Raw genomic sequence first — 72,089 nt, forward strand, 5'->3', positions numbered from 1 at the left:
ACTATGTTTTGAACAGTTAATTGACTACTGGGGATAAAATAGGTAAAGGTAATGCTTGATTGAATCCTAGACAGTCGTAGAAAATAGCTGTGAAGGAAACTTTGAGGTCAACTGAAAAATCTGAGACTCTGGATTCCATCATGTAACTGTATCAATGATAACTTTTCTGATTTTGATCAGTGCACTGTCGTTATTTAAGATGACATCTCTGTTATAAATAGTTCGATGAATGATTTAGAGGCAAAGTGGTATGATGTCTCCAGTTTATTCTCAAGTGAGTTGGAAAGAATTATAAATAAATGTAAATATAAATGTAAATGGGTATACAGGAGTTCTGTATTGCAATTTTTTTCTTAAAGTAGAGTTGACATGCAATGTTTGGTTAGTTTCAGGTGTACAACATAGCGATTCAACAATTCTACATGTCATGCAATGCTCACCCCCGTAAGTGTAGCTGCCATCTGTCATCCTACAACACTATCCAATATTATTGACTATCTACTCTATGCTGTACTTATCATCCCTATAGCTTGACTTCATAACTGGAGGGTTATGCCCCTTAGTCCCCTTCACCCATCTTGCCCATCTACCTGACCTCCTCTCCTCTGGCAACCACCAGTTTGTTCTCTGTATTTGTGATTCTAATTTGTTTTTTATTTGCTTTGTTTTTTAGATAAATTTTACATAAAATATTTTTTCTTTTTTTTCTTCCTTTCTTCTTTATTTTTTAGAGAGAGAGAGAGAGGCGGGGAAGGACCAAGGGAAAGGGAGAGAATTTTAAGCAGGCTCTATGCCCAGCACAGAGCATGACATTGGGCTCGTTCTCACAACGATGAAATTATGACCTGAGTTGAAATCAAGAATTGGACACTTAATGGACTGAGCCACCCAGGCACCCCTAAAATATATATTTTAGATGTCTAACTATAGATAAATAATATAATATGTATACAGGAGTTCTTGCTTGCAATTTTTATGTAAGTTTTGAATCAGAGAAAAATAAAATATCATTTTATTTTTTTAAAGATTTTATTTATTCATTTGACAGAGAGAGAGAGCAAGCAGAAGTAGGCAGAGCCAGAGGGAGAGGGAGTTAGTAGCAGGCTCCCTGCTGAGGAGAGAGCCCGATGCAGGGCTCGATCCCAGGACCCTAGGATCATGACCTAAGCCGAAGGCAGATGTTTAACCGACTGAGCCACCCAGGCACCCCTAAAATATCATTTTATAAAGGACATTAAGGTACCATACTATCCAATGAGCTATTAATTCATTTCCTCCTCCCATCATAGCATGCCGATAGCTGCCCACCCCGTCACTCCCAGCGCTAATCCTGCCTGCCCTGAAAAATTGATGAAATTCTTGTTATTACCTAATTCCTACTATGTGAATTGTTACTCACTTAATTTGACCTTAACTTTTTTCAAACCAGCATTCTTCTTCAGTACATTTCGCTCCTTCCCCTGATTCCTAGTGTTTTGGTAAAAGTCTTATAACCAATAAGAAACCATAAATGAATGTGCTACTTGGCAGGAGAAGCTACTCAGACTTTTCATTCACCGAAGTCCTCTCGATTTCAGTTTCATATGCAAAGTGGAGATATTAATTCCCTCCAAGTTAGGAATTTACATATTTTAATTTTTACAGCAGAACAAAAGATAGACTTGCATGGTAGCAGCCTTCTTGTCTTCTCTGACTTGTTCCTTAGCCCCAAACTGTAGTGAGGTTTGAGGCCCCTTGGCTCATATTATTATGCTCTCTCCTGGAGCACTTTCCATCCGTGGCAAAATGAACGCTGAACTTCATCTGTCTGCAGCACACCATGGAATGAGGCAGATAACGGGCTATTTCAGAGCAAGCCGGAGTGACAAATGGTACTTCAAAAAGGTAACAAAGAATGTTTGACTTTTTTATGCATCTCATGATTTGAGTACTCGGTTTCAGAGATCGCTAATGAAAAATTCATTTTACAATGTTGTATTTGAAGGCAGTGTGGCTCGGTTTGCTTCTGAACTTGCATCCCAGAGTAAATTTTTTAAGATTAAAAGAAATCCTAGAAAAATGGGGTTTTTACTTTTTCTAAAATTATTTTTATTTCTTAGACTTTTTAAAAATAATTTTTATTTTTAAAAAATAAGGAAGGAACACAATTTTATTGAAATATAAGTTTAAAAAAGCAGAATCATAGAAAGCAAAAAAAAAAAGAGAAAGTACATTGCCTCATCTCAATTCAAGCCCTAAAGGTAACCACTATTAACACTTTAATGTGATTTTTAGTCTTTTCTGTGCAGAGAGAGAGAATAGATAGCTTGAGTTTGTTGTCCTAAAAAGTATGAAGCATGTAATTTTTGTAACCTGATTTTTTTCATTGCAGATAACTTTATATCTGTAAAGTCTGTTCTTGTAGCTCTTCCTCCGTGCCGCCTTGGGAATTAGCTTGAAAATCCCTTTAGGGAAGATCCACGCATTATTCAAGTTGGAGGACACTGATCTACCACGTTCTGTTCCACCGGATGGCTGTACTGTGATCTAACTTCATCTCTCTCAATGACTTCTGGCTTATTCCTAGCACTTTACTGTCACAAACAATGCTTCAGTGAGCATCATTATGAAGATGTTTTTACATATATTTCCCAGCAATCTTATAGGATATCTGCTTAAAAAAAGAATTACTGAGTCAAAGGGGAAACACATTATAAATGCTGGTATCTACTGCTAAATTGACCTGCAAAAGGACTAAACCTACTCCCACTCCAACCAACAATACATGAGAGCGATCATGACACCGTCTCCCCCACACCGAATACATCAGTCTTTTTGGGTTTTCCTAAACTGATGGACCAAAAAAAAAATCACATTATTTTAAATTGTAATTTCCTTATTACTAATACAGGTGAGCATTCTGCTTGTCTCTATATCTTTCTCTTCCCCCATCTCAATTTTTTTCTGTAAGTTGCTTTTTCATGGTCTTTGTCCATTTTTTGGGACTGCGCTTTCTCACTACTCTATAGAAGTTCTTTATATTCTTTGAATATTCTTTGTTATATTTATAGCAAAAATTTTCTCCCATTTGGTCAATTTTTTTCTCCCTTCCGGTCATTTGTGCTTTATGGTATCTTTTATTATACCAATTTAATTCTTTAGTTGCAAAACTTGTTCATCTTTTCCTTTATAGTTTCTGTACTTTCTACCTTGCTTGGGAAAGTCTTGCCCAAAGCCCTAAAAATTTCACTAGTGTTTTTTACTAGTGCTATTTTTTAAAATTTTATATTTTCAAATATCTAAAGTATGATGAGAGAAATAAAACTTAATACTCTTTCTAAAAGAAAGTCAACTGTTGTAACACATTAATTAAAGAATTTCTTGTTTCATTAAGGATTGAAAGTGCCCATTTGTCATATGCACTATTGATATTCCTGGTCACATCTCCTAGGTGAGGTCCTCTGGTATCAGCCTTCAGAAAATCAGACAACTCTTCTTCAGGTGTTTGGGAGAGAATTCATTTGGGCTGACACCCTAATATTTCATATATATATATATTTTTCTGATTCTGGATTCCTCATCTAAATTAACCTATTTCTTTATTTCTTTCCAGTACCACTTTATCTTAATTAACTTAGATTTATGCCTTAACTTGAAATTTGAGAGTGCTATTGCCCTCTTATTTTTCTTTTATCAAATTCTTGTGTATGTTTCTCCTACCGATATCAAATTCCATGAAAATTCCTGCTGTGATTTTAATTCAAAACAAACCAAATTGTGAATTTGTGAGTTTTTGTCATACTGAGCCTTCCCATGCAGAAATATGGTGTTTATGTATTCAAGTCTCACTAAAGTAGTATTTTCCTTTCCTTTTCCTTTTTTTTTTTTTTTGATAGAAAGAACAGGGGAGAGGGGCAAAGGGAGAGAGAGAATCTTAAGCAGGCTCCACACCCAACATAGAGCACAACACAGGGCTCAATCTCACAATTCTGAGATCATGACCTGAGCAAAAATCAAGTCAGACGCGTAACCAGCTGAGCCATCCAGGTGCCCCTGAAGTAGTAGTTTTCTGCAGAGAGGATTTGAATACTTGCTATTTGGTTTTTTTCCTGAGAATGTTATAGATTTTTAGTGCTACTATAAATGGGATTCTTTTCCGCTGACTTCTTAAGTTGGTTATTCTGGATGTATAGAAAATTATACCAATTTTGTATGTTGACTTTGAATCTAGACAACTAACATCTTTTGTTATTATTGTTTTATTTTTGTTTTTTTGCTTTTCCGAGCTTATCTTCAAGTAAATACACAGTAGTGTCTTCTGTGTTGTGGTCTAACAGCCTTTAGTTGTGTATGTGTATATGCCCATGTGTTGTTTTTACCTGATCATGTTCTCACTTTTGTTTGTTTATAGGATAAATTTTAATTTTTCTCGATTTTTTCTTTTCAACACACAATTTATTCAGAAAGAATTAAATGTCTAAGTGATTTGATTTTTTGCTATAAATTATTTTTTAAATTTCTTTATTTTTAATTTGATTGCATTATGATCAAAAAATACTCCTTATCACATCTGCTTTTTAAATAATTTTTACACTTTGTGGACTAATATGTAGTCTTTTCTTAGTGAGACTTTCCTTATCCATATACATATAAAAAATAGCTGCATTTTCTCAGTTCACAGATACAAAGTTTTCTATATGTTTGTTATAGTTTGATAATTATATTATTTAAATCTGCCATATCCTTTTGATGTTTTATCAATTTCTGAGAAAGGTGTATTAAATTTTTCTGCAACAATTTTAGATATGTACATTTCTTCTTGTATTTCTAATATTTTTGCCTTACAGATTTTATAGCGTGCATTTAGATTTACATAGGCCATATCTACTAGTTTGAAATAAAATCTTTGTCCTCCAACATTTGCAATATCTCTTTGCCTCATTTAATACTCTCATCCCAGGAAAATGCATTATAGTAATTCATAGAAATGCACTTTTTCTCTATCAAGCTTGCCACACTCCCTTTTATTTTGTTAATATTATCTTAGTATATTTTTTTGGTCATCTTACTATTTCTACTCTGTGTTCTGATTTTCTTTCCCTTTGATGGGTCTCTTGGGAACAGGAAATTGCTGGATATTGCTGTGGTTTTCCTGGTTTATTTGTTATTGTATTCATGTGTATTTTAATAGTATTTCCCAACCCAAAACTTGAGGCATGTTACATAACATGTACGTGGCATCTGATATGGTAGCAGGAGATATCAAATAAGGACTGTTTTTGAAATATGAGACATGTAACTATTGCATGTATGTCCTGGTGCTTGAGGATTTTACTCTGGTAACATAATGCGACCTCCATCATTTTTAGGTTAAATTGGTTCTACCACTAAAGCGTCATCCTTCACATATACCTATCCTTCATTATACATACTCTTTTTTTTTTTTAAAGATTTTTAAAATTTATTTATTCGACAGAGATAGAGACAGCCAGCAAGAGAGGGAACACAGCAGGAGGAGTGGGAGAGGAAGAAGCAGGCTCATAGCGGAGGAGCCTGATGTGGGGCTCGATCCCATGACGCTGGGATCACGCCCTGAGCCGAAGGCAGACGCTTAACCGCTGTGCCACCCAGGTGCCCCATACATATTCTTTAATATATTCTTTCAGGTGTATACTTTTATAGCATCCATATTCTTTATNATCCCATGACGCTGGGATCACGCCCTGAGCCGAAGGCAGACGCTTAACCGCTGTGCCACCCAGGCGCCCCATACATATTCTTTAATATATTCTTTCAGGTGTATACTTTTATAGCATCCATATTCTTTATCATGTATTTTTAGGATTTCAGCAGCATAAAGGAGCTCAAATGTGATTGATTTTATTCTCTATAACCTCATTAAATTATTACCTAAGTGATATTTTTGTGAATGAGGGATGTCTAATCAAATGCAAAAAAAAAAAAAAAAGATCAGAGGCTTTGGAAACAGTAACCAAACTAAATCACTTTAGGCAGACATTGTCACAGAAAAAAGCAAGAGAAAATTCCTTTTAACTAATATCTTAATTTTATAAGGTTTTTATATAAAAGTTCATTTAATTATCATTTAAGGGGTCATTTTCCTTTTTTCTAAAAACTTAGTTGAAATCTAGATCACATATATCCATGGGAATGTGTTTTTATTGAAATTCATTTCATTTCACTTTATTGCAGTTCATTTGTACATATGTTGACCCTTCATTCTTTCCTGTTCTGCAATTCTCTCTACCTTTGTGACTTTTCTAGTGATTTAAGGCAGAGTATTTCCAACTCCTTGTGTGGTATGTCATGAATAAACTCTAAAAACTCTAGTTAAATGGTTAATGAGATGTTTCCAAATAGAAGAAAATTAAATAAAATCTGCTTCTACAGAAGGAGAAGGAGTAAAAAGTCAACTTATTAACCGTTGTCTTGTTCATTTAGAGATTGTTCCTCTAAAATTAGGAGGGCTTTGGACTCTTGGCCTGGACCAGACATGTCCCAACCATGGAGAAAACGGGGAGGAAGTGTTAGTGGAGGCTGCTATAGTTCTGAGATGCACGGCTGTATTTTACAAGATGAATGATGCCATAGCAGGAGCTAATAACAGGCAAAACTGGGAAGGAGCCACGTTTGTCTCGGCATTATTTCTTGACTGGACATCTGGAGTTCTTTGATACATTTTTTAAAAAGATTTTATTTATTTATTTAGGAGAGAAGAGAAAGAGAGCACACGAGCGGGGAGCAGGGAAGGGCAAAGGGAGAGGGAGAAGCAGACTCCCCACTGAGCAGGGAGCCCAATGTGGGACTCGATCCCAGGACCCTGAGATCAGGACCTGAACTGAAGGCAGACGCTTAACCTACTGAGCCAAGCAGGCGCCCCATTTGATACGTTTCTCTATGGGCATATGTATACATTCATATATAATATTTAATGGCCTGGCATGACCAAACAAAGGAGAGGAGAAGGGAGGAGGCAAGGAGGGTGGTGGGAATGGAAGGAAGAATACAACTTTAAGTAGGAGTTTGGATTATTTGGACATCAAATTGGAATCAAAATTTTAAAGTGATAAAAGGCAACATGGAGGTTAGAACGATCACAGAAGGGAGCAAAGGAACGCAACTTCTTAAAATTGTAATAAGAATATAGTGATTAGGGCTGTTACATAATCCCATAGCCTCCAAACACACCTTCAGAAGGCATGATTTGGGAAGGCAGAGTGGTGAAGCAGATGTGCCCGGCTTTAGAATCACGCCTGGGTTTAAACACTGGATCTGCCACTGACTTTCAGTAAGCAAACTGCGTCTCAGGGCTTCCCTCTGTATGCGAGCAGTGAGAAAAATGCAAACTAAGTCTGGTTGTTTTGAGGTTTAAATGAAATATATAAAAAGTACCTGAATCATAGAAGTCAGTAATAAATAACTGGCATATTTGTGCTTAATTATTTAATTATTTGTATGCAAAATCAAATCTCAAACAGAAGATTAATAAGCTGTTTTCTTCTAGGCTGATCGAGTACACTAGATCCCTTCTGAGCACCATTTATCGGAAAATGAAATTTGACAGTGGCTGCCCACAGGGTCCAAGGACCACTGCAAGATGCATTTCCATCAGTAACACTTCTTGTCCCTGTCCCACCTTCCCGGGGAGAGGGTGTTAGAATGGGCCTGGAGTTTGTGAAGCTACAAGAAAAACATTTAGAACTACTCTGTAATAAGCACCTCAAATACTCACATATTCTTTACAACAAATCTATGAGGTAGATACTATGTTCCCATGTTACATATGAGGCAACTCCATTCGATGAAAGGGAAGTAATCCCAAATTCCATCTTATCAGTGGCAGAGACAAAATTCACGTTAGACCTGACTGCAAAGCCTTCTATCTTTTCATCACCTTATAATGCCACTGAGGGTCTGTTTTGGACAGGTGGTCTTCTAATTTTCAATGTAACCACTGTTCAGAAAAACAAATGCACGTGCATGCTGAGTTGAGAGAACAGAGTTTTGGGTGACCATGACATTCAGAATGCCATTCCGATTGTTTCTCTTGGGAATTTTAAAGATCAGAGCTCATAATAGAACAAAACAGTAAAATTGGCATGGTGCAACAGAACATCGGTAACCGTGAGAGCTAAATCCAATTCTCTTTATTTTCGTCTCAGAAACTATTTGTGAAACTGCCTGTGCCATTGGTTCAAATTCTCTGTTTTCCAGTGAATGTTTTTGCTCCCAATAGTCCATTTCTAGATGCAACAGATGTTCCTTCTAAATGACTCACTACTCAAAACTTAGGGAGAAAGTCTTTTGGGAACTCAAAAAGAAGAGAGCTTCTTTGCTCTCTCTCTTGCTGAGCTTCAGAAAATTCAATACACATTTTCTGTAGAGAGTTGTGGAGTTTTTTCCAGTTTTCTCAGTAGGCTGAAAGGTGAGAATGGTGTGTTGCATTCTGCCATCATTCATGCACAGCACATTCACGGGCCCTTCCTAAACACTCATCTTCTGGAGCAGTGCCCAAAAATAGCCACCTGATCCCTTCACCCCAACACAAGTTTTAATCTGTGACTTCCATTAAAATAGCTAAAACTCACACCATAAATTACCCAATATTGAAAATTTAAAGACTATCTCCATTAGAAACATCTCCATACAGGTTCTCTAGTTCTCTTTCCAGAATGACTAATCTTTGATATATTTTGATATCTTTGTATTTTGTTGGCTAGCGATATTGTAGCTATGCAAAGCCAGGACTAGAATAAGGCCATAGGATTAGAGAGAAACATATGTATTTCATAGATACAAGTAGGATACAGTCTACAAGGACTGATTTGATGTACAAAAAGAAGAATAGGGAGAAGTCAAGATTGACTCCCAGGTTTATGGTTGGGCTGGAGGGTGAGAGAGGTTCAATTTTGCACATTCATTCAACAAATACATATGGAATACAGGCTATACCCCTTCACTAACTTGGGTGCTGAAGAGAGATTGGTGAAAAAGACAATAGAGTCCCTGCCCTGCTGTGACTTATAATCTATTAACATGCTAAGACATTCAAATGGAAATGTCAGACAGCTGTCCTTAGTGTTCCAGAGAGAAATCTCTGCTAAGAGGTGCCTAGTTTACTTGTGCCTGCATAGTTGAAGGTATATTTGTGTGTACTTTTTAAACCAAGCATCAACGTTATTGTTTGCTTATACAGTTCAACCAGAATCAAAAAAGGCTTTTAAAACAACAACAAAAAAACAAAAACAAACAAACAAACAAAAATACTTTTGCATTTTCTCAAACGCTTAAAGCACATAGCCCTTGAGAGTTCTACAAGAATCCCTCTCATTTTTATCAGGGGCTCTGTGTTCTCAACCCTGCTACATGGTAGAATCATCTGGGGAAATTTATTATTATTATTATTATTATTTGATGCCTCATCACAAGAAAGAGAAGATAAGCCACAGAGAGAAAATATTTGCAAAAGACATATCTGATAGAAGATTGTTACCTAAACTATGCAAAGAACTCTTAACAGTAACAAAATGAACGACCTGGGTGAATAGGCAGAACATTTGAATGGACACCTCACCAGAAAAAGATATGCAAGTGGAAAACAAGCATATGAACAGATGTTCCACATCATATGTCACCAGGGAAATGCAAATGAAAACAATAATGAGATACCATTACACACCTATGAGAATGGCCAAAGTCTAGAACAGTGACAACGCCAAATGTTGGTGTGGAGAACCAAGAGCCCTCATTCCTTGCTGGTAGGAATGCAAAATGGTACAGCTACTTTGGGAGACAGTCTGATAGGTTCTTTCAAAACTAAACGTACTATTACTGAGCACTACATCTGAAACTAATGACGTACTATATGGTGGCCAATTGAATTTAAATTAAAAAAAAAAACTAAGCATACTCAACATATATGATCCAGCAGTTGTGCTCCTTGGTATTTACACACATGAGTTGAAAACTCACATCCACACAAAAACCTGTACTTGGGCATTTATAGCAGTTTTATTTGAAATTGCCAAAACTTGGAAGCAATCAAAATATTCTTCAATAAATGAATGGGTAAATAAACTGTGGTATTTCCAGACAATGGCATATTATTTAGTGCTAGAAGGAAAAGAGCTATCAAGCCATGAAAAGACATGAATGAATCTCAAATACAAATTACTAAACAAGAGAAACCAATCTGAGAAGACCACACACTGTAGGAGTCTTAACAATATGACATTTGGAAAGGGCAAATCTATGGCGATAGTAAAAAGATCGGTGATTGCCAGCGGTTCATAGGGAGAAAGGTATGAACAGGCAGAGCCCAGAGGACCTTTAGGGCAGTGAAAACGTATGATCCTACATTGTTGGAGACACTGCGTTGTACATCTGTGCAAATCATAGAATGTGCACCACGCATGATCTGTCATGTACACTGTGGACTTTGATAATTACGTGTTGATACCAGTTCATCAAGTGTAACAATTATAGTACTCTGGTGCAGGATGTTGGGAGTAGCAGAGGCTGTAAGCGTGTCGAGGAAGGGGGTATGGGAACTCCATACGGCTGACTCTTAACAACTCATGGGTTAAGGGCACCAAGGCATTGTGTGGTCAAAAATCTGCATATAACTTTTGAGTCCCCCAATACTTACCTACTACTAGCCTACTGTTCACCAGAAGCCTTGCAGGTAACATAAATAGTTGATTAACACATATTTTGTGTGTTATATGTATTATAGACTGTATTCTTGCAATAAAGTCAGCTAGAGAAAAGATGTTATTCAGAAAATCATAAAGAAAAGAAAGTACATTTATAAAACTGTATCCAAAAAAAATCCATGTATAAGGGAACATGTGCTGTTCAAATCTATGGTTATATATACTTTCTGTTCAATTTTTCTGTGAAACTCCTCTAAAAAAGTCTATCTAAATGAGAAAAAATACGTTGTCCCCGACCCCATCCCCAAAGATTCCAATTAAACCAGCCAACGGTAGGGCCAAGGCTTCGGCTCAATTTGATTTAAGCTCACCGCGAGATCCTGAAGTGCTTGCAGGTTAAGAACCACCATTCCAAGGAAACATGACAACCAGGTGTCAGGCAGATAAATGGTTTCTGGCTTTTGGCTTTCTTGCTGAATTCTAATTAAATTAGTATTTACACAGTTGTTTGTAATTCTCTACCAAAGGGCATTCATAACTTTCCCCCTGCTGTTGTACTAGCAAAATGCCAAATGATCTCTTTACTGGAGGAAAATAGGAAATTAAAAATTTTAGATAAAGGCTGTAATTTTAGGGTTTGTGTGTGCCTTTAAACAGCAGCTATAGTTGTCTTTGTCCTCATCCCCGTCTAAGGCTTAAAACCTATCTTTCTGCACCATAGTAGCATGTGAGGCTCTAAATAAAGTGAGTTGTGGTTTCCGTTCTGTCATTTTACTATTAAAAATGAAGGACATCAGAATAAACAAATATGATCAAGGAACAAATGTAAGTACATCCATTGACGATGGCGAGATTTTGTTGGCTGGGGTAGTGACTAAGAGGAGAGGAGTGACAGATGGCACATTTTAATGTGCACAGAACATGAGGACTGAGGACAGATTTCCCTTCCAATTAACCATGTCTTCCTTAAAAGAGGAGGGTCTGAAAACCCAGTCAGATGCTGCTTTGGGAAACTCCAATAATTCGAAGGCTCGGCAGTATGAGTAAATTATCCACAACTTCCTTCTCAGCTGTGATGTGGCTTGCCTCGAGCCACTGTACTTCTTCCTCCGACTAAATGCCTTCTACACTTCTATCTCTAAAGAAGAGCTTTTGAAACATGTACCTTGCTGTTCCTGTGATAGGAGTCTTTCAGGTCATCAAAGGGTCCCATCGCTAATCAAACCAAAAACTACCTGTAAGAATTATAACATTAATAATAGTTTGTATTCACTGAACACTTCTTATGTGTCAGGCTTTCCATTAAGCATCTAATATAAATGATCTCACTGAAGTCTAGCAACAACCATATGATTTAGGGGTTATTTGAAGCCCCATTTTATAAAGAGAGTAAGTTCCTATGGTCTGACTTCAGGGCTGGTCATCATGCAGTCGTATTGGCAGACATCCCGGGGTGTACAGCCTAGTCCTAGACATGAACCAAAGCTGGAGAATCTATGTTAATTATCCTGCAATAGAAATTCGTACCTGAAAACAAGGTTCCCTCCCCAAAGTCATATAGACCACTGATGCAAAAAGCTCCTTGGACTGCTGGCAATCAGCCAGAAAACCAAGGCCCTGGGTCTTAAATTTGTTACATATAAGACTCATCTATGGAACTTAGAAAAAGAAAAAGAATCTCTTGCCCCAGCCTCAGAGATTCCGATGTAGTTGATATAGGTTGGAATTCAGGCATTGGGGTTTGTAAATATTCCCCTGGCAGGATCAGCTACATAATTTGCAGGGCTCATTTCAAAATAAAAATACAGGACTGTTGTTTAAAAATCAAGAAGATTGGGATGCCTGGGTGGCTTAGTCGGTTAAGTGTCTGCCTTTGGCTCATGTCATGATCCCAGGGTCCTGGGATCGAGTCCCGCATAGGACTCATTGCTCAGCAAGGAGCCTGCTTCTCCCTCTACCTGCCACTCCCCCTGCTTGTACTCTCTCTCTCTCTCTGACAAATAAGTAAGTAAAATCTTTATTTAAAAAACTAAGAAGGTTAAGATGGCCACAGCAAAACATGAAACCAAGTGTGGAGCCTTTCTTCTAATGTGGTCCTATTCGACTACATGGGTCATGAGCCCATGAAACTGCCCTGTGCCGCGTGATGCTAATATGCTAACCCTTTGAAAGCCATTGGACCCAGGGGTCCCCCAGCGAGGCCTCGCTCCTGTGGCTTGGGTGGCTCTTCGTCATCACCACTGTCTTCACGAACGTTAAGCTGTTTGCGAGCATCACGTAATCCTTGCATTAAATAACATGATGAAGGGGAAATTGCAATTACGACCCCATTTTTCAGATAAGCAAACTAAGGCTTTGTTAAATTAAGTGTTGTTCCCTGGTATCTTTGAGGAGTAGGCAGTGGCCCTGCCTAGATTGAGACCTGGCCACCCAGATTCTGGATCTTATATTCTTAATCATTGCCCTAACTACAGCTCCATGAGTAAGTTGTCATTTTTTTTTTTTTTTTAGAATTCTCTGTGTAACCCCAGCGCTAAACAATAAGGAAGATACTACGCATGGAAACAGATTCATGTCCATAACTTCATGTGATTTAATTTATTCTTTTGAGATATCTTATTATACCTTAATTTATAGTTTTGCTTTGCTTATCTTTTTATTTGGCTGTTACATTGCATATACACTGGCTGGAATATACACAGACATGAATATACATAGATAGGAATATAATTTATATAAAATTGCACTTACAAAGCTCAGAAAGGTATTCAGAAGCCCCCAAACCTTAGTCTTCTGCAGCCACTCCCCTTCGCGATGTCTCTGGGGTGGATGGAGTGTACCGAGGATGCAGGACCGTTCCCAGGAAGACGATGGTTTCTTAACCTGGATTCAGGAATGTGCAATAGCTTTGTTCACCGACTCGGTACAGTTGCCCCATGCACCCCACTCCAAAGATGAAGGTGGTGGAAATAAGCAGATGTCTACCCCAGGTGTTGTTTCATTCGGTGCTCAGGGACACTCTTGAGTGGGGCTCTGTTCATCACTTCACAGTGCACCCTGAAACATGTTCGTTCAGAGGAAGCTCGGTTCGTGCAGCTCTCTCAAGTACAAAGGTAATATACTTTCCTCCCCGCTCTCCTCCCTAGGCTGCGTGTGTCACGGCTACTTCCTATCAGAGCCTGGAGCTACAGTCTTACAGTCCTGTGTAACACGAAGCCCTTACCTCAGACCATGGACTCCAGAAGCGCAGGGAATGACTTCTATTCAGTTTTGTATCTTCGGCTTTGGACACAGCCACATACTTGGCTTTCAGTGTTTATTAAGTGAATCGTGCAAGTGTGGACAAATGAACAGCTTTCAGAAAGAGTGAACTGTGAAAATCACACATTTAGCTGCAACAGGAAAATCCTTCAAAGACTTTCTTCTTCTCCCCACCCTTTTAGTGACTTATTTCTGCAGCTACTTTCTATAATTTTTGACAGCATTTCACTTACTTTCATTCATGTTCCTCTGTGGGTTTTAAACAGCTCCTTACTTTTCCAGTCATCATTTGCATGTTATAGACATTCTTCAAAGGGTTTGCTTGTACACCCTCAGAGAGTTCTCTTGGGAGATACTGTTTATCTTAGCTTTTGGAAGGATTTTGATTCCTAGCAAAAGGCTGCAGCAAGGAAATTACAAATTCGTTATCATCCAAGCTCTTGACAGTGACCAGGGACTAGAATTATTAGGTTAGTTTTAGCTCACCTTTCCAATTTTCATTTCCTCCTGTTTATATTCTCTCATATCTTCTAGTTCCTTTACTTGCCAGTATAATTTCAAAAGCACTGCCTATCATATAAGACAGAAATTTAAATATATATTCATAATCAATCCCACAGCATTTTTATTTTATGTGGATTGTCTGCGTAGTTAGACAGTCCTACTTTTTTTGCAAAGAGATTTACATATAAGAATAATCTCTAGTATAAGTCTTCTGCTTTTCACAGCATTTTTCAATTTGTGAGTATTGTCTAAGAGTCACATGCTCCTAACTTAGTCTTTCTGCCCGGTGGTTGTGGACACCTACAATTCTGGGTTAAAAAGAAGACTTCTTAGCCCCAGGGAAGTATCATCAGCTTCCATTTTCGTGTTCATCTCTTTCTGTGATCTCAGCAGTCTCCTATTTTCTGGCCCTTCAGGATTTCCCATACTTTCTTGTGAGCCAAACACATCATTCTGAGAGTGTTTTGCTGTGGCAGAGAGCTAATAGTCCCCTGAGTCCACAACACTGCTGGAAGTAGCAGCTCTCATTCTGTGGTTTTAATTTATGAACAGGAGCCTGATCTTAACTCCTTCCTCCTGCCCCACGTCTTTTGTTTTGTTTTGTTTTGGTTTTTTTGTTTTTATTTTTATTTTTTTATAATAATTTTTTATTATGTTATGTTAGTCACCATACAGTACATCCCTAGTTTTTGATGTAAAGCTCCATGATTCATTACTTGCATATAACACCCGGTGCACCATGCAATACGTGCCCTCCTTAATACCCATCACCGGCCTATCCCATTCCCTCACCCCCTCCCCCCTGAAACCCTCAGTTTGTTTCCCAGAGTCTGTAGTCTCTCATGGTTCAGTCCCCTTCTGTCTACCACCCCTTCATTCTTCCCTTCCTTCTCCTACTGATCTTCTTCCTATTTCTTATGTACCATAAATGAGTGAAACCATATGATGATTGTCTTTCTCTGCTTGACTTATTTCCTTAGCATAATCTCCTCCAGTCCTCCATTGTATATATGGACTACATCTTCTTAATTCAGTCATCTGTTGAAGGGCATCTTGGCTCCTTCCACAGTTTAGCTATTGTGGACAATGCTGCTATGAACGTTGGGGGGCATATGGCCCTTCTCTTCACTACGTCTGTATCTTTGGAATAAATACGCAGTAGTGTAATTGCTGGATCACAGGGTAGCTCAATTTTTAACTTTTTAAGGGACCTCCACACTGTTTTCCAGAGTGGCTGTGACAACTTGCATTCCCACCAACAGTGTAAGAGGGTTCCCCTTTCTCCACATCCTGTCCAACATTTGTTGTTTCCTGCCTTGTCAATTTTTGCCATTCTAACTGGCATAAGGTGGTATCTCAGTGTGGTTTTGATTTGAATTTCCCTGATGGCTAATGATTTTGAACATTTTTTCATGTGTTTGTTAGCCATTTGTATGTCTTCATTGGAAAAGTGTCTGTTCATATCTTCTGCCCATTTTTTGATTTGCTTATTTGTTTCTTGTGTATTGAGTTTGAGAAGTTCTTTGTAGATCTTGGATACCAGTCTTTTACATCTTCCCTTTGTTTAGACAACTCTTCATTCTTCAAAACCCAGTTTGGAAATAACTTCATTTTGAAGCCTTTCTATATAGAGAATTATTAACTTCTTCCTCTCTGCTGTTTCTATAATTAAGCAACATTCCCTCTTTGTACCTATACTGCAATCTGTTTATAAGCCTGTATTTCTCACTAAAGTATAAGTTCGTTGAGGGCAGAGGCCAAATCATACCCATCTTTCCCCACCAGGTTCCTAGTACAGGATCTAGCAGACAAGAAAGAAAAATATTACAGAGAGGATTTAAGTTCTGTTGCTTTCTTAATGTACATTGCAACTCAACTGACTTGTCCTTCTGCTGCTGACTGGTCAGCTTACACTAGGAAGACCTTAAAACTTGAAAGAACCTTACCCCACTCTGTAGCTGAGATTGCATACTCTTGTTTAAATGATTCATACCATATATACCAAGTCACATGCATATTTTAGAACACACGCAGCAATATTACCCTACTTTCATTTTCTAGACTTGGCAAGTGGCGTCTCTTCAGAGTCTAAAACAATGCTTCTCAAACTTTCTGGTATCTGAGAATCACCTGAGGGGCTAAAACACAGATTTCTAGGCTCCACTTCCAAAACTGCTGATTCAGTAGGTTCAGGATGAGACCCATGAATTGCATTTCTGGCAAGTTCTTGGGTGAGGCAGAAGCTTTTGTTCTAGGGACAAACTTTGAGAGTCACTGGTCTAAGAATTAGAGGGGGAGCCTATGATTTCTCAAGCCACTATGTACAACCTCTGGGGATCAAAAGACAATCTCAAGGGTCTAGGAGCTCCCCATAACATTTTTAAATTTTGTTTATCTATTTAATAAGTATCTGAAGAAACTTAAACATCCGGATGACTGCCTCATTGCTGACTATTGCCATATAATTTCAGTGCCCATACTTGCATTTGTGATTATAATTATGCTGACACCAGGGGTAGAAGTTTAGTTGCCACTAATAACACTGTCTAATGGAATGAGAACAGAGGTGGACTAAACACATAAATGATGTGTTCTTAGCGAAGACCAAATGAGATCATAAGTGCTATTTGGATAGACTTAGCAGTAATTTGAATAGAGAAAGGTGCTGGAGAAAAAGGACTGGCACAACGGACAATTGCATGGCACAAGAAAGCATGAGCATGTCAAATTCAAAAGAACTCATATAATAGCAATCAGAACCACATTCTCTTCATGAATGGTGCTTCAGTTTCAGAAAAATGTCATCTGTCACATAAATTCAATATTATTATTACGAATTGTATTAGAGTGAGGTATGGTTTGAATCCAGATAAATAAGTGAATAGATCTCTTTTCATTGAGATGCTTTGGCATAATTTAGAAAGAGCAGAGCCCATAATCATTTCAGTCTTATCACTCTTACCATAATTTCATCCGTCAACTTCATGGATAAACTGGAGGTCAGCCATGTGGAACAAAGGTAGATCTAAACCAGCAATTATAGAAACAAGAACCTGGTTGTTTCGATCTGAAATTCAAATGCCAGGAGGACGGGCTAGACGGGCGATGGGTATTGAGGAGGGCACTTGTTATGTTGAGCACTGGGTGTTGTATGTAAGTGATGAATCACTGAATTCTGCTCCCGAAACCAGTATTGCACTGTATGTTTATTACCTAAAATTAAAAAAGAAAACAAATGTCAGGGAAATCTAATTTTTAAAATCGTCTGTATGAAGTGACAAAAACTAAGGAAAGGGAATGGATTTTAAAGAAAGACATAAAGGAAATGTAAAGTGCAAATAGATGTGGAAAATAGGACAAAAATGGAGAACACTGAGAAAATAACCGCCCCCCAAAAGACAATGAAATAAAGAAAATCAATGGAAATATGTCTGGGAATAAAAGATCTCTGGAAAGGTCAAAGACATATTATGCCTTATATTTGATGAGAATATGAAATCTAATTATTATAACAAGGTTTATACAAGAAACTCATGAATCTTTTTCTTCCTGCTGTGCTAGAATCATTCATCAAAATTAACTATATATAAACTTTATTCAAACAAGCTGAAAAACCGGCAATGTCATACCGAGTAAACAAGTGACCTTATTTTAAAGAAGTAGATATATTTGAACAATTCAACACCTCACAAATGTTGTTGAGTCCTTACTATACCCCAGGAATAGTATCAGGCATCACACATACAATGGTAAGTAAAATATATATAATCCTCAACTTAATGGAGTTTACAGGATTGAAGGGGCTACAGAAATAACCAAGAAGTCCTAGAACATCGGAAATCACTTAGAGGGAGAAACATGAAACTGTGAAAATATTAACAGAGACACCTGACCAGGTTTAGAGCGTCAGAAATGCTTACATTAGGAAGTTGGAAATAAGAGGAAGAGCAACAGGTCTGAACTCTATTTTCTTCCTCTGGGGGATGCCTAGAAAGAGATACTGTTAAATCCCTTCATAAACATGAGACCTAATGGTATATTTTCAGGGGCAGAAAGACAGTCCTCTTTATGAAATTGTCTAACTGTGGTCTACCTGGTTTGCTTATGATAACTAAACCTAGAGTTTACAGCTCCCTAGAGAATGTCATGTAAGCTATGTGATTATTGCGGTGTATAAAGGAGAGGCTCTATAACTGGAATACCTCCTTTGTACATATCATTCAAGCTCATTTTTAACCTCACATTTTCTAATATACATCGTAATATGGGGGAAACGGACTTTTGGTAAGTTTGTTGATGGCTCAAGCATTTTCATGTTTTACTTGAGTGTTGCAATTGACCACATACTCTGAATTTGACAGTTCAACCTTCAATATCAACTCTGAAATGACAAACTGTGACCTAAGAGGTAAGCAGGAGTTAGCCAGATAGAAGCATAGTGAGAGGCAGAAAGGGAGATGCACAAGGAGTGACAGAAAACTGGGTTAATAGCGGAAGAAATGGTTTGTGAAAGAGCACACTTTGGAGAGGTGAAGGAATGAAAACCTCAGCAAGCCAAAGGCCAGTCATGGAAGCCCTGGAGCCCTTGTAAAAAGCTTGCAGTTCATTCCCAGAGGAATAGAGCACAATTAAAACAGTTGAAGAATATAAATGATCTGGTTTGAATTTTAGAAAGAGTGTTCTGGAGTGTAGAAAAAGGCATTAGAGAAAGGCAAGAAGTCAAGATAGGAAGCTATTAAAATACTAATAGTGTATCTACACTAAACCCAATTAAAAGATGGAGATTGTCACCTGAAAGAATTTCCCTGATGGAAATGCACACTGTATGTGCCAAACGAAATCTACAAGTGTAATTTTATTTTATTCTTTTTAAAGGTTTTATTTATTTATTCGACAGAGATAGAGACAGCCAGCGAGAGAGGGAACACAAGCAGGGGGAGTGGGAGAGGAAGAAGCAGGCTCATAGCAGAAGAGCCTGATGTGGGGCTCGATCCCATAATGCCGGGATCACGCCCTGAGCCGAAGGCAGACCCTTAACCGCTGTGCCACCCAGGCGCCCCTACAAGTGTAATTTTAGAAGTATTGTGTACAATTGCCCCAAACTGGAAACAACCTAAGTGTCTATCAACAATGAAATGGGTAAATAAATACATGGTGGAATATTCATGAAATGGACTATATGGTAATGGCAATGAACAAACTTCCACCCTTCACAACAAGAATGAATCTCACAACTGTAATATTGAGCTAAACAAGTCAGACGCAGATAATGCATCTTCCATGATTTCATTTATATGTAATATCAAAACCAGACAAAATCATAGTATTAGAAGTTAGATCAGTGGTTACCTGTGAAGGTGGAACAGTACCTGGAAGGGAGCTGAGGAGCTCCCGGGGTGGTGGCCGTGTACCCTTTCTGGGTGGTGGCATGACTGGTGTTTATTTTGTGGTAAGCAGATTAGTTGTTTGCTTTTTCTTCTGTGTGTATGTTATGTTTCAATGTCAAAATTACTTAGAAACAGACCAGAGAGCTGCGGTTTACTGCCCTAGAAGAGAGAATATAAAGCAATCCAATAAGAAAAAAGAAAGTGTCAAATTTTGTGATTTTTGTTCCAAAATAGTCTTGAAAGCAGTGGGTTTTCATTGCAAGAGCTAGGCATTTGAAAGAGAAAATGATTTGTATGTGGCTTGGTTTTCTGAGGGAAGTTTCTGACAGACTTAGGGAATCCTAAAAGCTTGGCTTTATTGATTAAAAGCAAAGCCTAGGGACGCCTGGGTGGCTCAGTCGGTTACGCGTCTGCCTTTGGCTCCGGTCACGATCCCAGGGTCCTGGGACTGAGCCCCTGACTCCTGCCCAGCTCCTCAGGGAGCCTGCTTCTCCCTCCTCCTCTGCCCCTCCCCTGTCCCTCCCCCCTGCTTGTACATTCTCTCTCTCTGTCTCTCTCTCAAATAAATAAATAAAATCTTTAAAAAATAATAAAAATTTAAAAAAAATAAAAGCAAAGCCTAGAAGACCCAAGCATAGAGCAGGGAAGAGCACATCTTGGCACAAGAGTAGCTTTGTTAATACCCAGACAGGAGATCAAAACCTCTCATGGGCGGTGGGGGAAGAGGGAACTCGGCAAGAACTCAGAAAGGAAAGCAAAAGAGTCAGATGTACGCGTGGAGTACTTGAACCTCTGCCTCGCCCCGCTCCCCATCATAAATCCCAGGCAGCAGATCAGTGTGGAGGAATCCCGAGGCATGGAGGTGAGGGCCTTTCTTCCCAGGCATTAACCCAAAGAACCCGCAAGCCCCCGGGGGAGAAGTCCTGCACCCAGACACCACCAGAGAGTGGAGGAGCAAGGGGTGTGGAGCAGGCTAAGAGAGCAAGTGGGCCTGAGGCACCCCCCAGGGCTTCTCCAGATCTACAGCCAGTGGGCAGAGCATCCCACGGCTCTTAGGTCCCCAGAGAGGCATAGAAATAACAGTGGACCGAAAGAAAGCTGATGGCTGACAAAAGGCAGATACAGACCTGGTGCCCAGAAAACTGGAGGCTATGGGGGAAATATCAGCGGGCAGATCCAGCATCGGGACAGGCGAACAAGGTCAGACACGACCAGGGACTCCCCGCATCCCACCCTTAACCCTGGATGCCACCCAAGGAGAGAAGGGGAAGAATGGGGAGGGCAGGCACAGCGACTGAGCTCTAAGAGGAAATGACCGACTTTCCGTAGCTTGGCCAAAGTCTGCTTTTCACCATCAAGCAGAAGTGAGGAGTAAAGTTTTATTTCTGCCAACCCCCAGTCTGTGACTATAAACCGTTTGACTGCTGTATGTAAAAAGATTCACAAGCAGTCTGGAGACCCTGGTTGGTATTCCCTTCCCATCCAAAAAGATGCTTCTTCTAAGGATTGGGGAAAGAAAGGAAGGAAAAGATGGGTCTGTTATGGATAAAGCAGGAATAATTATCCAAGCTCCTAGGGTTACTGTGAGGATTGTGGAACATGATGAAAGTGTGACTGAGAGAGAGAGCTGGAAAAGGAAAGAAGCCTCTGTTCCTTTGGCTGCCACAGTAAAGAGTTACAGGACAGCAAAACGAGAGTAAGGCCGAGCAAAGTTTTATTAAAGTACACTCCGAGGGAGGGGTGGCTGGTCAGGAGAGAGAGGACCCGGAAACTCTGCGGTGTGGGCTTATAGCACTTTTTCTTTTGGGGTGTCCTAGGGTCCCCACATTTGAGTGACCTGTCTAGAGTATATAATCAGTAGCCAATGACATAGGTCCTTTCCCAAGATGTATTCCGAAGACCTCCAGGGATAGGAAACCACTACCTGGTTTCTATTCTGGAGACAGAGGACAAATGAGGACAAGAGGCTGCTTTCTGCACAAGTGCAACGAGCTCAATGAATTGAACTCCTCCTCTGCGAGGACGCTGTAACCACAGACCAAGTGCTAGATAGGGGACAGGGTGGACCCTGGGCGGTTGGGGCTCTCTGTCAGGATGTCTGAGGTCCATCCTTCCTGCCTCACAAAAGCAGCTGCCACCAAGTCAGAATCGGGAGATACCTACCCCTTCTGTCTGGAAATGGGAAGGTTCAAAGAGATCTCAGGAGCCTTCTGGTCAAACCACCAGTCTTTATGCAGGAAAATTCAGAACACTTCAAGCAAATCCTTGTGTGATCTAGCTTTCTGGATCTCAGGCATGGGAGTTTTACCATCCATGCTGGTGCTCATCACGATACCGTCCACAGTACTTCCTAACTCCCTCCTAGCATCTATGCCATGTCTTCTCATTATAGCCCTTGTGAAAGAAGACAATAATTAGCTATGTCCTTTTCTGTAGCTTTTCTTTCACTGGAAAACAGTCATCAAAGCATCACTTCCTCTTCTTTTTATGTAAGCCAAATTATTCCAACTCATTTAACCTTTCTTCATTGGTCCTGTTGAAGATCATATTGTTTTTGATTCTCAGCACTAAATTTTTTTTTTTAATGTGAAGATCAAAATAGAACATGAGGCTTTGGTGAGCAGGAAAATTACTTCTCATTTTTTATGACGTAAACGATGCTACTTGTTGAAACAATAGTCAAACGTTGCGAATTTGTAGACATTTATTTTTTAGAATTTGTAGGAAATTGTAAAATTTCCTACAAATGTAGAAAATCTACAAACTTTATTTGTAGAATAATATTTTTAAAGAGATAACTATGCATTGAATTTTGCCCTGATTGTCACATCTTTAGCAAGAGAGGAAATTAAGAAGCAGGAAGGTCAAAGAATTACTCATGTTTGACATGCTAGTCAGGGCTAATTACCATTCAAACTAGAATTCTAACTCCTTCTGCTCTCTCACCTGCTCCCCATCAACTGTTCTAGCCCACATGCATTCTTGCCCCCTTTTAATCAACACTGTATACTTTAGCTGGAAGTCTTTTCAAAAGATGATGTCAATGCCTTGGTTAAAATACTTCAATGGTTTTCTAATGTATGTTTGTGGGGTGGAGGGGACTGTTTCTGTTTTTGTTGATTTTTGGCACTTTCTTATTTGGTGCACTACAAGGTGCTTGATGCTTATCATGTATGTTTCCTGTCCAGTCCTAGAATCAGCCATTGCTCCAAGGAGCCCTACTTCCTTTTTATTGGAAAATGGTATTAGAAAATGAGATCTGGGTGCTAGCTGTGCTTATTGCCATTTTGGTATGATCACTTCTGGGTCCTCTTAACTGACAGAGTAAGAAAATATGTGTGTATGCTAACCTGCGTGCACACACACGTACAGAAACACATACATAGCCGTCTGTGTGTATATTCTCAACTACACAGGAGTTCACAGTGATGTCTCTAGCTCTAATCCATTACCACGTAACCTTGCTTATCTACAACTTCCCAGTCCAACAGTGAGAAACCTTGATCCCACCATCTGCCATCCATTTAGCTCATTGCTTTATTCCAGTATATACATAGAGTGGTATCAGAATTATTAATTCATACCCCGGTGAGATACAACTTTATCAACTACAGTACTGTACTTTTGTACTGCTCTTTTTTGCCTTTACTCTTGCGGATTCCATTCGCTTTCAGCGCTCCTTAGGTCAGCATTCCCCCCCAATCCCCTCAGTGAGGTTGTTTTATACATGCATCATACAGTTACAGTTCGTGTTTATCCTATGGTCCACTGATCTCCTAAGTGTTGAAGATTTATAAGTGGTAAGGTTATCAAAGTCACCATTTAAATGTTGCTGCCAGTCTCACTTCTGCATCTGGTAAGCAGGTTTCAGCAGCAACGCTCCAGACCACCCACCTCTCCAGGTTTCGGCATGACAGCTCGCCCCATGACCTCCACTCTCTGATGAGTCTAAGAAAAGTCACTGATGTTCAGGTCGTTTCGCATTTTCTTGTTGTAAGGGTGGGAGTGAAGTCTTCCAAGCTTAGTATATGTTGGAGTTAAAAACATTTTTACTTTTTTTTTTAAAGATTTTATTTATTTATTCGACAGAGATAGAGACAGAGGGCAAGAGAGGGAACACAAGCAGGGGGAGTGGGAGAGGAAGAAGCAGGCTCATAGCAGAGGAGCCTATGTGGGGCTCGATCCCAGAATGCCAGGATCACGCCCTGAGCCGAAGGCAGGCGCTTAACCGCTGTGCCACCCAGGCGCCCCAAAAAACATTTTTACTTTTTAATGTCCGTTTTCTCCCTGATTCTAAGCCCCATGAGGACAAGATCATGTCAGTTTTGCTCACGGTTATAGTCAAGCACCTAGTCAAAGTTCTAGCACATAGTATATCCTGAATAAATATTTGTTAAATGGATGGAAAAATGAATAACTCAAGTCCAAATGCAAATCTAATGATTGATTTTTTTTTCCTATGACACGTTTCTCTGGTATTATTCTATCTTTAGACCGTCTTTTTACCGATCCATATTTTGTGTTTCATAATCCTCCTTTCAGTCATACTTATAGCTGTGGAAGAAAATAACTCTGCATTAATGACAATTCTTCATTCAATGCCTTTTTAAAGGAAAGAAATGTCACAACCTCTCTCCATATGCCATTTGTATCATCATCAGTGCTAGACATTTTTTTAAAGATTTTATTTATTTATCAGAGAGAGAGAGAACACGTGAGCACAAGCAGGGGGAGCGGAAGGCAGAGGGAGAAGCAGACCTCCGCTGAACAAGGGGCCCTATGAGGGGAAGCGGTCCCAGGACCCTGGGATCATGACCTGGGCTGAAGACAGATGCTTAACCAACTGAGCCACCGAAGCATCCTAATGCTAGACATTTTTTAAAGCAATAACTATTTATTGGACTCACTGGGAACACTGGTGCTTTCATGCCGTAATGATTTTTAAAAAAGAATAGAAAACCGGTTTTTCCTCACATTGTGTAAGTAGTGAGCCCTCTAAATCTGACTCTGCTGCTTCCTGGAATTCAAGTTGACAAACTTTCTTCAAACAAGGGTAGGCCAAACTTCAGGACCCTGCAGTTGAAGTAGATAATCAAAGCTTCAAACTATCTAGATGCTGAGAGCAAGACATGCTTTTCGGTGTGGCAGAATAATTATCGTGACCGGTTTGCCTCAAATCTGTAGATATTTAAAGATCCATTTATAAAGCCAATAAATACAGGCACCATGAAGAGATTAGTAAGCAAGGCAGGAAATCCAAAGGTTTCTATAGTTTTTCATCTAGAAAAAGATTATTTGCATGCACATGAATCAGTATGCAATTTACACACTCTCTTACCTCCAACACATACACTCCTTACTGAAGCTGTTTGTTAACTTTCTTCAAGTGAAGGACATAATCTCCTGAGGAGATTCTCATACATTGCTTGTGGGAGTGTACATTAATATGATTTTCCCAGAGATTATATATATAAAAAACTTAAATATTGACACAGAATTCTCTCTTCTCAGAATAATTTCCAAGGAAATAATTAAGGAAGTATGAGAAGATTTAGCTACAAAGTTGTTAATCACATAGTGTTTGGAGTTGTAAAAAAATTAAAAACAACTTAAACATCCAACTATACTGGATTGATTGATTAAATTGTGATTCAATCATACAGTGGAACATTCTGCAGCCATTTAAGATTATATTATAAAGATGCATTTATTAAAAAATATACACTGGAACTGGAGAGTTAAAGTTTTAACTTCAAAACAGTTTGCATTGTGTAGATAGATGGATTGATGTAGATAGATGATAGATGGATAGAGCTAGATCGGGATAGAGGTAAAGCTATGCTTCAAAATATTCATAGCAGTTGTTTCTGGGTGGCAATATTTCTCTTCTTTCTTACTATATTTTCTAATGTGTGTGTGTGTGTTTTAGGGCTTCTTTAAAAAGAAGAAGTACTCAGTCCATAGTTATTATCTTAGCACTCTGATTTGGTCATATTGCAATTTCCAGTTGCTACTAGAGTGCCCTTGAAGAGCCAGGGTTGACACAACAAGAAAGAATAGCCACGTTGCTAGAGACCCTGGATATGAGATCATGGGCTTTATCTGTTGAGGAAAGATATGACGGGAACTGGCTCTTTTGTTGTTCCCCGTTTTTCAAAGATAGAGCTAAAATATACAAAGCAGGAACTAGAACAGGGTTAGAATATCATGCTTAGGGGCGCCTGGGTGGCACAGCGGTTAAGCGTCTGCCTTCGGCTCAGGGCGTGATCCTGGCGTTGTGGGATCGAGCCCCACATCAGGCTCTTCCGCTATGAGCCTGCTTCTTCCTCTCCCACTCTCCCTGCTTGTGTTCCCTCTCTCGCTGGCTGTCTCTATCTCTGTCAAATAAATAGATAAAATCTTTAAAAAAAAAAAAAAAAGAATATCATGCTTAACTGTGTCAAGAAAACAAAATTTCCGTGGCAGAAACAAGGCTGGGATTAGAACAGGATAGATATACGATGCGGTCTTCAGATGGGGGCATAATTTTCTTCTTGTGTGTTACATGGATTTCTGGTAACAATGAAGCACATGGCATTACAAATATGGTGGTATGTTGGCCCTTGTCAGAATGTTCCAAAATTCCATATATTACAGAGTGAGCAGTCACCACCTCTTGTCTTTCCCAGACTCTTCTCAAAAAATAAATTGTTTCCTGTGAAAGAAACTAAGGAGAACAAAATGAAGAGAGCATTGTTAAGGCTAAAAGCTAAAACAAATTGCTCTTATAAAATGAGCAACTTTTTTGGATATTCATAATATTCATAAAAGGAAAGCACCTTTTTGCCAAGTAATAAAACTTGGTGATGCTGAGGCTTTTAAGAATATTTTCTAAGACTATTCAATTTTTTTTAGTTATAATGGAAAGTACATTCACAAATAAAAATTTTATGATTTCTTTTAGATTCACGTGCATTATTCAGTGAGGTCATTAAAATATAGTTTATCAAATTAGACTATAAAATACTATTCTAATGATTTATTAGTTCATCTTATAAAGTGGTTAATATTTTCTATCCCCTATTAAATAATATACAATTATATACTAGTTGCCAGGTAAGTATACCAATAAGAATATTTTTCTTTTAAAAGTACATAGAAAAATGTTAACATTATACGAAAAAATGAAGAGTTCTGAATATTTATATGTGATTATTTAATACTTCCCAGAAATTGATATTAGAGATCAATACATATTTAAAAACCCCATTTAAGAAAGGCACACTATGTTTGATTTATTATGCTTTTCACAACTACTTGTTTTACCTATCCATCACATTGCATTAACACAAATTAAATAATGAAACATAACACATAGCTTTCAGTTTCTACTTTTACATGTAAGGAGCTTGCAGGTCACCACTCCTTCCTAACAGGCAAAAATCACGGGGCAAACTATTGCCTGCAAAACCAGAGAGAATGACAGAAGAACACAGAGAATCACAACTTACCAGAGCAGAAACACATGAGCTAAAATCTCCATGGAACCAGTGCCAGAGTAGGAAAACCTGAACTATAATTGACAAACTGATAGAATTTCAGAGTAGACATGTCTGAGAGTTAAAGCCTCCAGGGGAACCCAGTCATAGAGGGGTCTCCCAAACTTTTGTGAGTTTTACCTGAAAGAGCTTGAACAGGATCTCACAGTAAATATTGGAGAAAAATCTCTTAATACTGCTGGCGTGGTGAGAGGAAAATGAACCAGTTTTGAAATAGACCAGAGTACTTTGTTCATAACAAGGTCTGCCCTCAGGACAAGCCATTTAACCAGACCCTAATTGAGGGTTGTTTCAGAGCTGATTGACTGGGGGAAGGGAAATATCCAATGCCAGTTGGCTCTAGCCATCCCGTCTGTTCCATCCGTGGTGGGGTGGGGATGAGCACTTGTGAAGTTCACAGTATTTGTGAAGTTCACAGAGGCATAAGCTCACTAAAAGACTGAGGTCTAATCGTAGGACAATAGAACATTTCCCTTCCCCCACACCACCACATCACTAAAGGCCTATTCACAGAAATTCCTTTTTCCCAGTTCATCATGTACAGCTATCATGAAAAATTGACAAGACACTAAAAGGCAAAAAACAAAATTTGAAAATACAGAGCAAGCATCAGAACCAGACATGGCAGGGATGTTGGACTTATCAGAGTAGGGATTTCAAATAACTATGATTAATATGTTAAGGTCTCTAATGGATGAAGTCGACAGCATGCAAGAACAGACGAACAATCTAAGAAGAGAGAGGGAAACCCCAAGAAGAGAAACAAAAAGAGATGTTGGAAATCAAAAACTGTAACAGAAATGAAGAATGCCTTTGATGGACTTATTAGTAGAAAGGAAACAACTGAGGAAAGAATCTCTGAGCTTGAGGATATCACAATAGAAATCTTCAAAATTAAAAGCAATGAGAACAAAACCTGGAAAAAGAAGGAAAAAAAAAACAGAATAGTATATCCAAGAACTGTGGGACAGCTACAAAAAGTGTTAACAAGTGCAGAAGAATAACAGGAGAAGAAAGAGAGGAAAAGAAGAAATATTTAGAAGACTAGTGACTGAGAATTTCCTGCAAATTAATGTCAGACACCAAACCACTCATTTAGGAAACTCAGGGAACACCAACCTGGAGAATGCCAAAGAAAAAAATATATACCTAGGCAGATTATATTCAATCTACAGAACATCAAAGATAAAAAAAATCCTTAGAGAAATAAAGAACACCTCATTTATAGAAGAGAAAAAAAATTACATCCAACTTCTCTTCAGAAACCAAGGAAGAAGAGAATGGAATGAAATATGGTGTTGAGAAAAGAAAACTACCAGCCTAGAATTCTGTGCTCTGTGATTATCCTTCAAAAATGAAGAAGAAATAAAGAATTTCTCAAAAAAACAAAAATTGAGGGAATTTGTTGCCAGTAGACATGATTTACAAAAAATGTTAAAAGAAGTTCTTTAGAGAGAAAGAAAATAATAATAATATGTCAGAAATTCAGACCAATATATCATATATTTATATATATATGGGAGGGAGGAACTAGGATTATTGTATTATAAGGTACTTGCACCCCTGTAAAGTAGTATAGTGTTATTTGAAACAGACTTGGATTAGTTGAAGTGTTTATTACAAACTCTAGGAGAACCATTAAATAATAATAATAATAATAATAACAATAATAACAAGAAGAACAAGAAGAATATAACTGATGTACTAAGAAAGGAAAGAAAAGGGAATCATGTCAAATGTTCATTTAAAACTAAAAAAAAAAAGGCGGAAAGAGTGGAAGTCAAAAATAGAAGCAAAGAACAATGGCTACAAATAGAAAACAGTAAAAAATATGGCAGATATTAATCCAACCACATCAACAATGAATTTGAACATCACTGGTCTAAATGTACCAATCAAATGATACAGGTTGTCAGAGTGGATCAAAAAACAAAACAAAACAAAAAACCATATATGTTGTCTACAAGAAACCCACTTTAAATGTAATGACCATATAGATTAAAAGCAAGTTAATTGAAAAAGATATATCATACTAATACTAATCAAAAGAAAGCAGAAGTAGCTATATTAACTTCAGACACAGCAGACTTCAACTTTCCTTCAAAACAAGGAAAGTTATCAAGGATAAAGAGAGGCAGCATTACATAATAATAAAGGAGTCATTTCTCCAAGAAGACCTAATAATCCTTAACATGTATGTTTCCAACAATGGTGTCAAAATACGTAAGGCAAAAACTGAGAGAACTGCTGAGAGAAATGGAAGAATCCACTTTTATATTTGGAAGCTTCAACACCCTTTTATCAGAGATGGACAGATCAGGTAGGCAGAAAATCAGTAAGAACATAATTGAATTCAATAACATTAATCAACTGGATATAAAGGATATATATAGACTACTTCATCCAACAGCAGAATACACATTCTTCTCAAGCTCACATGGAACATGCACCAAGATAGACCATTCTAGGCCATAAAGCACATCTTAACAAATTTAAAAGAATAGAAATCACACAATGCTTGCTTTCAGACCACAATGGAATTAAAGTAAAAATCCATAATAGAAAAACAACTGGAAAATCCTAAAGTACATGAAAGTAAATCACACACCTTTAAATAACCCATGTGTCAGAGAAGAAATCTTGAGACAAATTGAAAATATTTTGAACTAGATTAAAATGAAAATATGACTTATGAAAATTTGTGAAATACAGCAAAAGTCATGCTTAGATGAAATTTATAGCAGTGATTGCATATATTAAGGCAGAACAAAGATCTAAAATGAATCATCTAAGCTTCCATCTTAGGAAATTAGAAAAAGAAGAGCAAATTAAATCAAAAGTAAGCAGAAAAGAAGTAATATTAAAGCAGAAATTAATGCAATTGGAGGCGCCTGGGTTGTTCAGTCGGTTAAAGTCAGACTCCTGATTTTGGTTCGGGTCATGATCTCAGGGTCGTGAGATTGTGCCCCATGTTGGGCTCTGTGCTGAGCATGCAGCCTATTTGGGATTCTCTCTCTCCCTCTGCCCCTCTCCCCTGTCCCCTGCAACTTGCACTCTCTCTCTCTCTAAAAAAAAAAAAAAAAGAAAAAAAGAAAAGAAAAAGAAAAGAAATTAATGCATTTGAAACAGGAAATCAATAAAGAAAATCAACATAACCAAAAGCTGGACCATTGAAAAGATCAACAAAATCGATAAGCCTCTAGCCAGACTAACTTAGCAAAAGAAAGAGAGAAAACACAAATTACTAATATGAGAAATGACAGAGGGGACATCATTGCAGATCCCATGAATGTTGAAAGGGTAATAAAGGAACACTGTGAAGAACTCTATGCCCACGAGTTTGAAAACCTTGATGAAAAGGACCAATTCCTTGAAAGACACAATCTGCTAAAACTCACACAAAATGAAATTAACCATTTGAATAGGCCTATAGCTATTAAAGAAGTTGAATCAACAATTAATAAACTTCCAAAACAGAAAGCATCAAGCCCAGATGGCCTCACTGGTGAATTCTATCAAATATTTAAGGAAGATATCATACCAATTCTCTATTATCTCTTTTAGAAAATAGAAACATAGAGAATACTTATTAATGTATTCTACGAGGCCAGTATTACCCTAATACCAAAACCAGATAAAGACATTACAAGAAAAAAGAACTAGAGACCAATATCTCTCATGAAAATAGATGCAAAAATGTTCAGTAAAATATTAGCAAATAAAACCCCAAAAATGTATTAAAAGAATGATACACCATGACCAAGTGGAATTTATTCCAGGTATGCAAGACTAGTTCAACATTCAAAAATCAGTTACTGTAAGACATCACATCAACAAGCTAAAGAAGAAAAGAATCACATGATTGCATTAACAGATGCAGAAAAAGCATTTGACAAAATCCAGCACCCATTCATGATAAAAATTCTCAGTTAACTAAGAACAGAGGGCTATTTCCTCAACTTGAGAAAAGATATCTACAGAAAACCCACAGTTACCATCCTACTTAATGGTGAAAAATTAGGAACTATTGGGTGCCTGGGTGGCTCAGTTGGTTAAGCATCTGTCTTCAGCTCAGGTCATGATCTCAGGTTCCTGGGATTAAACCCTGAATCACACTCCCTGCTCAGTGGGAAGTCAGCTTCTCCCTCTCCTCCTGCTCATTCTCCCCCTTACCCCTGCTCATGTTCTCGCTCTTAAATAAATAAAATCTTTAAAAAAATAGAAAAGAAAAGAAAAAAGAAAAGAAAAGAAAGAAAAGAAAAGAAAAAAAAGAAAAGAAAAGAAAAGAAAAGAAAGAAAAGAAAAGAAAAGAAAAGAAAAGAAAAGAAAAAAAAAAGAAAAGAAAAGAAAAGAAAAGAAAAGAAAAGAAAAGAAAAGAAAAGAAAAACTAGGAGCTTTCTCACTAAGATCTGGAAAAAATCAAGGATGTCCCTTCTCACCACTCCTTTCCAAAATCACATTATAAGTTCTACCTAATGTAATAAGACAAGAAAAGGAAATAAAAGGTATAAGTATTGGGTGGGAAGAAATGAAACTGTCTTTGTTCACAGATGACCTGATGATCTATGTAGAAAATCCAAAAGAATTGACAAAAAAATTTCTTGGAATTAATAAGAAGTTAAGCAAGGTTTCAGGATACAGGGTTAATATACAATACAAAAGTCAATCACTTTCCTATATACTAGCAACAAACAAGCAGAATTTGAAATTACAAACACAATATTATTTACATTATCACCCTAAAAATTTTAATATTTGGGAATAATCTAACAAAGTACCTACAAGATATGTATGAGGAAAACTATAAAACTGATAAAAGGATTCAAAGAGGAACTAAATAAAAGGAAAGATATTCCATACTTGTGGGTAGGAAGACACAATATTGTCAAGATGTTAGTTCTACTCAAATTATCTAGTGATTCAATGCAATCCCAAACAGAATCCCAGCAAGGTATTTTGTGGATATTGACAAACTGATTCTAAAGTTCATATAAAGAAGCAAAAGATTCAAAATAGAGAACACAACCTTGAAGAAGACACAAAGTTGGGAGACTGATACTATCTGACTTCAAGACTTACTATAAATCTATCAGTTTTATAAACATTATAAATAATTACTAGTGAAAGAACAGATACATATATCAATAGAATAAAACAGAGAGCCTAGGAATAGACCCACGTAAATAAAATCCCCTAATTCTCGACAAAGGAGCAAAGACAGTGAAGCAAAGATAGTCTTTTAACAAATGGGGCTGGAACAGTTGGATGCCCATGTGCAAAGAAATGAATCAAGACATAGACCTTACACCCTTAACAAAAATTAAAAAACCTAAATGTAAAGTGTATCAAAGGCCTAAATGTAAAGTGCAAAACTATAAAACTCCTAGAAGATAATATAGGAGAAAATCTAGATGACCTTGTGTTTGGCAATAAATTTCTAAATACAACACCCAAGACATGATCCATGAAAGAAAGATCAGACTTCATTAAAATTAAAAATGTTGTGCTACAAAAGATAGTGCTGAGAGAATAAAAGGATTAAAGAAATATTTGATAAAGGACTATTATCCAAAGGATACAAACTCAACACTAAGAAAACAAACAGCTCTATTAAAAAATGGGCCAGGGGCGCCTGGGTGGCACAGCGGTTAAGCATCTGCCTTCGGCTCAGGGCGTGATCCCGGCATTATGGGATCGAGCCCCACATCAGGCTCTTCCTCTGTGAGCCTGCTTCTTCCTCTCCCACTCCCCCTGCTTGTGTTCCCTCTCTCGCTGGCTGTCTCTATCTCTGTTGAATAAAGAAATTAAAAAAAAAATCTTTAAAAAAAAAAATGGGCCAAAGACCTTAACAAATGTCTCCCTACAGAGGCCATACATTTAGCGAATAAGCATACGAAAAGATGTTCCACATCGTATCTCATCAGAGAAATACAAATTGAAAGAACAAGGAGATATCACTACACATCTATTAGAATAGCTAAAATCCAGAACATTGATAGCACAAATGTTGGTGAGGTTGTGGAGCAAAAGGAACTCTCATTCACTGCTGGTGGGAATGCAAAATAGTCCAGCCACTTTGGAAGACAGTTGCAAACATATTCTTACTGTACCATTGGCTATTGTAATTCTTTGCATTTACCCAAAGGGATTGAAACATTTCCACACAAAAACCCACACGTGTATGTTTCTAGCATCTTTATTCATAATTGCCAAAACTTGGAAGCAAACAAGATAACCTTCAAAAGGTAAATGATAAACTGTGGTATATCAAGATAACGGAATATTATTCAACATTAAAAAGAAAAGAGCTATCAAGCCATGAAAAGACATGGAGGAAACTGAAATTTCTATTATTAAGTGAAAGAAGCCAATATGACAGGCTATATAGTGTATGAGTTCGACTATATGACATTTTGAAAAGGCAAAACTGTGGAGACAGTAAACGGACAAGTGGTTGACAGGGGTTAATAGGGAGGGAGGGATGAATAGGCACAGAGGATTTTTTTAGGGCAGTGATGTATGATACTCCAATAATGGATACGTGTCATTATACATTTGTACAATGTACATACCAAGAGTGAACCCAAATGTATACTATGCACTTGGGTGATGATGTGTTCACGTAGGTTCATCGATGATAACTAATTCACCGCTCTGGTGGAGAATATTGATAATGGGGGAGGCTGTGCGTACAAGGGGGAAGGGATTATATGGGAAATCTCTGCACCTTCTTCTCAATTTTGCAAAGTGCTCTAAAGATAAAATCTACTTAAAAACAGTAACATAAAAAATAACATATGGATGTATTTTATTTTATGATTTAAAAAAATTTATTATATTAGATCTTGCACAATTTTAAATAAGACTTGACTATTTTTGGTGATCTGTCTTATAAGATGCATTCCATAATTTGTTTTTCAGGGCTTTTTATAATAGTTGTTGAAGCCCATATATTAACCCAATTTAGTTGAATTAAAAAATAAAACCAGACTTTTTCTAACAATGAGTAAGCTTAATTTGATTGATTGGTTTGTCAATGAGGACAGGATTTGCTAATTAGTTTATGGAGTACGAATTTTCAATTCATTGAATAAACTGAACTTGAAGCCTCAGGGTTTTGACAAAATTATATTTAAAGCATATGGAATATGAAAGATACAAATATTTTATAAAACTATTATATTGACAACATATATTAAAATATTATTTCATGGTTCTGTTCTTTCTGAGTATATTGGGTTAAACTATACGCGTCTACGGGCAAAAGTAACAGATGTAATAAATAGCCATTTGAAAAGTATTGGTAAAGCATTTTTGGTATAGTTCCCAGAAACTGAGAAAATGAATGACCCCAACAATTGGGTAACAAATCTTTGCAAGTGAATTGATTTTCAATTATTTGCTCTCAACAAAATTGAAGGCAGTTCTAATAGAATATTCAGCTAATAGATCATTAACGATTATTTTTGATGCTAGACCACTTCAAAATGTTTGGCATGTTATTCAGAAAGTGTTTAAAAAATTAAAGGACATCACTATAACAAAATCCTTTTCCTTCTCATCCCCTTATCTATGTGAATTGATGCTGAATTCTCCCTATGCCACTCAAACAAAACAATTCATCTAGGGGTACATTAATTGGTGAGAAAAAGTACAATTTATCACATAAGAGCTTAATTAAATTGTTAAATAATTATCAAAATTATAATTGTATATTATTTAGATCAAATTGCATACTCATAATTCAGTGATAACATGATCCAGACACGTTTTAATATAATAAAACATTTTAATTTAACTGTATAAACATAGTTTTGTTAAAATAATCATGATAATACGTGAATAAAAGAGTGTTAAGCATAAAAATATGGTTTCTTAACATAAAACTCAGGGGGAAGTAGAATAAAATTTAGAGTTAAGGGAGAAAATGATATTCAGTTTCCTACAATTAAAAAAGAGCTTCTTGTATTTTTTTAAAGATTTTATTTATTTATTTGACAGAGAGAGGGGGACAGCCTGTGAGAAAGGGAACACAAGCAGGGGGAGTGGGAGAGGAAGAAGCAGGCTCCCACCAGAGCAGGGAGCCCGATGCGGGGCTCAATCCCAGGACTCTGGGATGGTGCCCTGAGCCGAAGGCAGACGCTCAACGACTGAGCCACCCAGGTGCGCCAAGCTTCTTGTATTTTTAAACTGAATGGTGGTGGCTATGAAATTGCCAGGGTAGTTAGATTTTATTGGTTACATTTAAAAGAGCATTTTCAGTTTTGTTTAAAATATAAACATTGAAATATCTCAAAAATTATATCCTTTACATTCCTTTAATGATTAAAAATTAAATTAAAATAATGATTAAAAATTAATTACTCCCAGTCTAATTCTGACAACAGACATATCCCAAGGACCATCTTGCAAGATACCTGACCAGTCTACTCAAAACTGTCAAGTTCATCAAAAACAGGGAAATTCTAAGAAACTGTCACAGCCCAGGGGAGAGATGATGACTAAATGTGATGTGGTATCCAGAATGGGATCCCCAAAACAGAAAAAGGACATTAGGTAAAAATTAAGGAAATCTGAATAAACTATGGACTATAGTTTATAATCAACAATATTGGTTCATTAATTTAAAAAAAATGTACCTTAATAATGGTAATAAGCTTTTAATAAGAGAAACTAGCTGCAGGAATAGGGGAACCCTCTGTATGATCTTTGTAAGTTTCCTGTATATACAAAACTATGCTTAAAAATAATCTTTGTTTAAAAATTAATTACTAATTAAAAAGAGATGTAGGGGCGCCTGGGTGGCACAGCGGTTAAGCGTCTGCCTTCGGCTCAGGGCGTGATCCCGGCGTTGTGGGATCGAGCCCCACATCAGGCTCTTCTGCTGTGAGCCTGCTTCTTCCTCTCCCACTCCCCCTGCTTGTGTTCCCTCTCTCGCTGGCTGTCTCTATCTCTGTCAGATAAATAAATAAAATCTTTAAAAAAAAAAAAAGAGATGTAAACCTAAAAACATACAAGAAGGTACATAGTTTTTTCAACAACTATTTAGTGAGTATCTGTGAGAAAACATTTTAAGCACACAAGTTGTTGTTTCTGCTACTTTCTAACTGTATGACCTGGGACAAATGACCTAACTTCTCTCTGCCTTGGTTTTCCCACCTAAAAAATTACTTCTTAATAGGATTTTTGGGAGGATTAAAATAATGTATGTAAAATACCGGGCTTGTACTAAGCACCTAGAAGTGGTTATTTCTGTCATAAACAGACATTTCAAATCCAAGGCTTGATTCGAGATCATAGCTGAGAGAAAATTGCAAGTTGGTAAGATCAACAACCCAAAGTGAAATGTTACTAACACAGAAACATCATGCATATAAATGTCCTCAAGGTCTGAGCACCACCTTCAGGATATTCTGCTGGTCTTGGCTCCCAGCCCTTGACAGCGAGCACCGTCTCGGCATGCAGCTGGAGGGAACATGGTCTCCTCTCGGTGACAAGTCTTGGGGGGTCCCCAGTTGGGAGAGAGAAGTCCAGCCTCGCAGTCACCGAGGACTGTGATGTCAACCTCTAACAACCTTTCCTTCTTAAAACCATCCACCAAGAACTGAAAATTAAATTGATAAAGCCAAAGAAACAGGTAATCAAAATATTGAGAAGAAGGCATAGCAAAGGCAGGGCAAGTTTGCCAAAACTTCCACAGTGCTCAAAGAGCCTTGCAGAAACACGTGAAACACGGCAATCTCATCTGCAGGACTCCATGGCCGCCTGCCTTATCAGAATGTAAACTTTTGAAGGGGAGAAACCGTGGCTTCTTAACCTCTTTTCCCGCAGCAAGCACAGTGCCTGGTTGGCACTTAGTAAATATTTGTTTAGTGAACAACTCTTCCCCAAAATAATATTTGTCCCAATACAGTTTATGAAGATGTTGAAATAATATTTGTATTCTCTTCGTGATATAAACGGATGGCGATAACTGACAGCCCTGACGTTGGACACTAACGTTTTCAAATCACAGTTGCATCTCATATCTCATTTTTCATTGCAAACCCTTTGTAGAGCACGTATCATTTATTTTCATTTGCTTAAATCATCTTTTCCATTTTATGCAGAAGAATGCAAACCTTTAAACATCCCCCCCGTTTACAAGATATCATGTAATTGTTTCCTGTGTGAGAAAAGTAATTGAAATTCCATCCTGTTTTTACTTCACAATCTTTTTAGTACTTTGGACAATAACTTTGAACCATTGGTTTGTTCAATCCTTAATTCATTCATCAATTCGATAAATGTTTATCAAACATCTAGTTTGAACCGGAGTCCATCAGTAAACAAGACAGTTCTGTCTATTGGAAAGCACCGAAGGATTTTGTACAAATAGATGAGATGTGCAAAAGGCTTCGAGTTTCTAAGGAATAAAAATGATGTGCTTGGGGGGCGCCTGGGTGGCACAGCGGTTAAGCGTCTGCCTTCGGCTCAGGGCGTGATCCCGGCATTACGGGATCGAGCCCCACATCAGGCTCTTCTGATATGAGCCTGCTTCTTTCTCTCCCACTCCCCCTGCTTGTGTTCCCTCTCTCGCTGGCTGTCTCTATCTCTGTCGCATAAATAAATAAAATCTTTAAAAAAAAAAAATGATGTGCTTGGAATCAGGGCCACTACTATTTTAAGTGCCTGGCACAGCAAGTGCTCTAAGCCCTTATGTGTGCCGTCACATCGACCATTCCCTATAAACATCCAAGGTAGATATTATCCTTTGGCTGTTGTGGTTTGCATTTTAAGGTGATAGTGTACCCATTTTATAGAAGAGGAAACTGATCCAAGAGACATCAAATTATCTCAGGTGCCATGAAGTGAAGGAGCTGAAATTTAAACCCACATCTGTTAAATACTCAAGCCCATTCATCTTATCTCTGACTTCTAATGCAATGATGACACTTTGAAAATTCAGAATAGAAGAGAGCTTCAGATGTATAGCTCACGCTTTGCCTGCCATGGCCAAGAGAACCTACAAAAGTTTCTTGTGCCTCAGAGAGGCAACAACCATGCTTCCTCTCTGTAGCCATCTACCACTCCCCGTTTGTCGAGGTCCTTGAGCCTATTCTTTTCTCAGGATAGGACACTTGCCTTGAATCCCAGACTGACTCTTCACTACTGGGTCCCCTCTATCCTCTCACTGGGCCCAAATGGTGCTTTTAAAAAGGTCAGAAGATAGATAAGCCAAAATACTGGAGAAGTTGGCATCAGGATGTACCAATTATGTGAGGAATGGTGATGGAAGTCTTGGGGGGCAGCTGTAGCAAGGAGACCAGAGGGAAGGGGGAAAGTGTCAATGGCAAAGTTCTCAGAGCATAACAATGCACAGTTTGGTTTTGGTGGGAGTGGAAGAGTATACAGATTTACAGAAAGGGTTTTCCTTGAGCAACTTCCCTTGACCATCATCCTCCAAAATAATAATAGTAATCTATTGAATTAATTTTTGCTATATAACAACCCCAAAATTTAGCATTTTAAAATAATAACCATTTATTTAGTTCACCAGTCTGTGGAATGGCTCATTGAGGTGAGAGTCAGCTGAGTGGCTCTTCCGGTCACAGAGAGACTCATTCATGTGTCAGCTGCAGAGTGGACTGGGGGCCAGTGTGAGGGGCCTCAACTACAGCTCCCCCTCTCTGCTCCAGAGGCTAGCATTCCCATGGCAGTGGGGCAGGCTTCCAAGGGAACAGGTGGAAGTACTCAAGGCTTCTGGAGAATGGGCAGGACATTCTTTCAGCCACATCCTATTAGTACACACAAGGCACGAAGCCAGCGCAGATTTAAGGTGGGAACAGATAGAGTCTGCCTTTTGATGCGAGGAACTACGACATCATGTTGCAGAAGAGTGTGGCCATGGTACAGATAAAGTTTGCATGGTTACCCCAAGCGGAGAAGCTGATTCCAAAGACAGTGTGTCTTATACAAAGAATTTTCCATTTCCAGGGATTCCATAAGAATTTAGAAAAATATCAAGGTTTAAACTTAATTTTTTAACCTTAAACATTCCTCTTTGTTCATTAAAACAACAGCAGCATTTGTTCATTGAACACTCCTAATACAACAGAAGCTTTACATTTACTCTTCTCTATAGTACTGCAAGATAAGGGTTATGATCTCTATTTTACGGATGGGAAAAGTCAGAGAGATTCAGTGGCTTGCCCTGGGTCACAAAGATAATGAGTATCAGGTCTGTCTTAACCCAAGGCTCACACTTTCCCCTCTTTATTACACTCTAAATTGCCATCTGAAAACCCCTTTGGAAATTTATTTTGCATTCTGTGTGTAATAACATCTGCACCAAATGGGAAGACCAGAAATTGAAATAGTGTAGTGGATACAGTGAGTTGGTTTTACCTATCATTCCAGCCTCCAGCTCATGTGCCTTCCTTTATTTGCTACAGAGGCTGGGAAGCTCAAGTCTACATTTCCCACAATCCCTTGAGTGTAGGATTCTGAAGGTGATTTAGTTGTTTGTTTAGGTGGCTCAGTTTGTTTTAATAGCAACTGTAAGATTTTATTTGGCTCACTTTTAAATTTTTATTTTTAAGGAATGTGTATATTAAAGGTATACAACATGATTTGAGATATATATACAGAGAGAAATGATTACTACTGTCAAGCTAATAAGAATACATCTCACATACTTACGGTGTGTGTGTGTCTCTCTGTGTGTGTGTGTGTGTCTATGTGGTGAGAGCACCTGAAATGTACTCTCTTGGCAAATTTCCAGTATCCGATACAATATAATTAATTATAGTCATCATGCTGTACATTAGATCTCTAGAATTTTTAATCCTCTGTAACTTTTTTTTTTAATCTTTTTTACTAGACACTAAGAGTCCTGCAAGGGCTGGTAGCATATTTTTGTTTTTGTTTGTTTTCCCTTTGGTTATCTAATACCTAGCACACTGTACCTAGCACATAGAATATGCTTAATAAATGTATTTTTTATTGTGATAAAAAATGCATAAGATCTGATCAATTCTCTTTATGAATTTAAGTGTACAGTACCATATTATTAAGACAGTATAATCACAGTGTATGAACAACGTTGTAAAGCAGATCTCTAGAACTTTTTTACCCTGCATGACTGAAACTTTATAATCATTGAACAGCAACTCCTCATTTCCCTCTCCCTTTAGTCTCTGGTAACCATCAGTCTACTTTCTGCTTTAACTGAACTAAGTAATTAGTTCAATTACTTTAGATCCCTCATGCAAGTGGGATCATGGGTTATTTGTCCTTGTGTGACAGGCTGACTTCACTTAGCATGATCTCTTCAAGGTTCATCAGTGTCATAGCAGATGACAAGGTTTCCTTCTTTTTTATGGATGAGTAATATTCCATTATGTATAGCATCACGTTTTCTTTATCCACTCATCCTTGAAGGACATTTAGGTGGTTTCCACCTTGTGACTATTGTGAATAATGCTGCAGTGAACACAGGAATGCAACTAGCTCTTTGAGTATCTGATTTCAATTCTCTGAGATAAATAACCAGAAATGGGATTATGAGGTCATATTTTTAATTTTTAATTAGCTTTAATTTCTTGAGGAACCTCTATACTATTTTCTATAGTAGCTGCACCATTTTACATTCTTACCAACAATGTTACAAGAGTTCCAATGTCTACATATCCTTGCCAACCCTTACTATTTCCTGGGTTGTTTTTCCTTATAATTGCCGTCTTAACAGATGCGTGAGGTGATAATTTGCATTTCTCTGATGATTCATGATGTTGGTGATAATTTGCATTTCTCTGATGATTCATGATGTTGGTTACTTTTTGACATACCTGTTGGCCCTTTGTATGTCTTCTTTGGAGAAATATCTATCAAATCCTTTGCGCATTTTTAATTGGATTGTTTGAAGGGTTTTGTTTGGGTTTTTTGTTTTGTTTTGTTGCTTTTTGCTATTGAGTTGTAGGAGGTTTTTTTTTAATATATTTTGAATATTAACCCCTTATCATATACATGGTTTGAAATCTTTTCTCCCATTCTGTAGATTGACTTTTTACTCTGTTGATTATTTTCTTAGCTATGCAACAGCTTTCTGGTTTGATGTAATTCTACTTGTCTATTTTTGATTTTGTTATCTGTGCTTTTGGTGTCATATCAGAGAAATTACTGCAAGACCTCAAAGTGATTGAGTTCTGGAAGTGAGATTAACTTGCCTCAAATTAAGAGCCCAAAATAAGGAATATGCCACTCTTCTTGTCTTCTCTGTTTCTGCTATTGCTTTTGTTTTTGCCGTCAACCAAGTTGGTGAAGACATTGGTTTTTGCATTGGCTGTATTAGAAAAGGTCCCAATTTCCAGTCATTACCCTCATGAGTGAGGCATCCTGGACATCCATTTTACAGATACAGGTACAGATTGTAAGAAGTGGTGTGGTTCTAGCTCTGGCAGCAGTAGCAAGAGCTTCCAAACTGTAGACTATCCCAACTGTGGCAATGTTGGTTTGAGCTGAAAGCAACAGCTTCCTGATCGCAGATAAGGCAGCAACACCTTTAAATGTCCACTTTTGCATGTGGCTTTGGGATTCATTCCTGAAAACACAACATAGAATTTGTTGCTTCATCCAACCCAATAATTCTGCGAGCCATTTGATACGCTAGAATAAACTCTTTTCTACATAAATTCACTAGTGTGGATTCCAAGTATATAGCTAAAGTCATTTTTTTCATAGCTGAATGCTGAGCAATGCAGCCATTAACATTGTTACCTGGATTGTAAATACCCTTTTGCTTTAATTTTCTACGGGGGGAAAAAAAGAATGGGAAGGGGAAAAAATATCCCTCCCTGGTCCATAGGAGCTCAAGGTGTATATGACCTTTACACCTGCATGACTCTCCACTCCCACATTTACCAAATATACTTCTCCACAGGGTGCCCAGGGGAGACAGCTGGTAGCATGGTCTCATGGAGACAAATCTACACTTAATAACTTAGAAGCTGTGGAACAGATATGCTGACTATATTTAGACCTCATAAAGCACAGCAGGGGCATTTAAATTAAAGCTATGAAACCAAAATTGAAAGGCTATTAGTTCTAACTTAGTCATTTCATCTAGATATACCACCTGTGTGTACCCAAGAATTTCTCATTCCATTAAGGATTTCATGTTTAAATTGTGTTTGTGGGGTGGCTTTGAATGCAAACTAACAACAGTGGGAATGGAGTCCTGGGAAGAGTGAAAGACAGGAGGACAGAAGGTCCATAGTACCTGGCCTTGCTGTGCCCTCTTAGCTCTTCTTAGATTGCTTTTACTCTCTTTCCTCATCTCTTGGTCCCCATTCTCCTTTTTCCCTTCTTCATCTTCTCTTCTATATTCCCTTCACTTCAGATTATACCTCAACCCTACTGCTTTTTTTCCTCTTTCCTCCCATCTTTATCCTTTTATCTTCCCAATCAAAAGAAGAAAGCAAAACAGCAGAACAAAAATGTCCTGCAAAATGTAAAACAAGCTCCTACTTCAACATCTAATATCTGGGTCTCTTCTCTTCTGTTTCATTCAATCATTTTTACATCTAAAAGATGACCCAAATGAAAGTAAATAAAAAGAAGACACAAATAAGAAAAAGAGAAAGTAGTATTTAAATGGTCTCTACTACTTGCCATAATAACTAAATAAGAATACTTTTATTATTATTGTTGTTGTTATTATCATTCAACTCAGGACCATTTAACAAGCATTTATTCCATTCCATCTTTAATACTTCTCTGGAAGGAGCTGGACCACCCTGTTTTACCACATCTGCTAACACACTTCCTAATAAATTGTTTTTAAATGTTTCATGCCACCAACCCTAGCATGCCCAATCTAATAACCCCCCCAAGAGCCCATTTGCTGTGGGATGTCTAGGGAGAATCTTTCAGGTCTTAGCATACTCAGAATCTTCCCTAGCTACACTTACTCATGTTTCATAGTAAAACAGTGTTGATTAAACATAGTTGCCTCCCCCTGAAGATTCCTTTGTTCTTTCAGCTCAAGGGTAGGAGACCCAAGTTAGTTTTGATGGAGCAGCTGAGGTCCCCAGGGATGGTGTCCAACAGCAGTGGAGGCAACTATATATGACGTAGCATATAAAACCCTGGTTTTGGACTTTGTTGTAGCCCTAGCTGAGATATAATCTAGACAAGTCAGCTTCTTAAGACGTGGAGCAGAGGGTAGGCGGTGTGGGTTCAGAAGGGCAAATGCATGCTACCCGTCAGCGTCTACCGCTTTTGCTCTTCAGCCTCTACTCTTGACCATCCCGTTGAAAAGTTCATACCTCCAACCTGGGGGACTAAACTTCTATCATAAGCTGCTAGTGGCTACACTACCACATTTCAAACATTAGATATCACCAGTATTTTCCATACCAGGTAGTAAGACAAAAAAGAGGGATCACAAAGTTATCAATTAATGTAAAACATAGCTGCTTCAGTCCCCACTCCTGCAGCTGGTCAAGAGATTTAAATCTCCTTCTTCCACCATACAGTTCATGTTTCTTTTACTCTCTGCAAGTGCCTTGGCTGAAGAGGAATTTTTATGTGGAAGGGTGACCTGTGGGATCGAAGCATTTTGTGGTCTTATTATTTTGGGGTTGTCGCTATTTTCCATTGAGCAGAACTATTAGACAAGGAAGTATAAAAAGATACCCAAGAGAACCCCCTGAGTTTTAAACACAGTCCTTCTGAAAGATGAGAAGTCATGTGAAAATCATGGGGAAGAATATTTCTGAAAGAGGAAGAAGCCCTTCTAAGAGGTCCATAAATATACCTTTTCTTATCTTCAGTTTCCCATTTATGTCTCCAAGTGCCTGATCACCTGGCAAGCCCAATAGCCCCTGCCCACAAATCTGTTTTGACCTATAACTAAGGCTCTCTTTTTCCATACAAATTGGGGAACAAGTCTCACCTCAAGTTCTGCCTATTGAAATTATATAGGGGCGCCTGGGTGGCTCCGTCAGTTAAACATCTGCCTTTGACTCAGATCATGATCCTAGGGTCCTGGGATTGAGCCCCATATTGGGCTCCCTGCTTAGGGAGCCTGCTTCTCCCTCTCCTTCTGCCCCCTTTTTGTGTGTGCTCGCTCTCTCTCTCTTTCATGCTCTCCCTCAAATAAAATCTTTAAAAAGAAAAGAAATCATATATATATGTGTGTGTGTGTGTGTGTGTGTGTGTGTATGCATTTTTACCGCTGTCTTTTGGAGCCTCCATTAAGTAAGGCTTTAGTGCAAGAGCATCTGCTCCTGCCTGGTGCGAGTACACCAGACAGACACACCAGTAAGCCAGGCCCACATTTGTTTCCCTCCTCCAGAAATGAGTCAACAGAAATTCTCTGTGAGGCTAAAGGTATGAGTTAAAGAGAGGCAGTAAAACAATAGAAGCCAATAACATCAACCTGAACCACCTGCGTCTGGACCTCCTCAGACTCAATATCTATTAACCATTCCCATTTTAAAGATTTATTTTATTTTATTTGAGAGAGAGAGAGAGAAATAGAGAGAATGAGTGGGGGGAGGAACAGAGGGAGAGAACCCCCCAGCAAACTCCCCATGAGGGTGGAGCCAGACATGGGGTTTGATCCCAGGACCCGTGAGCTCATGACCTGAGCTGAAACCAAGAGTCAGGCAGTCAACTGAGGCAACCCTAGCCATTCCCTTTTTATAATACAGTGTTGCTGACCCTGTCCAATTTATGATTCAGCAGCTCAAATAACACTCATCCGTATCACGCAGTCTGAACAACAGTCACACCGTCACATCATGTTCCATGGTCAGTCGTTGGCCTCTACGAGAGCCCAGTAACAAGCTCGTGAAGTACAAAGGTTGTTATTACCATTTGCAGAGGTGAGGAGATTTGCACAAAGTTACATCTCTAGTTTAAGTGGCAGAGCTAGGATGCAAATCCAGAACCCACACATTTATCAGCCCAGTATATTATCTCATCATATTTGATTTGGACTTTGAAAGATGAGTGAGTTTGGGGCAATACTCTGAACTTAACATTTTATTACTTACATTATCACTAAGTCCCAGGAAGTGTACTAAATGCTTTTCATTTATTATCTCATTTAATCCACACAAAAACCCTACAAAGTAGGTGCCATTATCATTACTTTCTTATACAAGAGGAAATTAAGACAGACAGGTTAAGTAATTTTCCTCACATCACAAAGCTAGTTAATGGTAAAGGGAAGATTTCATCCCATGCCGTCTGACTCCAGAGCACCACGATAAAGCTTGGCTGACAAAGTAGAGTAGAAAAGCATTTAGACAGAAACAGCAGATGATAGCAGGATAGAGAATTAGGTCGGATTCAGTTTCTGAAGAGCCTTGAATACCAAGAAGAAGAGTTTGAACTTCATCTGGCTGATAATTGGGAGCTACTGAAAGGTGTTAATTAGGAATTACCATTTATAGGGGGCACCTCTAGGTGAAAGTAGGGAAGCTAATCTGTTTCAGGGTAAAGCTCATGCCCAATGCTATTACCGCTTCTGGTTATGGTTATCAACCAACAGGTACAGGGTAATCCAGCAGCAGCATGGACAAGTAAACAGAGCTGAGACCAAAACCTTCTACTATGGGATGACAGCCCCATGGATTAAGAGAGGACAGTGCCAAGATCTTTAGCAAATGGTTCCAGCTTGGAGGGAGCTAACCACCTATGTGGGAGCAATAGCTAATCTTCCTGGTCGCTTGCACTATTTCTGACATTGAGACTCCAGATCCTCCTTTTCTAGAACTGTAACTGTGCCTGACCATCTGATCCTTCCTGACTCAACAAACTCTATGGAGCTTCCACTTCGTCCCTGCTGAGCCTATAATAACCACTGATCTGTCCACCCCATCTGTGCATCTTTGAATTTGACCTCTCGTCTGGCTGCCAATAGCATTAATCAGCTGGACCCGTTCAGGTCCTGTTTTTGTGTGGTTGGTCTCAAACTGTCTGTAGTCCCTCTGATTATTTTTAAATATCAATTATGGGGGCACCTGGGTGACTCAGTCGGTTAACCGTCTGCCTTCAGCTTAGGTCATGATCCAGGGGTCCTGGGATCGAGCTCCAAGTTGGGCTCCCTGCTCAGCTCAGAGTCTGCTTCTCCTTTTCCCTATGCCTCTCCCCTCCACTCGTGCTCTCTCTCTCAACTAAATAAATAAAAATCTGTAAAAAAAATAAAAAATAAAAATTATGGTGGAAGTAATAGAACAGGCTGGAAGAGGAAAACACATGCCACAAGGAGGCCAGATAGGAAAATAACTGTTCACATATATGAGGTAAGAGCTGCAAGTGGAATGAAGGCAGCATGAACAGGAAGACGCTAAAGACTTTTCAAAGAAACAATGGGGTCAGCTGACTGATGGATAGAGGTTAAAGGATAATTCTGAAATGAATTTGCAGTTTCAAGTCAAGGCAAGGTGGAGAATGGTACCGTTGAAATGCTCGGTTGGATGAACGGGAATTCAGCTGTGGACATGCTGCAAACATGCTGAGCTTTAACGTGGTCCAAGTGCAAGTGTCCAGGGGGCAGTGGGGGTTGAAGGACCTGAACCCGGAGAGAGATCAGAGCAGGCTCTTGATTAGGAATTGTTTACATAGTACAGGTCAGAGAAGAAGGGAAATGAAAGAGCTTTTCCAGGGTAAAAAACATTCTACTGGGTAGATTCCTTCTGCATATGCAGTAGATAAAATGTCAGAACACTGGAGGCCTAGTTTTCCTCTTTATCTCAATTGGTTTCTTTCACTTTTGAGGCTCAGATGAATGTGTAATGGGGCAAAAGACTAAGTTGACAGAGATAATGAATATCACAAAGAGAATAAGCTTCCCCCAAAAATTTTTCTTCAAAAAAAAATCTCAGTTACAAATTTTATCAAAGCATATTTCTGGATCCTGTTATAGTAATATTGATCATATTTAAAAATCTCTCTTATTTTTACAATAAATGTTATTATGTATTATGGTAACAGAATAGAGTGACCTAGTTGCTCAATCACTCATTCCAGAAAGATATAATATGTACTATACACATGGATTAATAATTTTTAAAGAACAATAAAATCTGAAATTCTTAAGAAAGCATGAGATATACCATTCACTTTCCCTTTTATAATTCAAAAGACACATTGTGATTTTGCATTCCTCAGGGTCATTAATGAAGCCATAAATTTTCATTGGACTAGGAATGTGTCAGAGCATGGGATTCATTGGCTTTTTCTGATAAAAATTCTAGGCTATCATTTATTCTCTACCTGAGCAAAGACAAATGGGTCTGGCCATAAGAATTTCCTAAGTAGGCATGATAATAAATAAATTAGAAATGAAATGCATTTATAATGAAGTTAGCTTTTGCTATATCAAAGATCTTTTCAATATGATCATTAGATGCTATCACTTTAAGATTTCATCTTCTGGTACCACATTAAACACAAAAGCTCTAAGTCAAAGTCTATTGTTAATTTGATTGATTGATTGATTGCATTACCCTTTAAAGCATGTTTTAAGTTTGATTAATTACAATCTATGACACTTAAAAATTTATCTCAGATATAAAAATAGAGACTTTTCAGTTAGTTCTACCATCTTAAATTTCCTCTGATAATAAGAAATGATCAAATGGATAAGCCTAAGTTTGCCCTACTTGGGCAACTTTCTGCCACCCTTCCCTAGTAGAAAAAAATGGTATTTCTTTGAAACCGGGAAACAGCACTATTTTCCTCCTGCAATGGAATTCTTTTTCTAGTGCTTCCCCAGCTGTATAAAGCACACTAAATCAATATATGGGAACAAGAAATTTTACATCTGTGCACAAAAACCTCAGATTATAAATAATAGATTATAACCAAAAGAACAAAATCATTGTCCACACCCACTCACCACAGAGAGACTAGGAGATTGGTGTTCGCCTACGAAATCAAAACCTTTAAAGAACTACAAGCAGTCCTAGATCAGTTACCAAAACAATGTACAAAACGAATATGCAGTTCTGATATGTGCATGTTTGAGTTCATACAATGTGGTGCCTATTAAGAGCTGCCTGTATTTCAAGGAGAGGCTAGGATTTGAGCTCCGGGCTGGGGAAGGCTGACTTGGTTTACATAATCAATTTGGGTAAATTTGTTTCCTTCTGATTTCTTTCTCTCTCTCTCTCTCTCTTTTTTTTTTTTAGATTTTATTTATTTATTTGTGAGGGAGAGCAAGAGAGTGCGCGTGAGAGAGCACAAGCAGGGGAGAGAGGCAGAGGCAGAGGGAGAAGCAGACTCCCCATTGAGCAGGGAGCCTGATGCAAGACTCCATCCCAGGACGCTGGGATCATGACCTGAGCCAAAGGGAGACGCTTAATTGACTGAGCCACCCAGGCACCCCCCATTTTTTTTAAATAAATGTTTTACTTATTGATTGCTTTCTTTCTTTTTTTCTCCTAGGAATACAGGGAGGGAAGAGGAGAGAAACCAGCCAGACATCAAGAGGCAGGATGTCCCACAGAACGCCAGTGCCTTTAAAAATTCCTCAGGGAAAACAGGTGTGAAAACAAAAATATCTAACAATTAAATTTAAGTTATCTGTCTCTCTAGACTTGCATTGTCCAATATGGCAGTTCAGTACTTGAAATGTGACTGGAAAGAATTGAGCTGTGCTCCAAGAGTAAAATACACACTAGATTTTGAAGACTATATAAATAAGAAGAAAATTTTAAAATCTCATTAGTAACTATATTTTATTGATCATAAGTGATTATATTGGTATTTTGGATATACTGAATTAAATAAAACATACTATTAAAGTTCATTTTATTTTTTTTAATGTGACCACTACAGAATTTTTAATTCTGTAGATGGTTCACAATATATTTTTACTGGAGAGTACTGCTCCAGTAAATTTTGCCACATACTTAAATATTTCATGTGAGTGGATTTTGGTGAGAAACAAAAAAAAGGCATTAAATCAAGGACAGCACAAGCAAGATGGCATCACAAACCGAGTTATAACACACATAGGCACAGCTTTAAGAGCTCTGCATATATAGATTTTTTTAAATCTTCGTTACAATCCTGTATGTACAATGAAGGACTCCATTTTTCAAACAAGCAAATTAAGGCACAGAGAGGTTAAGTAATTTACCCAAGGATACACAGCCAATTAGTGGTAAAATAAGATTTGAACCAAGGTAGTCTGACTCCAGAGTGTGTGCTCTTTTCTGACTGCTTCATTGAGTTACTTTTCTAGCAGCAACAAACACTTAGAATCAGAGGATCATGAGAATGTAAGTATCCAGAGAACCTGCAGAAATGTATAGCAAGCAGGGAAACTTTCCGCATGGCCTGTGATGGGCATTGGAATGAATCTTCCTAGACCTGAATGGGAAGAACAGTATGCTTTGAAATATGGAAGACATGGAGGTTAGGTTTGCTATAGGCCTTCCAGGACTCAATTAACTTGAACACAAACTGGTTCACAGAGTTTCTGTTTCACTCCCTTTCATTCAAAAGGCCCTACTTTTGGGCCCCGCTCCCAGTGTAATTCTACTTTCTTATTGGTTCTATCTACTTCCAAGCCCAAATTAAACTCTTTCTCAGCAAGCTAACTCTTTCGGGAGGTAGGGCTCTTCCTTTTCTGAGCTACAGATTAGTACTTTAATTTAGATCAACTGTTCCCTCACAGTCAATTGACCCACTACTTAGCCCTCTTTTCCCAACTCCAGGGCCTGAAATTCCATGACTAGCCTTTCTTCAGGTCTACGGTCACTGTGCCTTAGTCTCGTTGGCTCTGCTCTCACTTCTAAATCCACAGATCTTTTAAAAGTTCCTCGCTTTTCAGAACACTGCTCCACAGCATTACTGTCATGGTGCATAACTCTGTTTCCCTAAGCAGAACATAAACACCTCCAGGCGGGGGCAGGACACCAGGGGACGATGTCCGCGGGGAACGGGAATCCAAAGACCAGGAGAGGACAAATGTTTATCAAAGCTATGGGATATTCATGCCTTGAAATCTTTCAGCTATGCCCAGAGTTTATATTAACTGGGCACAACAGGGAAGTCATGGCGAATGGAGAAGAGACTCAGAGGTTAATAAAAAGGATCTGTTCTGATAGGCGATGGTCCTTCAAAAACCAGAAGAGACTTCCTGCGTGGATCTAACTAGGTAGACTCTACAGCTTTCTGATGAATGAGGTTACATCTTTGTGATGGGGTGACTAATTTTCCTTGCAGTTACGTGAAGTACTAATAGAGGGTGGCTTCATACTCTATATGCTAAACAAGTATTTCTTCCTCTTTGTGTTCCAATGTTAGGCATAGCCCTGTAGTATCCTATAACCATACCATATACCCTCTAAAGCCTATAAATACACCATAACCCAGGAGAAGTCCATCTTCCCACAAAACTCACTCGTCCCTGAGTTGTCCCCCACTTCAATGGACAACACCACAACATTCACTATCACTGAGGTCAAAGCCTGCAAAACAGCCTTGATTCCTCTTTTATTCAACACCTCACTCTGAATGCAAGTCACATTAGTTCTCCCTTCAAATATTTCCAGAGTCTGACCATTTTTCACCACTTCCATTGTTCCCCCACTTAGTACAACCTACCATCTCAACTAACTTCAAATATTTTAATCATCTCCTAATTGATCACTTTGCTTCCCCTTGTGCCTCTCCAATCTCCACATATGGCCAAACTGATCTTTTAAAATGTAGGTCAGATTACATAATTTCCCTGATTAAATCCCTCTGATATCTTCCCATCTCACCTGCGATAAAGTCCAAATCCTTAATATGGCACACCAAAGCCATGTCCTGTCCCCTACCCACTCCCTTACCTCATCATCTACCATTCCTCATCACCCACATTTTGGCCACTGCTCCCTTGCCACAAAAATACTGGATCATTTGTATATCAGGACCCTTGTGCTCATTCATCCATTTAGGTCTCTATTCAAATGTCACTGCCCAAGATTAATTCTCTGATTATCCTATCAAAAATAGCTCTCCACGTGCTCCCCTCCATCTCTCTTTGGTTCCTTAATTTTCATTTTCTCTTTCATAGTACTTACTGTCACCTGAAAATATTTTATTTGTGTATGTGTTTATCTGTCTTCTCATTCCCTATGCCCATCTCTGGGAAATCATAAACTACTTTGCTCATCATTATATTTCTAGTGACTATAAAATACCTTGCACATAATAAATTCACAATAAATACCATTGAATGAGGGAAGGAATGAGTTTCCTTATCCAAAAGAACCAGTTGATGACAAATTATATTTTATCTTAGAGCTTTTTGCCTTTACTTTTATCCTAATTGATACATAGAATTTTTTATTGTTAAAAAATTCTTCAAATTAATTAGTGGTGGATATAGGAAAGTTCCAATGAGATTGTTAGTGCCAAAAATCAAGTAAAATGAGAATCTATCTGAAAACTCTTCATTTTTCATGGACTGGTGCTATAATGTGTCATAAGATTTCAAATCTGGGCTCCCTGCTCAACAGGGAGCTTGCTTCTCCCTCTCCCCCTGCTTGTGTTTTCTCTCTCTTTCTCTCTCTCTCTCTTTCAAATAAATAAATAAAATGTTTTTAAAAAAGAATTCAAACCATCACACACATAAACATAGAAGTTAAGGTGATATCTCTGAAGTCATATTTAAGATGAAATTTATTCTTCCTATCTCTTTTGACAATGAATCTATTTTTGTATATAGTTGTTATGGTAACTGAAGTAGTGGGGAGTTGAATGTTATAATGGGAGGAAAGCCTTGGGCATGTCAATGCTCTCTGGCCAAAGACCACCAGGAACACACCTGTACTTGAACAAAGTTGAGTTTGTTGATTTGTTCCAAGAGGGAGATTACATACCATGGGGAATTGTGGGACCTCTCACTAGGGAGGTCTTACAAATATCCTATAGAATTTGATGCCGTATTAGGGTTGTTCAAGCAAGTAGTGGGAGCATGTGTTGAGAATGTCCAAGTAATCAAGGTTTTGCTCTGGATTGGATGTTGCCTGACTGCAAAATAATTCTATGACTGGGTTTCTTAATAAATCTTATCTATAAGTTGGAAGGGATGAAGCAAGTTTAAATATGTATTAATAAGCTAGTATTTACTCATCTTAGGCTAAGGGAATGTTTGATCATTTAACTTAGACAATTGGTTTGTCTATTTTCAGATGTGATTCCAGAGTGGTTGTGTTTTTTTCTTGTTCCAACCTGGTCACAAAAAGGCCTTGTAACACCTGCTACTCCTTCTCAGTGATGAATATATCAGAGTCCTGGTTACTCCTTCTCATCCTGTGAAGGCTTCAGCTCACTAGTGGCAAACTGGAAGTCTGTGGGCCAAATCAGGTCTGAAAATATGCTTTGCCTGGACTGCCCAGAATTTTTATTGTTTTATTGTTTATTTTTATTTTTATTTTTTATTGAGAAAGTGTGTGCACACACATAGGGGTGGGAGGAGAGGCAGAGGGAGAGTGAGAGAGAAAGAATGCCCAAGCAGGCTCCACACCCAGTGTGGAGCCCACCCAGGACTTGATCTCAAGACTCTGAGATCCCTACCTGAGTTGAAACCAAGACTTGGATGCTTAAACAACTGAGCCACCCAGGCACCCCTGAGCTGTCTGGAATTTTTAATTAAATGAATTTCCAACAATTAAAATTGGGAACATTTACATGAATTAAATGTAAATGTCTGGCTTGTCTGGAAAAAAATCATAAACTCTGGCAATATCAAGTCTGTATTCCTGTCTGGCAATGTTCAGCTGGAGCTGAGGACCTGGCTTTCATGGGGCCTGCCTCCTCATTTATGTGGGTGTGAGAGATCCTGAAGTCTGAGGTTCTGGTTCCCTTCCTCCTCTTCTAATTCTGCCCCTATCATCCTTGCCAGTGGGTTCAGTAGCCTTTGGGGCCAAGTTCCCTGACTTTCTCACAAATGATCTCTGCTCCCCTTTATCTCTGTTTCACGCTTCTATATTGCCCCCTCGCACCTTATCACCAGTAAATGCAACACTTTCAAAATCTTCAAGTAGTCCTTTATGACGACGATCTCCATCCTCCAACTGCCTCACTCTATAACTCCTACTGAAATTCTTCATTTACCTCATCTAGACTGAACTTTTTTTTTTTAAAGATTTTATTTATTTATTCGATGGAGATAGAGACAGCCATCGAGAGAGGGAACACAAGCAGGGGGAGTGGGAGAGGAAGAAGCAGGCTCACAGCGGAGGAGCCTGATGTGGGGCTCGATCCCATAACGCCGGGATCACGCCCTGAGCCGAAGGCAGACGCTTAACTGCTGTGCCACCCAGGCGCCCCTAGACTGAACTTTTGAATCCCACCTATTTTCTCTGTCCACTACCCTCTCTCATTTTCACTGCTGCCTACCGAGTTTGGATTCCATGACTCATCATATCATTCATTTGCGCATCATCTGTTCAAAATCCAACCAAACGCCAAACTCAGCCATCACCTTCTCTGTGCCTGCACCAGGCAGCTGAATGTTGCTAGAGAAGTCATACAACTGCACTAAATTAGTTACACTTTAAATTCATTTAACATTCATATACTCAGCAGATTGTCAGAAATTTATTGTATTTCCCTAGAGTATTCTGGGTTTAGTTTCCTCCATTTTTTACTCTCTTGTAAAGCCTTTCCCATCTCCTCCCTCACCCATCTACCTCATTAATAGCTTCACTTCAAACTCTCTAGCAGAGACTCCAAGAAAGTAGAGATTTTATATGGTTCAGCGCTGTTGTTTAGGCCGGGAGTAGTAATTTAATGCCTGGCACACAGTAAGAACGCTGTATTTGCTGAAAGGTTATTTCAAGGTGAGTATTTTCCCACCATCAAATCTACCTGCCTATTTGTATATGTACCCATTCTTCTCTGCATACCCTACAGTTCAATGGAAGTACCCCTACTCACATTTGTGTGTTCTGCAATTTAGTCCTTCCTCATTATTTTGAAACGCTTAACAAGTTTGGTTTCATTTAAAAATTCATCCATGTTATCACTAGATATTTCAACATTGCAGTTGTCAAAGAGTGGTTATAGTCAAGCTTTATCTAGAACATTTTACTATGCTAATTATAGTCATCGCTAACAATTATGGAGCACCCAACTTTGCTAAGTACTGTTCCAACAGCCCTTTATACCAATACATTTAACCTTCACAATAACATGAAATAGAGATAGACGCTATTTTTTTCATCCTCATTTAACTGAAGTACAGAGAAGCCAAGTAACCCATCCACATTCTTGCCACCTAAAAATAGCAAAACATCACTCTAATCCGCCATGCTCTACTGCCCACTTTTAAAAACTAAAATTAAAAAGGTGAAAAATTGGTACAAACTGACATAGTGATATAAAGAAAATTGCTAAGAAAGAGAACAGAAAGTAGGGGAGAAGGAAGGAGAGGGACCTTGTTGCTTCTACCTCTACAGTCATCCCAAATCTATCCTCTTCTTTCCTCTCCATAGCCGCTACCCTACCCCAAGCCACCACCGTTTTTCACCTGGGCAATTGGCAGTAGCGACCCAACTGTTCTTTAAGATGCCTTCCTCTCCTCAGAGCAGCCACAATCACCTGCTTAAAACATGAACCAGATCATCAAAGGACTTCCACTGCATTTAGTATAAAACCCAGACTTGTCACCATCATTCATCAAATGCTACATATTCCAGCCACTGCCCAACTTTCCAACTACATCTTATCTAAATATCCCAACTGCCACATTGAGAAAGAGGAGTCTGCTTTCAGTTCCTGGAACACATCACATTCTTTCCTGAGTCAGGACCTTGGCCTAGAATGCTCTTCGTCTTGGCTGGCTCTTTTTTGTTTTTTGTTTTTTTTTAGATTTTATTTATTTATTTGACAGAGAGAGACAGCCAGAGAGAGAGGGAACACAAGCAGGGGGAGTGGGAGAGGAAGAAGCAGGCTCCCAGCAGAGCAGGGAGCCCGCTATGGGGCTCGATCCCAGGACTCTGGGATCATGCCCTGGGCTGAAGGCAGATGCCTAACAACTGAGCCACCCACGTGGCCCTTGGCTGGCTCTTTTGGCTCTCAGCCTAAAATGTCACCTACGCCAAGACATTCCCCGAGCATCCTACACATAGTAACCTCCTCCCTCAAGTTACTGCTTGTCATGTGACTCTTTATTACCCCCATAATATTTAGTGTTATCTGTTTTTCTGTGTCTGTATCCTAGGCATCCAGAAAGTATCTAGAGTATGATTGGTACTGAGTAAATATATATTGAATAATAAATGAAGTGAGATAATTTATGTATAACTCTTAGCACAATTCCAAGTTTCTTCCATGTATGACACTGGCCAGCAATTGACCAATGTCAATTGTCCTGATATCCTAAAATAAGCCAAACTATTTTCTCAGTATATCATTTATTTATATATAGCTCTTATTAAGCCCAATTCTTCAAGTCTTATTGCTCTTAATTTTTTGGTGGTTTATGAAAGGAAGTTGCCCAGTTCCCTTAATCGTGAGTCTTGTCTTCTCTAGCTACCCATTGCTTTTGTTATTGCTCTTGCTGTTTATAATTTACTGAAATCTATTCTCAGGAGATGGAGTTTTCCTGTGACCATGTCTGCAAATACCTACAAATGATGGTGAGGAATAGATCTCTTAATTGGCCATTTCCAAAACATTTTCTTCAATTTAGGAATAGTTCACATGGCAATACCCTTTCTTTCAAAATGCTTTTGTTTTTGAGAAATAAAACCAGAAATAATCATTTCCATTCTTAATAATTTTGGTTATCTATCAATGAGCACTTGGGCACTAAGAGAGTATCTGTAGAGAATGAGTAATGTTTTACTTGAAGTCCCTTTGTCAACTAGTACATTTTAAAAAATCAAATGATAAGCTCCTTCAGTTTAGGGTAAAAGTAAACAACAGAGCTTCTCTAAATTGTCCAAAATTGTATACCCTGAGTCTTTATTCATTCTCCCAATTCTTATTTACCCAAATGTTTTATGATTTGAGGGAAACACCATCAGTTTTTCAAGTGCTGTATCTACGAACACAAAGTTTACAGAACACTATCAAGTAAACAGGATGCTTTAGTGGACTAGTCCACCCAATACATCTTTTTTATGTGCAGGGTAATTAAGTATGTAGGAATTTGTCCCACATGTTAAATTCATGAAAGTTAACACAGACTTTCTTTGGGGGCATCACCATTCAGCTTGTAGCTAATAAGAAATTTGGGAAGAGCTCATCATCTCCCACAAAGCCACTTTTTTATATTTCTGTTATACTGATTAAATAACCTAAATCCTTTTCTCATTCACTCAGTTTTTTAATTATTCAATTATTACCCTGGTTCCCTTTTAGGCTGTTGAGTAACACAGAGCTACACAATAGCAAAATTATCCTGCCCGTGCTTTCTATTCAAGGATGATATCTCTGATGGTGTTAGCAGGTAAAAGAGAATCCAGATTCAGTTCTTTCCCTTCTTGGTTCCTTTATAGACACTTGTTGGCTTTGGGGCAATAATCAGTATTGGAAATACTCTGTCGCCCACTATCATGCTAAGTCAAGAAGCAAATAAATTTTATTGTTAAAACAAAAGAATGAGACAAAGAGAAAATAGGGAAAAAAACTGGTTTTGGCTTTCTTAGGTTGGATGTATTGCTCTGGAAAAAAATAGCTGTCCAATGATGCTTGTCGCTTCTCTAAAACTGGAAAAAATATGGCATGAAAGAATTCTCTGCATTGGAAAACAGTTTCTTGCAGAACTGGAGCTGTGTTGCTGCATTTCTATGTTTGATAATCAGAGGATCCTTAGCAAATCAGCTTCCTCCTAGAAGGGTCGAGGAAACTAACTGAACCCACACTATAAACAACAGTGAGACCAGCAGAAGAAAGAAACAAGGACATGCACAATGTGCCATTGTTGTCATTTACAGGTGATGGGAGAAAAAGTCTCTGCCTGGTCGTAGGTCTGTTGACTGTTCTCAATAGTGTGCTGACCACCAGGGACATGGCAGGGGCTGAGAGCAGCCTCCACTTTTAATTAATGAGCTCAGACAGGGAAACGGTTTGTACCCATGTCCTGCAGTGTGGATGGAGATTCATGATGTTACCTTTATTTTTCAAAGCCTCAGCTACCTCTGGCTCTATTTGCATGCTAACAACAGATCAAAATTAATGGAGAGTTTTTGTTTTCAAGCAGCAGCTCTAGGCATTTGGGCTTCTCATAGATCTATTTGTGGCTTTATATGACTACGACATTAGTTCCCTAGATATTTGCAGTCCATTCTCATTTTCCAAGATGAAAATCTAGTCATATGAGAGGAAACAAATACAAATGGTTATTTGGAAACATATTTTGACAAAGTCTAGAAATCACATGCTTTTCTAATCATATGCTTCCTCACCGGATGCTTCATTCATTTCTTCCCTTCTAATAAGCCAAGATTCAAGAAACTGTGGGCCTCACTTGTTAACTTCACTGCCTTGCTTTTTTGCTTTCTTCATTCTATAATCCATTAATTTTTTTTCCCCCTGCTTTCACCAAGACACTGAAACTGGCAAATGTCACCAGTGACCAATACCCTTTCAGTCACTATCTCGCTGGGTTGCTATTTTGCTGCGTTTGCTCACATGCATTTCTCCCTTTCCTGAAACTCTCTACTCCCTAGACTTCTGTCACCCATTCTGGATTTCCTCCTCCCTCTTTAACTACTCCTTCCTAATCTCTGTTAGTTTTCCATTTCTGTCTACCCTCGGAGATACTTCTGTTCTTCCTAACTTCTTTAGTCAATCATTCTAAACCATTTTTATTGCTTTAAACACCACTTCTGCAAAAACAATTCACAGGTTGTATTTCGAGGTCTGTCCCTTTCTCTGAGCTCAGACCTGAATACCCAATTGCTTTATGGTTTGCGGATACTGCTACAATGCTGTGGTTGTCCCACAAGCATCTCGTCCTCTGCATATGAAAAAACAAGTCCATCACTTTCTGTCCTCTTTTACATCCAGTTTCAATAAATGGCACCAAAATTGATGCAGTTATCCAAGCCAGAGGACTTCGAAATTTGTTGAGGCCACATGTTACCTCTTTCCTCACCCTCTCCATCCTTGCTTCATACATACCTCTGTTGAAGTACAGACAAAACCATCAAGACTTGCTGATTTTACCTGCAAAATAGTTCTACTCTCCCCTACCTCCCACAGGGAAAAGACAATCAATAGATGCCGAATTATTTGAAAAAAAATTCAAAGCAACTGTTATAAAACTACTTCAACGAGCAATCATTACTAATTTTTTTTGTGATCTATCAATTTCTGAAAGATACATGTCAAAGTCTGCTATGAATGGAGATTTGTCAACACTGGATAAATGCCAGTATAAAGAACTGTAAACCTATATATTCTATGACAGCTCCTCATTCTTTTCTTGTTTTTTATGACCTTGACACTTCTGAAGAGCACTGGTCAGTTATTCTATAATTTATTCCTTAAATTTTTCTGATGTTTTTCTCATGATTAGTTTGAAGTTTGAAGTTGTGAAGTTGTGTAGGAATATCACCAAAATGGTGTACCTTTATTTTCCCCTTTGTAATTAATATCTTGGTGGGGGGGGGGTAAATACTGCGCAAATACCCTTCTTCTCCTCAAACATTAGAACACAAATTTTAGCATTGATTGATGGTTCTTGGCTGCAATTAATTCTTACAGTGGTGGTCTCATGATTATTTTTTTTATTCTTCCCATTTCTTCAACATTTATTCATCAGAATTCTGTAAGGAAGAGCTGTCCCTTCTCCCTTATTTATTTATTTATTTACTGAATAATATATTTATAACAGTATGAACTCATACCTTTTTTTTTTAAGATTTTATTTATTTATTTGACAGAGATAGAGACAGGCAGCGAGAGAGGGAACACAAGCAGGGGGAGTGGGAGAGGAAGAAGCAGGCTCCTAGCAGAGGAGCCTGATGTGGGGCTCGATCCCACAACGCCAGGATCACGCCCTGAGCCGAAGGCAGACGCTTAACCGCTGTGCCACCCAGGCGCCCCGAGAACTCATGCCTTTTAATTTTATTCTGGAGTTATAACCTAATACTGTTATTATTTAGTTGTTGTTCAAAGTACTCCAGCTTTTGCCAATTGGAGCGCTTTCAGATTGGCTGCATTGTTTTTCAACATGACTTTCCCCTCCATCCTTTTTTGAGTGTTTCCTTACTATCTGTCACTGTAAGCTACTCCAGGATCATCTTGTATTTTCCATGCCTCAGTCCTGGAATCAAGCACTTTTTCCAGGAGCGCTGCTTCCTTCTATTGAAGAATGACATATAGAAACCAAGATCTGGGTGCTTGGTGTAATTATTAGTATTGGGTGTCATTGGTCATAGACTCTCTCGGCAGACAGGGCTTAGTTACATGTACACACACACACACACACACACACACACACACACGCTCCTATGGATTCACACAGAGCAAATTTATTTCTGTACCTATGTATTTGAATACATATATTAAAAAACACTGAGTTCATACTAATGCCTCAGATTTCAAAGTATTTATTCCAGCCTGCCTCCTTTCTTTATTTGTAACTTTATTCCCCAGCAGTGAGAAATCTGGCTCGCATTAGTTAAAATAGATTTACCTATTTAATAAACCTCACCATATAAAGTAGAATTGCTAATCCACACTCTGCAAGAAATATTTATTAATTACAATATTGGACATTTTGTACAATTCTTGTCTTTATCCCATCAAAAAATACTGTCTTGTAAAATAAGTTAATTCTTTACTCTTCCTCTCTCTGTATGGCTCTGCTCATTTGCAATTCAGTTAGGCTTATTTGTTACACTTTGTGTTTCCCTTTGAGTTCTTTTCACCTTCTGGTGGTGTTTTTTGTGTTTGTTTGCTTTTGGGGGGTTTTATTTTGTTTTAGTTTGCATACAGTAAAATTTACCCTTTATACAGTTTCCGGGTTTGTCTGTTTGTTTGTTTTAGAGAAAGAAAGAGGGTGCACGCTAGTCAAGGGGGGGAAGTGGACAGAGAGAGAGGGAGGGAGAGAATCTTAAGCAGGCTCCACACTCAGCAGTGTTGAGCCACAAGCCTGAGATCATGACCTGAGCCAACTCAAGAGTTGGATGCTTAACTGACTGAGCCACCCAGGGACCCCAGTTTCTGGGTTTTGACAATACACAGACTTTTGAGTTCATCGCTACCAGTCATGATACAAAACAGTTTATGACCCCAAAAATTCCCTTATAAGAAAGCATTTTTATTTTATTTTATTTTATTTTTAAAGATTTTATTTATTTATTTGACAGAGATAGACAGCCAGTGAGAGAAGAAACAGAAGCAGGGGGAGTGGGAGAGGAAGAAGCAGGCTCCCAGTGGAGAAGCCTGATGTGGGGCTCAATCCCAGAACACCGTGATCACGCCCTGAGCCGAAGGCAGACGCTTAACGACTGAACCACCCAGGCATCCCAAGAAAGCATTTTTAAAAGCATCAGATTTTAAAAAGTGAAAAGACTAACCATAAATAAGACAATTGAAAATTTGACTTCATAAAGATTTTTTCACGTGCTTGAATTTTTTTATTGGTTTATTTTGTGTCATACTGTGTTCCTCAAATATCATATTTAGTCTTACAGTTTCATTAGGTTTTACTGAGACAAATTTTAAATTAGCTTTTTTGAAGTATTGTTTATTTAAAAATAAGTTGCAGCTATTTATTTACTTTTTAATTTTTTGTGTGAGTATAATTGACACACAATGTTAGTTTTCAGTGCACGATACGGTGATTTGACAAGTTTATACATTATGCTATGCTCGTCCCAGGTGTAGCTACCACCTGTCACCATGTAACACTATTATGATATCATTGACTATCTTCCTTATATTATGCCTTTTATTCCTATGTCTTATTTATCCCCATAACTGAAAGCCTGTATCTCCCACACCCCTTCACTCATTTTGCCCATGCCTGTATCACCCACCCCTCTGGCAACCATCAGTTTGTTCTCTGTAGGTCTGATTCAGTTTCTTTTTTGTTTATTCATTCAGGTTTTTTTAGAGTCCACATGTAAGTGAGATCATACAGTATTTGTCTTTCTCTGTTTGACTTATGTCACTTAGGTAATACCCTCTAGATGCATCCATGTTGTCACAAATGGCACAATCTTATCTTTTTTATGACTGTGTAATAGTCTATCACACACACACACACACACACACACACACGCACACATATATCTTCCTTACCAATCTTCTTTATCTATTGATAGCCTCTTTAGTTGCTTCCATATCTTGGCAATTGTAAATAATGCTCAGAAAACACAGGGGTGCATATATTCTTTTGAATTAGTGTTTTCATTTTTGAAATTATTGGATTATATGGATCATATGATTTTTCTATTTTTAATTCTTTGGAGAACTTCCATATTGTTTTCCATAGTGGCTGCACCAATTTTCATTCCCACCAAAAGTGTACAAAGTTCCTTTCTTTTCACAGCCTTACCAATACTTGTTATTCATTGTCTTTTTGATTTTAGCCATTCTGACAGGTGTAAGGTAATAACTCATTGTGGTTTTGTTTTGCATTTCCCTGATGATTAGTGATGTTGAACATCTTTTCACGTGTGTTTTGGCCATCTGTACATTTTCTTTGGAAAGATGTCTGTTCAAGTACTCTGCCCATATTTTAATCAGATTGATTTTTTTTGGTGTTGAGTTATATGTTTTTTATATATCTTGGATATTAACCCCTTATCAGATGTATCATTTGCATATATCTTTTCCAGTTCAGTGGGATGCATTTTTATTTTGTCAATTGTTTCCTTCACTATGCAAAAGGTTTTTAGTTTGATGTGGTCCCAATAGTTTATATTTACTTTTGTTTCCCTGGCCTCAGGAGACATATCTAGAAAAATGTTCCTAAAGCCAATGTCAAAGAAATTACTGCCTGTGTTCTCTTCTAGGATTTTTATGGTTTCAGGTCTCACATTTAGGTCTTTAATCCATTTTGAGTTTATTTTTGAATATGATGTAAGAAAGTGGTCCAGTTATATTCTCTTGCATGTTGCTGTCATCCTGTTTTCCCAGCATCATTTATTGAAGAGACTATCTTTCCCTCATTTTATATTCTTGCTTCCTTTGTCATAGATTAATTGGCCATATAATAGTGGGTTTATTTCTGGAGTCTCTATTCTGTTCTACTGATCTATGTGTCTATTTTTGTGCCAGTACCTTACTGTTTTGATTCCTATAGCTTTGGTGTAAATCTTGAAATCTGGGATTGTGATACCTCCAGCTTTGTTTTTCTTTCTCAAATGGCCTTGGGTATTCAGGGTCTCTTGTGGTTCCATGCAAATTTTAGTATACTTTGTTCTAGTTTTGTGAAAAATGCTGTTCGTATTTTTATAGGGATTGCATTGGATCTGTAGATTACTTTGGGTAGTATGGACATTTTACCAATATTCATTCTTCCAATCCATAAGTATGGAATATCGTTCCATTTGTTTGTGTTATCTTCAGTTCCTTTCATTAATGTTTTGTAGTTTTCTGAGTACAGGTCTCTCACCTCTTTAAGTTTACTCCTGGGTATTTTATTCTTTTCGGAACTTCTCCTATTTAAATTATAAAATTCTGTAAGGAATAGGCAGAAGAGATGAGGCAGGAAGGGAGATCAGAGAGATCTGAAGTGTAAGAAGGATTCAACCAGCCATGGCTGGTTTGAAGATGGAGAAACAGGCTACAGCCCAAGAACGCAAGTGTCCTTGAAGAGCTGAAAATGACCCCTGAGCAACAGCCAGCAAGGGAAATCCTTCCTTGAATATAAAGACTTAAGTAATACAACACATAAAGACAATGTATGTTTTCTTTGCCTTTTCTGTCCTTTTAAAATGTCTATATGCTGTTACTGGTTTACAACAAAAAGTAAACAAGTAATTGCAAAAGAAATGGACTTAAATTCTCTACGTTTGGCTGTTTCACATTCTCAGTAAGAAAGTTTCATTGAATTTGTTCTGTGCTTTAATTTTTTTCTATATTTACATTTTTTAATGAAAACTGTAAAAAAAAACTCTTAGGATAAGCAACTCTAGTCAAGTAATTTTTTTTAGTTATAACCAAGACACAGAAATAAAATAAATCATAATTTCCAAAGCCAGATCACATATGCGTACATTTTCCTCCAGTGAGCTAGGTCAATTATACAAACAATCGTCAGAATGGGAGTGTGTCTCTGGAAGATCTGTTTCAATGTTGTGAGTCCCACCTTGACCCTTAAGGGATAACTAGGTGGGTTGCAAGGGTGGGGGGGGTGTATCATAGGGGTGTCCCCTCCCTCACCTAAGTCTAGTGAGAAGTTAGTTTTTAGTATCAACAGGCACAAACTTATCCAATTACCCTTTGTCCTAGCTTTCTCCCTCTGGGAATTTTATCTGGAGGTTAGGGAAGAGAAATTGCTTTTTTTCACTTCATCAAGATGACACTTGAAACAGAAAAAGGATGCTGAACAGAAATGATAGTGAAAGGGGATCAGAATGAAACCAGCCACCTCAGGAGTGGCAGCCCGTGAGCCAAAGGCTCATAAAATCACTTCCAGGAATCAAAGAGCAAAAGAGTACTGATGTCCATTTATAGAGGTGTTACCAGCTGCTGTCCTGGGAGCACCTCCCTATTGCCTAGAGTCCAAGAGGAGAAAGATGTCATTGGTGATCCAGAGAACCTCACTGAAGAGAACATATGAGCCTGGGCAGAGGACTTCCTGAACTAGCAGAACAATATGACAAGGACAGGGCAATGTTACTCCATTAATCTGGTCTGAGGGAACACATATTCATCATTATTGCAAAACTTGATAATTAGATGTCAGTCATTCCATTCCAACTGAAAATGCTTCTCCACGTGTCCCTCTCAAGCAAAAGCTTTCATCAATTAACACACATTTAGTGAACACCAAGTGATGGGCTAGATTCCCTGAGAGATTACACGAAAAAGATAATGCATGGTTCAGTAGCAAACGTTGGAAATAAAAGGTCAGGACAGGGATTCTCTGATTTACCCAAAGTGTCAAAGGACCAGGACTAAAGTCACGCAACCTGCTTTTCAGTCCAGGTCCTTTCATGTCTGCTGATGATCTGCTAGAGATGACCTCAGGACCTCCACGCTACTGGGTCCCAACTCGGTGGTGGAGGTGTTTCATTATTGAGGTTGAGGAAGCCCTTTTCTCCTACAAAGACTGAAATACATTCAGAGAGAGCCCACCAACCTGAGCTTACATGAAGACCCCAAACAGTGCCCATCAGCCCATGCTTCAGGCTCACCAAGGGTCTCTCCTTGGAATGGACTTAGCCCTATGTTTTTAGCAGATCCTTGCCTATACCTCAAATAGTCCTAAAGAGACCAAGACCTAAAAAAAAAAAGCATATTTCTATAAATTTAAATCATTCAAAAGGATTATGTTAAATCTCTTCTGATAGTCATTTGTTTTCCTGATAGCAAGTACAAAAATTAGCATTTGAAGTGAATATAAAAGATTCTTCAAATCTTTTTCCTATAAATTACCTAACAAAGAAGCTTTCCTCCTTCATTCACTTTACTTCCCTGGGCCTTGGTTTTCTTGGTTTTCTTATTATTATAAAATGATAGAGATTACATTAACAAGTTTCCAATGATTTTTTAGCAATAAAAATGTAATGATTATAAACTGAAATATTTATTTATCCCACTTGATCCCCATTGTTGTTTTTTTCATACATTTTATATCTTGGCTTCCTTAGGAACCTCTGTTTGTTAATTTTTCTTATTTAAGTTGCATGCACAATAGATAACTCCTTTATCATGATCTTTTCCCCGGTTGAATTCATTAAGATCAAAGAATCTCACATTTTTAAAAGGCTTTAAGTGTCATCCATTTGCCAGATTAAAAAAACCTGCAGCCGAAAAATGAAATAATCTTTTCAACATTATATAAGTAGAATTGGAGGGACAGATCTAGAATTTGAACATAACACTTGGGATTCAGGGTACTTTCCACTTATACCAGATTTTCCCTCTTTCTTGAAGAAAACCCCATTCTTCCTCTCTCGAAATACTTACTTTGAGTGTGCTTTTCTCTCAGGATGGCAATCACAATATCCGCCACCGCATACACTTTTTGTAATGTGATCTTGACACCCCTCCCAGCCCATCTTGAGGTGGAATCACTCTCTGCTTGAGGCAGGGCAAGCCTGTGACTGTTTCAACCAATAGAATACAGTGAAGTGCTGCTGTGTGCTACAGGGCTGTCACATCGGTGACACAGCTCCTTCTGGGCTTACAGGAACACTTGAGCTTCAAGCCTTACACCACCATTTAAAAACGTTGACCACCCTCAGAACACCATACTCAGGGGAAGCCAGGCCACATGGAGAAGCCATATGTGGTGGTCTGGTCAGCTGCCCTAGTCTTCCATCAACGCAGCCCACGGGTGTAAGTAAGGGAGCTTCCTCGTTATGCCAGCCTCTAGCCATCAAGTCTTCCCAGATATCCTGTCATCCCACTGTGTCTGAACTAAAGTTCTGACCCTCAGAATGTCTACGAACTATAAAATGTCATTGTTTTAAGCCACTATGTTTGGGAGCTGTTTATTAAACAGCAATAGGAACCAGAAAACAGAGAATAACAGAGTCACAGAACTCTTTGGCTATGGGATCTAACAACTTTAGATTGCTAACCAAGATGTTAACCTGATAATCTCCCCGGATCAGCAAAAACAGTGGCCTCTCCTTGTACATCAGCGGTAGGTTTAGAGCGGATGCTGCCTTTCGCTCTGAGGAGCCCCCACAAGGATTCAAAGGGAATTGCAAGTCAGATCATATCAAACATACCAATGTTTTAACCACTATGCCATGCAACCAACTGGAAAAATCTCAAACCATTTGTATTTGCTTCTGAAAATTAGTCACATTTCTTCTCTTTTCCCACAAATTTTATTTGACTCATGGACATTCACACCCTCTCTGTATTCAGGAATGAGGTTTTCGCAGGCAGGTGATTATGCCAATCATTTATTTATTGTCTCTGAGATCCAAATCTACTCTTCAATGCTCCTCTCTGATATGGTGGGTCTGGGACTCTGCAAAGTTCACTTCCAAACTGCCTTCTCATCTGCCTTCATTCGGGTTACACTAAAACAAGTTTTCTCAACCTCAGCACTACTGACATTTTAGGTTGAATGATTCTTTTTTCCAGTTTTATTGAGATGTAATTGATACACAGTCCTGTAAAAGTTTAAGGTGTACAGCATAACGAGTTGACTTACATATATTGTGAAATGATTACCAAAATTGAATTTAGTTAATATCCATCATCTCATATAGATACAAAAAAGAAAAAAAAAGTCTTTTTCCTGTGGCGAGAGCTCTTAGGACCTACTATCTTAATGATTTTTAAATATACCATACAATGGTATTAACTGTAGTCACCACGTTGTAAATTACATTTCTAGAACTTTACTTAGTATTTTATTTATCTTATTTATATCCTTAGTACTTATTTACCTTATTTATTTGGAAGTTTGTAGCATTCTCCTACCCTGCCCCCTACCTCTGGTCTCTTTTTCTATGAGTTTGGGCTTTTTTGTTTTTGCTTAATTTTTTGTTTAGATTCCACATTTAAGTGAAATAGCACAGTATTTTTCTTTGAGTATTTAGCATAGTGCCCTCAAAGTCCATCTATGTTGTCACAAAAGATAGGATTCCCTTCTTTTTTATGGTGAATAATATTCCATTGTACCTGTATATACCACAACTTCTTTATCCATTGATCCCTCAGTGGATATTTAGGTGGTTTTCAGGTCTTGGTTATTAAAAATAATGTTGCTATGGGGCGCCTGGGTGACGCAGTCGTTAAGCGTCTGCCTTCGGCTCAGGGCGTGATCCCATCGTCGTGGGATCGAGCCCCACATCAGGCTCCTCCGCTAGGAGCCTGCTTCTTCCTCTCCCACTCCCCTTGCTTGTGTTCCCTCTCTCGCTGGCTGTCTCTATCTCTGTCAAGTAAATAAATAAAATCTTTAAAAAACAATAATGTTGCTATAAACGTAGGAGTGCAGATAATCTCTTCGACATAGTATTTTTATTTTCTTCAGTTATATTCCTATAAGTAGAATTGCTAGATTATATGGTATTTCTATACTTTTAATTTTTTTGAGGAATGTTCATATTGTTTTCCATAATGGCTGTAACAATTTACATTTCCTCTGACACTGGACAAGGGTTCCCTTTCCTCCACATCCTCACCAGCATTTGTTATCTCTTTTTGATGATGGCCATTCTAAGAGGTGTGAGGTGATATCGCATTGTGGTTTGCATTTCTCTGGAATTTAGTGATGTTGAACACCTTTCCATGTACCTGTTGGTAATTCATAAGTCTTCTTTTGACAAATGTCTATTCAGGTCATTAATCCATTTTAATTGAATTATTATTATTATTATTTGTTATTGGGTAGTATAAGTTCCTTATATATTTTGGGTATTAGGCCCTTATCAGATATACAATTTGTAAATATTTTTCTCATTCCAATAATTATCATTTCATTTTGTTGTTTTGCTGTACAGATTTTAGTTTAACGTAGTCCCACTTACTGATTTTCAATATTTTTGCCTTTGCTTTAGGTGTCATACCTAAAAAATCATTGCCATCACCCATATCAAGGAGAATTTTCCTATGTTTCATGATTTTCAGTCTTACACTGAAGTTTTAATCCATTTTGAGTTAATTTTTGTGAGTGGTATAGAGGTTTAGTTTCATTATTTTACGTATCAATATCCAGTTTCCCCAGTACCATTTATTGAAGAGACTGCCTTTCTCCATTGAGTGTTCTTGGCTCCGTTGTCAAACATTAGCTAACCATATCTTCGTGGACTTATTTCTGGGCTCTCAATTCTGTTCCATTGGTCTATGTGTCAGTTTTTATGCCAGTACCACAGTATTAGATCACCGTAGCTTTATGATATTACTTGAAATCAGAAAATAATGCCTCCTACTTTGTTCTTTCCCAGGATTGCTTTAGCTATTTGTGTCTTTTGGGATTCCACATAAATTTTAAGGTTTTTTTACTTCTATAAAAAAATACCATTGGACCTTCTGTAGGAACTGCATTGAATCTATAAATGGCTTTTTGTAGTATAGATATTTGAACAATATTCTTCCAATCCATGAAAACAGGGTACCTTTCCATTTATTTGTATCTTCTTTGATTTCTTCTACCAGTGTCCTATAGTTTTCAATATAGAGATCTTTCACCTCTTTGGTTTATTCTTAAAGATTTTACTGTTTTTGATGGCGCTGTAAATGAGATAATTTTCTTTATTTCTTTTTCAGATGATTCATTGTTAGTGTATAGAAATACTACTGCTTTTGTCTGTTAATTTTGTATCCTGCAATTTAACTGAATTTATTGACTAGATCTAAGAGGTTTTTGGTGGAGTCCAGGATTTCCTACACATAGTATCATGTCATCTGCAAGTAGTGATAGTTTTGCTTCTTCCTTTCCAATTCTAATGCCTTTTATGTCTTTTTCTTGCCTGATTGCTCTATTGAGAACTTCAGGTACTATGTTAAATAGAAGTGGTGAGAGTGGACACACTTGTCTTGTTCCTGATCTTAGAGGAAAAGCTTTCAAACTTTCACTACTGAGTATAGTGTTAGCTGTGGGCTCATCATGTATTGCCTTTATTATGTTTTTGTACATTCTTTCTATACCTAATTTATTAAGAGTTTTTATCATGAACAGATGTTGAATTTTGTCAAATGTTTTTTCTGTGTTAGTGAGCTGATCATGATTTTTTCTCTTTCATTCTAATGTGATATATCTTATTTATTGATTTACATATGTTGAACCATCCTTGTATCCAAGGGATAAATCCACTTGATTATGGTGAATGATTCTTTTAATGCACTGCTGAATTCAGTTTGCTACTATTTTATTAAGAATTTTTGCATCTATACTCATCAGGGATATTGGCCTGTAGTATACTTTTCTGGCTTTGGTATCAAAGGAATGCTGGCCTGGGATGCCTAGGTGGCTCAGTTGTTAAGCATCTGCCTTCAGCTCGGGTCATGATCCTGGGGTCGTGGGAGTCCCACATCAGGCTCCCTGCTCAGTGGGGAGTCTGCTTCTCCCTCTCCCACTGTCTCTCCTCNTCTCTCCCCTGGCTTGTCCCCCCCCGCCCCTCTCAAATAAATAAATAAAATCTTAAAAAAAAAAAAAAAGGAATGCTGGCCTGGTAATGTGAGCTTGGTAGTCTTCCTTCCTCTTTGATTTTTTGGAGACATTTGAGAAGAATTGATGTTAATTCTTTAAATGTTTGGTAAAATTCACCACTGAAATCTGGTCCTGAGTTTTTCTTCTTTGAGAGATTTATGATTACTGATTCAGTCAGTAATTGGTCTGGTCATATTTTCTGTTTCTTCCCAATTCAATCTTTGTAGGTTGTATATTTTTAAGAATTTTCCCATGTCCTCGAGCTTGTCCAATTTGATGGCATATAGTGGTTCATAGTAGCCTCTTATGATCATTTCTTTTTATGTGATATCAGCTGTAATGTCTTCTTTTTTATATATAATTTTGCTGATTTGGATCCTCTCTTTTTTTTTCCTTGGTTAGTCTAGCTAAAAGTTTGTCAATTTAAAAAAAATCTTTTCAAAGAACCAGCTCTTTAGTTTTCTTAATATTTTCTATTATTTTCCTATTCTTTCAGTTATTTCTGCTCTAACCTTTATTCTTCCTTCCGCTAATTTTGGGCCCAGTTTATTCTTTTCCTAGTTCCTTTAGTCATAGAGTTAGGTTGCTTATTTGAGACCTTTTGATTCTTAATGTAGATGTTTATTGCTATGAACTTCTCTCTTAGCACTGCTTTTGCTGCATTCCATAAGTTTTGGTATGTTGTGTTTTCATTTTTGTTTGTTTCAAAATATTTTTTTTCCCCCAACCAGGCAAGACTTTCTGGTCAGGAGCTATACTGGGGGGTGGGTGTGGCTATTAATGAGCTCTCCTGCCTGAGCAGAATGGAAGGGCCAGCCTCAGCAGCCTCTCAGGGGCTCTCAATCAGGTTTTCTGGTCAAAGTAGTCCAGGAGGTGCATTCTGCAGGGGGTGGAACTATGAATTAGCTCTCTTGACCAGGTGAAACATAAGAGTCAGCTTCAAACAGCCTCCCAGGTGCTCCCAATGAGGCTTTCGGGTTTGGAAGGGCCAGGAGCTGCCCTCAGCAGTGGGTGGGGCTCAGAATTAGCTTTTCTGCCTGGGAAGAACATGAGGGCCAACTCCAAGCATCTTCCCAAATGCTTCTTATAAGGCTTTCTGGTTGGGAATGGCCAGGAGCTGCACTCAGTAGTGGGCAGGGCTATAAATTAGCCCTTCTGCCTGGGCGGAGCAGGGATACTGATTCAAAGTTCTGAAAGGCTCCCCCCAGCAAAGAAAAGACAATGAGTCTGTGGCCTCTGTCACAGAATTAATGGATATGGATATAACCAAATTATCAGAAATGGAATTCAGAGTAACAATGGTCAAGAGGACGTGTAGACTTGAAAAAAATATTAACAAAAATATTAATGAGAATATAGAATCTCTAAGGGCAGAAATGAGAGCGAATCTGGCAGAAATTAAAAATTCTATGAGCCAAATGTAGGCAAAACTAGAGGCTCTGATGGCCAGGGTGAATGAGGCAGAAGAACGTATCAGCGAATTGGAGGATGGGTTAGTAGAAGAGAAAGCTAAAATAGAATCTGGACTCAAAAAAATCCATGCTCAAGAATGTAGGCTACAGGAGATTACTGACTCAATGAAACGTTCCAATGTCAGAATCATTGGCAACACCGAGGGGCTGGAGAAAAACAGAGGTCTAGAAGAGATATTTGAACAAATTGTAGCTGAAAACTTCCCTAATCTAGCAAAGGAAACAAGCATTCGTGTCCAAGAGGCAGAGAGGACCCCTCCCAAGCTCAACCATGACAAACCCACGCCACGTCACGTCACAGTGCAATTCGCAAATATTAGATCCAAGGATATAGTATTGAAAGCGGCCAGGGCAAAGAAATTTCTCACGTACCAAGACAAGGGTATCAGAATTACGTCAGACCTATCTACACAGACCTGGAATGAGAGAAAGGGTTGGGGGGGGCATTTTTAAAGCTCTTTCAGAGAAAAACATGCAGCCAAGGATCCTTTATCCAGCAAGGCTGTCATTCAGAATTGATGGAGAAATAAAGACCTTCCAGAATCGCCAGTCACTGACCAATTTAGTAACCACGAAACCAGCCGTNNNCCCTACAGGAGATATTAAGGGGGGTTCTATAAAAGTAAAAAGGCCCCAAGAGTGATACAGAACAGAAAGTCACAATCCATAGAAACAAAGACTTTACTGGCAACATGGCATCATTAAAATCATCTCTCTCAATAATCAGTCTCAATGTAAATTGGCCTAAATGCTCCCATAAAAGGCCACAGGGTTGCAGATTGGATAAAAAGGCATGACCTATCCATTTGCTGTCTACAAGAGACTCATTTTGAACCTAAAGATACATTCAGACTGAAAGTAAAGGGATGGAATACCATCTTTCATGCCAATAGACCTCAAAAGAAAGCTGGGGTAGCAATTCTTACATCAGACAGATTGAATTTTAAACTAAAGACTATAGTTAGAGACACAGAAGGGCACTATATTATTCTTAAAGGATGTATCCAACAAGTGGATATGAC

This window comes from Ailuropoda melanoleuca, chromosome 9, assembly GCF_002007445.2.
Source record: "Ailuropoda melanoleuca isolate Jingjing chromosome 9, ASM200744v2, whole genome shotgun sequence".
Taxonomy (NCBI): Eukaryota; Metazoa; Chordata; class Mammalia; order Carnivora; family Ursidae; genus Ailuropoda; species Ailuropoda melanoleuca.